The sequence below is a fragment of the Dioscorea cayenensis genome, chromosome 2 (assembly GCF_009730915.1).
Source record: "Dioscorea cayenensis subsp. rotundata cultivar TDr96_F1 chromosome 2, TDr96_F1_v2_PseudoChromosome.rev07_lg8_w22 25.fasta, whole genome shotgun sequence".
NCBI lineage: Eukaryota > Viridiplantae > Streptophyta > Magnoliopsida > Dioscoreales > Dioscoreaceae > Dioscorea > Dioscorea cayenensis.
Genome location: NC_052472.1, coordinates 131446 through 203534, shown reverse-complemented (window position 1 = coordinate 203534; position 72089 = coordinate 131446). Strand labels below are relative to the sequence as shown.

The 72089-nt window shown below is 34.8% G+C and overlaps 5 protein-coding genes, 1 non-coding gene and 1 pseudogene across 6 annotated transcripts in view; 4 read left to right on the top strand and 3 right to left on the bottom strand.

The window, feature by feature from the left end:
• LOC120275895 (serine carboxypeptidase-like 7) overlaps positions 1-853 on the top strand; it is a 3092-nt gene extending 2239 nt beyond the window's left edge. The window contains exons 11-14 of the mRNA XM_039282627.1: positions 1-119; positions 208-321; positions 411-456; positions 566-853. Coding sequence (XP_039138561.1) covers positions 1-119; positions 208-321; positions 411-456; positions 566-649 — 363 coding nt within the window. The 3' untranslated portion in view covers positions 650-853. The remainder of the gene's footprint in view (positions 120-207; positions 322-410; positions 457-565) is intronic.
• A 14529-nt stretch (positions 854-15382) lies between these two features.
• LOC120275904 (serine carboxypeptidase-like 16) lies at positions 15383-18129 on the top strand. Its single transcript, XM_039282638.1, has 6 exons — positions 15383-15555; positions 15624-15760; positions 15877-15956; positions 16053-16175; positions 16266-16368; positions 16947-18129. Exons 1-6 carry the CDS (start codon positions 15440-15442, stop codon positions 17060-17062), a joined length of 675 nt encoding a protein of 224 aa, XP_039138572.1. The 5' UTR covers positions 15383-15439; the 3' UTR covers positions 17063-18129.
• A 9874-nt stretch (positions 18130-28003) lies between these two features.
• Positions 28004-29497, bottom strand: LOC120279014 (scopoletin glucosyltransferase-like). Its single transcript, XM_039285843.1, has 2 exons — positions 29147-29497; positions 28004-29082 (listed from the first exon to the last, which is right to left on the bottom strand). The coding sequence occupies exons 1-2, from the start codon at positions 29495-29497 to the stop codon at positions 28087-28089; spliced, it is 1347 nt and encodes a 448-aa protein (XP_039141777.1). The 3' UTR covers positions 28004-28086.
• An 18104-nt stretch (positions 29498-47601) lies between these two features.
• LOC120279006 (serine carboxypeptidase-like 18) lies at positions 47602-51692 on the bottom strand. Its single transcript, XM_039285832.1, is given in 13 exon segments — positions 47602-47685; positions 47798-47843; positions 47933-48046; positions 48135-48253; positions 48330-48401; positions 48493-48645; positions 48730-48791; positions 49684-49766; positions 50946-51070; positions 51159-51247; positions 51352-51451; positions 51453-51489; positions 51564-51692. Coding segments are annotated over 13 exon segments (1158 nt in total). The 5' UTR covers positions 51638-51692.
• Positions 51693-52063: 371 nt separating this feature from the next.
• LOC120279001 (putative serine carboxypeptidase-like 52) lies at positions 52064-63626 on the bottom strand. Its single transcript, XM_039285819.1, has 7 exons — positions 63573-63626; positions 63361-63487; positions 62896-63032; positions 62701-62819; positions 62499-62612; positions 52315-52360; positions 52064-52206 (listed from the first exon to the last, which is right to left on the bottom strand). Exons 1-7 carry the CDS (start codon positions 63624-63626, stop codon positions 52123-52125), a joined length of 681 nt encoding a protein of 226 aa, XP_039141753.1. The 3' UTR covers positions 52064-52122.
• A 1573-nt stretch (positions 63627-65199) lies between these two features.
• LOC120280370 lies at positions 65200-68696 on the top strand (annotated as a pseudogene).
• Positions 68697-70912: 2216 nt separating this feature from the next.
• On the top strand, positions 70913-70985 carry TRNAR-CCU. Its single transcript has one exon. It is a non-coding gene; the product is annotated as a tRNA-Arg (tRNA).
• Positions 70986-72089: the final 1104 nt, after the last annotated feature.

The following is a 72089-nucleotide window of genomic DNA, read 5'->3' as shown; positions in this document are numbered from 1 at the left end:
GGAACTGTCCCAGAATGGATCAGATGCAATCAAAATTTGCAGTATGCCTATGATCTTCCGAGCAATGTAAAATACCAACACAAGCTCACAAGCCAAGGTTATCGAGCTCTTGTTTACAGGTTGAGTTAGACCTACTGGCAAAACCATGCTTTTCTTTGATGAATCTTCATATTGCATTCACTAACACCATATTTTGATTAATAAAAGTGGGGATCATGATCTGGCGGTACCACATATAGGAACTCAGACATGGATAAGATCTCTAAACTACTCCATCACCGATGACTGGAGATCTTGGTTCTTTGGTGGGCAAGTAGCAGGGTGAGTTTGCTGGGAATTAATAATTTGTTGAGGATGCACATGCTTTTGATATTTGCAGACTGATGTTATTGTTTGGATTCAATTTTCAGATACACAAGAGCATATGCCAACAATCTTACATTTGCTACTATAAAGGTATGAGCCACAAGGAAAATATCATCCATAAGAATTTTTAAGAACAAAATTAGTGTGGAAGAAAAAAGGATGCTAATGAGGAGGTGGTTGTATGTGTTCATTCATTCAGGGTGCTGGTCACACAGGTCCGGAGTACAAGCCAAGGGAAAGTCTAGCTATGGTTAAGAGATGGCTTTCAAATCAACCACTCTAAGTTTTTTAATGGCATATTTTTTATCAATTAGATAAGATCCATTGGTTGTGTTTGTTTCTCTATATATGTTGCAACATGAACTTGAGTTCTCTAAACAATTTGTATGTGTTGAAGTGCTTCTTTCAAATTCCAATAAAACAAATGATTTAATGTGCATGTCCTCATCATGAGCAAGCCATTCATTAGCTTGCCTCTTGTGCTTCTAGTTCACTTGTCTATATGTCTTACCTCTTATTATTTGAATAAAATTGTTCATTTATATCAAAGGGTGTTTTATCCGTGGTATTAACCTTGTTTCCAAAGATGTGTTGCTTGCAGCCCAATCTTTAAGTCCATTGGGTGAGTGTGCATGAGCCGGACCATCAATTCTTGATGGTACACAAGACTGGAACGGACGCAGTTGAATTTTTTTTTTTTTTTGAATAAAGTAGATAAATCACAAATTTATTAAAATAAGAAGAGTACAGAGAAATACAACAAAGAGATAACAGTGAACATGAAGAACTAAGAGTAAAAAACTGCCTGAAATCCTCACTTAATGCTTCCTAAATATCATCAAGTATAAAGTGAAATTTTCACACGCTCGTCCGCACACAAAAAAGACGCAAGGTGAGCCGCTCTTTCAAATTGTTTTTAATTAAAAATTATTTTTTTTAAAGCATCTTAAATTCTTAGAAAACATGCAAAAATATTTCTGTGTTACATGAACCATGTTATAATTTACGTATTATTATCACTTTACATGAAATTATTCCTATTCTCTGTTTTTTCTTTCTAAAAAAACAATCTGTAGGTAAAAGCAAAGAAAAACAACATTTATTATAATATTTTTAAATACACTAATTTATTCGTTTCCAAGTTTCATCCATTAAAATTTATATTAAAATGTGTCCCATGAATGATGTCTAAAAATTTAGATAGGTCACTGTACTATAACATTTGTTACTTTAATTGCTAGATTTCAATTTGTATTTTTTTACTCACTAAACACCAATTATATTTCACCAGAAGGGTACTCTTAATATTCTGACTAAATTTATTTAACGGAGCTGCTTGAATGGCCACGTTAATGATGACTTGACACTCATTAATCTCACTTGAACATGACACATCACACTTATGCCACCTCATCTTTAAATTTTCCGCATCGGCCACCCATCCATGTCTCCACATTAGCACCTCACCTCCTTCCCTTCCCTCTTTGTCGCAAAATCCATGGATCTCTCCAACTCCTCCTTGCATTAAGAGAAGAACATTGTCTTCCGCCTCCTCCGCTCCCTCGCCCCCAATTTGGGCATTCGGATGCACAATGATTGAGATGGCAACGAGGAGACCTCTATGGCTAATTGGATCAGAGATCGATCTTTAAGCAGATCGGCTTCTTTGGCGAGACATTAACTTCGCCGTCATGGTTCTCCAACGAGGGTAAGGATTTTGTTTCAAAGAGTTTGATGAAATGTTTAGGCCATCAATGGTTGGCTTAGGAGCTCTTGAAGCACTCATTTGTCGCTTCATTGAAGACCTCATCTGAGGTGATGAAGTGGGTTTCTCTAAAGAGTACTTTGGATCTAGATGTTTGAGAATCTCTCGCCAACAACGACAATGAATCTCCAGCAAAATCTTCGGTGAGATTTGGGATCTTTTTAGCTAGTGAATTAAAGCTGGGACGAGAATTGGATTTCAGTAAGAAGCCAAAGCATCTTAGTGGGTGTTTGGTATGCGGGGAAATAACAACTTTGATTGAAAAATAAAGCTTATGAAAGACTTTCACATGTTTAGTTTTAATATAAACTATGCAAAGTGGTGGTCTTCATGCAATCACTTTTTCCTTGACCAAGTAAAATGATTCATAGGGGGAAGGGTGTGAAAAGGCTTACTTAGTTGCCGTGAAAATGTGAGGCAAGTGAAATTCCAATACTACCGGTACCCTCCTACTTTAAGTAAAAATTCTTCTCCTTTTTTTTTTTGAAAACCCTAGAGCAAAATTCCTTTGTTTTTCTTTCCTTTTCAGAACCCTAGCACAAGCAGGATCACTCCTTGGGTCTTTGGTATTTTTTTCTTACTTTTTCAATGTTTTTTTTTTCTGGTGATGCTTGTTTTTGGTTAAACTTTTGACTTTTTGGAAAGAAATTTTGGTTTTTTTATAGTTTTAATGAGGTCATTGGATGTCAAGGAGGTTTAGAGGTGGGATTTTATCTTTTAATATGTTTTTTTATTTTTATTTTTTACTTTATTAACTAGAGTAATCAAGGGCAAAATTGAGAATGTATATGACTTTGGGGTAAATTATCTAAATGATCACTCAACTTTTCGGGTATTCCTATTTGAGTCACCAAACTTTCAAAACTTTCAATTAAATACCCAAACTTTAAAATCACGCCTATTTGAGGCACCAACACTCATGTCATTAACGGCAAACCGACATGTCATAACACATCTTATGCTATGTGACACATCATTATGCCGCGTGGTAGGCTACCTATTTTTTTATTTCCTCTTCGCACCAAGGAACTTTTTCCTCTTCTTTTCCCTCTCTTGAACTATGAGACCCTTCTAAAAGCCTTAATTGCCCGAGAGAACCTATCCTTTGATCCAATTTCTCATCATTGCTTGCGAGAACCCTAAGCTCTCGAAGAATCTAGCCTTGGTGAGTGAGTTGCTTCCTTGTCCCAAGCCATGGCAACAAATGGGCAAGATCAGGTTAGTGCCCCTTTTCCTCTCTTTCCCTTTCCTTTTCCCCTCATGTAATAGTTATATATTACCATGTTTCAATTCCTAAATTTCTTTCCTTTATTTTGTGGTTGAGTTTGGGTTGTGATTTTGGTTTTGTCTATGGTTTTTGGAATGGTTGGAATTTAGAAGTGTTTACCATGAGAAAGATGGATTTAGTCGTGGTTTACTATCCAAAGGTGTAGCTTTATTTTGTATTTAGTATTTCAACCTTATCTAAAATATAAGATCAAAAGTTCATATGCATAGTTTCTCTATGTTAACTGAAAAAATATTTTAAAAACAATTTAATTTCAAATGTTTTTCTTCTCTCCAACCAAGTATTTCAATAAATATATTTTCATATAATAGATCTTTCTAAAAAAAATAAAAATTTTCTTATTTTTAAATTTTAAAAAATTGATATTTTCATGATTTTATTGGATTTAAATGGTATAATGGGGAAATACTTCACATTTCATCTGGAATGTTAGATTATCATCTATTGAGTTGTTAAGCACATTACTTGCAATGCTTTTTTTTTTAAAGTAAATAAATCACATTTCATTAATAAATAAATAAATACAAAAAGAAAAGGAACAAAAGATTCCATAAAGAAAAGAAATAATCACAACGTCCAGAAGTGGGGGAAGTCAGACCACTTTCTCCCACTTCCGCCTAGTTCCCTCGAAATGAACGTCCCTAAGTGTGGAGCAAATGAACTGAATACAGAAACAACACAAACAACAATAATAGCAATAACATCATAGGACCGAAATAAAAACAGAAAGGACTCAAAAACAATACAGGACTCTGGGATCATCAAGGGGTACAAGAAGCTGGCCTAGACTGGCCAAGCTATCTCTCACTAGACTATCCTCTCAATATGCTTGCTTGCCTCGATGTGGTGCCATAAGAACTCTAAACTACGCTTAGCGATCACAGCTAAGTCTACCAGTTTCACCAAAAGAAGACACTCTCCAGACATGGCAATTAGGGAATCATTACTAGTAATGTTGACTAGTTATTAGATTCTTAAAATGTAATATTCACATCCTAAGCAATTAAATGAGGTAATTTTACATTGCCTGGTCCAAATTATGAAGGTAATCTAATATTATCCCAAACTAAAGATCACTTAAAGTTATTTGTATAATTATATATGTATATACACCTTAGATTCTTAATTGAATATTTTGTTATGAATGCTATAGAAATATTAATGAATGCTTACTGTAGTAATTGACGGTACTATAGCAGATGATTGTAATGTAGCAATTAACATTACTATAGCAACCGCCCATACTCTATCATGTAACAATCGCCAACACTGTTTCTATTCCACATGCTAATGGATTTTGGACCGTTGGATCAAATTAATCCTAACCATTCATTCATCTCCTGAATGCCTATAAATATCCCTCAACCCTTTGTTGTAAATCATATAAATTAGAGATAGAGAAGAAGCAATAAGAATAGGTGAAGTATAATCAAGGGTGTTCAGTATATATTCTTTCTCTTTATTTTTATATTATTTGTATTTCTTTTCATATATTAATAGAAATCTATATATATACATATATATTGAGAATGAATTATTAGTTGCATTATTGCATGTACAGTATATTTAACTTTTGTCCCCACTAAAATTATTTTATATTTATTTATTTAAGTTTTTGATTTCTTTCCCCCTTAATTTTTCTTATTTAAGTATTATTTTGAGGTTTTTTTATTCATATATATATATATATTAAAAACTACGTACAGGGGCCTTGCCTTGTGCTAGGCCAACCCCACCAGAAAGTTGGCCAATATATACTACATCTTAATTCTATCCCCCAAAATCACTATTCCTTCAGAGTTTTTCTTTGGTGGACATTTGTCCTGCTGTGATTGGAAGAAGTTTTAATCATATAGGTTCATGTTAACTTATCTCCAATCTTCAAGCCTACTCTTTAGATGAACATTTGTCCTATTGTGATTGGGTGTTTTGGCCGTTGGTCCACGTTAACACTTCTAACCCGCGAGTGAGCATACCATTGATCATCCTTTTCTATTGGTTTTCCCAAGCTTGGGTTGAAATCAAAAGAAGCACAATCTCATTTGACTTTAAATTTAAAGGTCAACAAACACAATCCATCTATTACCCAAACAACCAATTAACACTGGACAAATGGTGTTAAGAGGAGCTTGTGATTGAGCATATCCTGCCGGATTGTTTTTTTTTTTTCCTGTGCCCCTCTAACCCAAGCTCTTGAAGAAAGTGGAGAGAACCATGATACACCAGAGGAGAGAATTGGAGTTCCGGAGCTGGAGAGGGGAAAAGATGGAGAGATCGTCGGAGAGTCGCCATTCACCAAAAAATCAATACCCAATCGTCCAAGACAAAGCTCCATAATCCCAAAAAGGAAAGCGATGATGAAGATGGTGATGAAGACTCGATGCTAATCAAGAGGCAGCTCATGTGTGACTCTTTCTTCTACTTACATTGAAAATCATGAGAGATGTATATTCTATGCTATTTTCTCCCTTGATAATGTTTGAGTATGAAGTTTGAAGTGAGTTTGATTAAGACAATGGATGGTCGATCATTCAGCAAGCTCTTGATTGGAAGTTCTGCTATAGAGGAAACCTTACCAATGGTTGTTGTTTCTGCTTGCGAAGAGGATCAACCAGCTCCATCCCAAGATGTGGACTTTGATCGACAGTGTAATGAATTATGACTCAAATCAATGCAACAATCAATAACCAGAATATTTCTCCAACTTCCAAGTAGAATATCACAATAGAATTGAGATGAACTATTCAATATAGTGATAGATCTGAGAATTCTATCTAGATCTCAATCTAGATGATTGAAATACACCCACAGTTCATCAAATCAAATGAAAATACCAGAGCAATCTTTCTCAGAATGATATTGTTCCACTACACAGCAATCAACAAGCAGTAATTCTGAAACTGTAATTTAGATTCAGAAATTAAGCTCACAGTGCTATAGATCGGACAGAAACAAGTAGAAAAACAGTAAAATAAATGGGAATGTCTTCCCTCCCAACTAGATCGTCGGATGATCGCTGGAGATCTCGCTAGGTGCAAGTTCCTTTCTCTGATCTTTAATGCCCTCTTCCCTCTTGCTCTTCTTTTAAATCTCCTCCCGATAGTTAGCATAACTAACTATCCTCTTCCACCAAACGCTCTCTTACAAGCTGCCATGCTAGCATAACTAACCCTTCTTCAAATCCAATGGAATCCTCTCCTATTGCCACCTGTTCGGGAGTATGATAACCTGCCAATCTGGTGTTCCTGCGGCTTTCTCTATTGCTCCTGCGGATCATTGGTGGAGATGTTTCCACATTAGCCAACTTATCCACCTCGGCTATCTTGCTCCCTTGCACGTGATTTCCCATTTTCAATTTCCGTGGCGCCAAAGACTCTCCCACCAGCTTCACTCTTTACATAACAGACAATTCCAGCCATCATATATCAATAATTCAGAAGAAGCCCCTTCAGTCAGCAGCGAGCCTGAGAAGTCATGCTTGAGTTCGTCTCAACAGATACAGAGCTGGCAGCTCAGAAGCTCCACCAAGGTCCATACACAAGGCATGACAGTTGGCAGCTTCTCTCCGCCTTGGCTTCTCCGCCTCTCGAGGTTCCAATTCCCATTCTCATTCTTGCATTCTCTCTTTCTCTCCGATTGAATACTCTAATTCCTCAAAAAAAAAATGCTCCACTTTAACCAATCGGGGTGTTTAATGTGGGGTTTTGAAGCATTTTTTTTCATTTCAGAAGTTTTAGTAGTTAGTGGTTTGTGAAAATTTGTATTTTTTTTTATGAATAGTTGAGCTTGAGAAGCCCTCTTATTGCAATCTCAAGGTCATCAACAACACTGAACATCATGTTGCTTTCAAGGTAACTGAGAGCCTGGAGACACTCATTCATTGTATTAGTTATCTTGAAAATTATGATGACCTCCTTAGGTAGCTGGAAGAGATGTTCAGCATTACCGGCGAGCTAACAGGGTCTATAAAATAATGGCAGGTGGTCTGTACTGATGATGAGGATGACATTATGCTGGTTGGTGATAATCACTGGCAGTAATGTTCTCAAGCTCTGCTTTTAAATTAATTTCTGAATTCTACCTTGAGTATTTCTTATTTACTTACTGTAGATATTTGGTTCAATAGTGAATTCTTCAATATGGTGAGAAAGATCCACATCTACACATGCGAGGAGGCCAAGAGGCTGTCCCCGAAGGCCAAGCTACCTGTTCTCAGCAAGCTTATCAAATCTAAGGTTTCCAAGGAAGCCCCTGTCTGACACTACAGATGTCACTTGCAATGGTGGTGATGACCAAGTCTCTATATGTCAGTTGTATCAGAGGACGAGATCTCGGCAAATTATTCTAATAGTTCTCTCAATATGCATACTCATAGTTGAGGTAGGCCACTTATTTCGGCACTTTTGCTCCATCTTGAAATTTTATTCTAACCTTTTATTCCTGTAATCAGATTGCCGTGAAGTAGAGTATCTTCATCAAGATTTCTCAATTCAAAGGAAAACCAGTTGAAGTTGCTTCGTCTCCAAAGGGGTTATCTGTGAACTTTGTTATACCAATCCTTACTATGTTGAGGTGCCTTCCTAAGGGAGTCCAAGCTCTGTATTGTATCTTTTTTTTTTTTTACCTGGTGTTCCTAAAAATGTACTGTTTCTCATTTTAAGAAAAATAAAGAAGATTTTGCCCTTTTTTAATCAATAGATTTGTTTGCAATAAGGGTCCCTAAAATAAACTAACATGTATCAGGGGCCATATTAATAGATACAACCATATTTAGTCTTGGGCTCTTAGCTTGAATCGAGTGCAAACAGTACGTATTTAATTACATATAATATGAGTAAACTCATTGCAGTAAGTACTGATTGCAATTGGGCAATAGAGCTTGGAATTTAAATACTTACATTTTTTACAGCTATAAGTTTTCCTGTAGTTTGTCTGAAAACACAGGATAGTACTTTCACGCTAAGTTATTGATAAGTTCTTTGCAATCAAATACTCTTTTCATATGATATAATGGTTTGATATTGAGCAATCTTTCTACCAGTGACTTCTTTACCTGCAGATTTTCATTTCTGAAGTTATTATTATGCCATCTCCACCAGTAATGTTGCATGCTGCAACTGCAGATTTACATTTTGTTTTTCTGCATTTTAGTTCTATGGAACAATGATAGATCTTGAATAATAATTATTTTGATCCATGGACTTTTGTTTGTTCTATAAAAACGTAGTTGCAGTGTTATGGCCTAGCAGAGAATGAGCTTATGAACTTATCACAATAATCAAATTTGTGAGTCGAAAAGAATGTATTCTCTTCTGATTTGTTACATTAATTAGACATGTGTTTAAAAAAATTGTTTTTTAAATGATTGATGTGATGCTGCCAAATACACTAGCATAATTGAGCCCCAATTGTTGACATTTAAAATTGATAAAGTATATTATTGGTTACAAATTAGGAGTTGATGTCAGTGATTTTTTTTTTTTTTGACCAGATTGCTTTCCCTCATTCAAAAAATCAGTAAGTAAATTTTATTCTTGCTAATTTTGTATTTAATAATATTAATAAATATAATTTTTGATGTTTGTCCCATTTCATTAGCAGCCTTACAAATCATTAGCAACCTCAAGATGTGTAGATGCAAATGTTTTCATTGTGTGTATATATATGTATAATATTAATTTTTTTTTTGTATCTGTATGAGCTAGCCTCTAAGAGAAGAAAAGTAGTTTAAAATTATATATAGTGCACAAGGTAAAGTACATCCCATGTATATAATATATGTATGAGGCAATCGGTAACAAAATGAGTAAAAGCTGGACATACAATATATATGATTCTCATCATGGTCTAATAATAATATGAAAAAAGATGGATAAACCACTGATTTATTGAAAGGAAAGATAAAGAGTACAAAGAGTTAAGTCCTCTCACGGGAAGTGAGGGAGCAAAGTCTGACTAAAAAAAGCAGGGGAGCGAGAAAGTAGATAAGAGTCTAGCGGTGGAAGACATCAGTACGGCATCTCAGAACTGTCTAGAAATGTAGAAGAGCAACTACTCTTGAGGGTGCATTGTGGTCGGAGTCGCTAGTAGGATTAGAGGTTCAGCGCTATAGAAGTTGAGTGGAGCTTGATTTTTACGTGATGCTTCATTGAGATTTTGTTGATACCTATCAACGGTGTTGAGACCAAAGAGAAGCATATTAGCGAGTTTTATAAATAATATTGAGATGTGATGATGCGATCAAATGAAATATCGCGATTGTTTTCTTTCGAGCCAAACATTCCACAATATTGCACGGGAAGTGAGATCCCAGAGGATTCGGTGTTGAGGGGCTAAGGATGGTATCAATTGGTCCACGATGAAGGGAATTATGCGTGGAAGAGAGTGTAATTCTAAAAATTTGAGAAAAATGCCCGGATCGTTTGGAGAAAACACAGTCGATGAAAAGATGTTGAAGATTCTCAGAGGCAATGTGGCAAAGGACACAGGTATCGGTGGAGTTTTGAAAATTGTAACCTTTCTTGAAAAAGATTTTTCTAGAGTGAGGATTTTTGTCCTCCCCGACAAGCCGTGAGAAAAAGAGTGATTTTTGCTAGGGACAACGATTTTTTTCGAGAAAAGGGGTAAAAAGCGAGCTGCGTGTTCCACCATCAATGAGAAAATTATAAAAGGATTTGACTATGAACGTGCCACTTTTTTCAAAGGTCCAAGTGTGGATATCATCATGAATATGAGAACAGTCAGGGATGATTTCAAGAAGAGCAGTTAACATATCGGGGGTGGATGTGGAGAATAGAATCTCAGGATTGTTTAGAAACTGGGAGAATTGCCTGATGGTAATCCAAGGGACAGTACAATCATGGAAGAGATCGGGCCAACAATCTTTAAGTAGGATTCCAGCGTGCTAACGATCAGACCATAGTGAAGTGTTAGAACCACTTTTGATAGTTTTCATGATACATGACCGGAATGGGAGTAAAGTGGAGGTCACTCCTGTCCAAAAAAAAGATTTATTTCTGGGTTTAGAAATCAAGAGATTTTCATAAACAATAGTATATGATTTCTGAAAAAAGTCTGTAGACAAAAGGCTCAGCTCAATATGAACTAAGCTCAAACAAACCAAACATTTATCAAAGCTCTTAGAAATAATAGTTTGTATGTACACAAGTGCATGATTTTGTAGCTCTAGCAAATTACGAAGTTATAAAAACTCTTTGGCATAGAACTACTTGTGACACAAGGATAAGTCTGTTTCACTAAGTTCTCTTCTTTCTATCATCGGTTTATATAATAATAATAATAATAATAATAATAATAATAATAACGGATAATTTTTTATTTTTTAATAAATAACAGGATTAGTTAACATGATTGATTTTTTTTTAATTTATATCTAAATTTAGAAATATATTCATGATTAAGTTTGATCTTTTAACTTTTTTTTTATGTATGCTATTTGTTATAATTAATGAAGACAATTTGGTAGTTTGAGATTGGATTATAATAGCTCTTAATTAGCATGAGTTTTTTTTTTTGGGATTTATTGGTTAATTGATTATTAATCAATTTAAATTATTTATATTTAAAATTGCTAAATATATTTTGTTAAGTTATTTTCTGTATAAATATATTTTATAAAAAAATTTGTTATTTTAAATTTTCCCTTTATATGAAATATTAAAAATGATTGTTTCTTACATTTATATCTAAATTTAGAAATGTATTAATTTTGATCTTTTAATATTGACAAAGATAATTAGAAGATTTGTTGGTTTTAACTGATTGCTTTTTTTTTATTTTAAGACTAAATATATAGAGTAATAATAATTACTTATGTTATTCTTCATACATAATGAAGACAAATTGGTAATTTGAGATTGGATTATAACGGCTCTTAATCAAGCTGGATTTTTTTTAGATTTATTGGCTAATTGATTGTTAATTAAGTTGTTTATTTTTAAAAATTGCTAAATATAAATAAATATATAAATATTTTTTTATTATCCTTTTATCATTATATGTTAAGATAATTTTAAATATTTCTTTAGTAACAAAAACCTTACAAAAATTTGAAAAATATGTATAAAGTGAAAGTTTGTGTAAATAAATAAAACTACTATATATTGAATATATATTCTCTACAAAATGTAATTTTTTAAAGAAAATAAGTAAACCACAAATCCATGTTTTCCTAAAAAAATACTTAATTAGAAAAATATGGCACTTTTAACTTTTAATAGCACACACTACTTGCAATAAAATTTTCACAATCATCATCCATATATTTGATATTATATACAATTTTGCAAATATATTTCTCATATTAAAAAATGATTTAATAAAAACATTAATAATGATTTTTTTTTAAAAAAAAAAATTATACTATCTTCACAATCTTATTTTTTTATAGATTCAACCCGTAGCATTAGCACGGGTCTTTAATCTAGTATATTTAACTTTTGACTCCACTGAAATTATTTTATATTTATTTATTTAAGTTTTTGATTTCTTTCCCCCTTAATTTTTCTTATTTAAGTATTATTTTGGGTTTTTTTATTCATATATATATATATATATTAAAAAACTACAAGGCCTTGCCCTGTGCAAGGCCAGCCCCACCAATAAGTTGGCCATGCAAACCTTGCATGATTGCCATGCAAACTATACTGGTATGCTCAGCACAGTGCCCGGGCTATTACTAGCTTGTGCCATGCCTGATTTTCATGGTTGTCAGACCCGGCCCGGGCAATGACCCGGCTAAGCCCAGGGGTCAGGGGTCAATGGGTTCAACCGGGTCGAACCGGGGTCGAACCGGGGTCAATAATTAAATATAAAAAAAATATTATAATAATTAATAATGAGCAAATATAATATTAAACCCATAATTATATTATAAAAACCTACTCAAATTTGATATTTAAATTGATAAATGACCTTATATACTGATGAGAATTTTTCTAATTTTGTCATTTATTTTTACATTTTTTAAATATTTATAAATTTAATATATTAATATATAATTATCGAACTTCTCTCGGTGTTATTTATTTATTTATTTATTTATTTGTTTATTGGTTGATTTTTGTTAAAAATAAATAAGAAATTTAATTCACTAATTCTTATATTTTTAATTGAGTTTTTTTATTTTGTTTTTAAATTTTTCTTATATTTTTTTATTTAATTAGAATACTTTTAATTTTTATATTTTTTTATAATAAAAATTACACTCATTTATTGTTTTTATTTTTATTAATAAATTAAATTTTTTTAGAAAGTATTTACATAATACATTAATATATTTTTATTTTTTTAAATATTAATTTTTGTTGGTATGTTTATGATATATATATATATAGTAATTCTATTTATTGATTATAAATTATAAATTAATATTTATAAATATAACCGATTTTGTGGTTTTTAATGAGAAAATAATAATAAATTATTAAATATTGTAAAAAAAATTAAACATTGTGACCCGATTGACCCGGCCGGGTTAACCGGTTCCCGGTTGAACCGCCCGGGTCACCGGGTTAACTCCGGGTTTTTTAATACCCGGGTCAATGGGGTATACCCGGGCCGGCCACATGGCCGGTTCCCGATTTTTCCGGTTGAACCGGCCGGGCCGATCCGGGTCTGACAACATTGCTGATTTTAATGACCGACTTGATGGTGAAACTTACAATATTTGTCTTAATCCAAAACATTTAGCTCACAATTTTTATCTGACAAAAATTAAATAAGAACAGACCACCAAAACCCTGGTATCCTCTTCTCTTTGCTTTAGCTGCTGATGCTCTAAGTGCAATGTTTTCTAACGCTCTTAGATCCAAAACTTTTGTTAGTGTGCCACTAGACCATTCTGATAGTATTTGTTATCTACAATACGCAGATGATCTGATCATATTCTCTGCTGGAGGACAGGAGGATCTTAACATCATTAAGTTAATACTTTATCTTTTTGAAGGATCCTTTGGACTTACAATTAATTACTCAAAAAGTTGTTTATACTCGACTAATTATGGCTTCCAACCCCACATCACTTCTGCTATGATTGTAAACGTTTCCAGAGACTGTCTCCCAATTACCTACTTGGGGGTTCCATTATCTGGTAGACGACCAAATAAACAAGACTGGAATCATCTTATTGAAACTATTCGTGCCAGACTTCCGCCTTGGAAAGCTATATATCTCTCACTTGGTGGTCTCCTTACCCTTCTAAACTCTGTTCTTTCAACTGTTCCAGTTTACTGGATGTCAGTTTTTAAACTACCCGCTTGGATGATTAAAGACAGACAAGATTCGTAGGGACTTTCTTTGGAAAGGCCCTGATTTGGGCCCCAAAAATATTAGGATTGTTGCCTGGAAAAAGATTTGCAAGCCCCGAAACTTGGGTGGTTGGGGAATTCTTAATATCCAGGACTTCAATAGTGCTCTCCTTGGAAAATGGTGGTGGAAAATCAATTCTAGCCCTAACGGCTTTTTGGCCAAGGTTATTAAAGTTAACTACTTTGCCACAAATCCTGCATGCGCTCTTTTTCACCCGTCTCCAAGAAATAAATCCTTTTTTTGGGCAGGGGTACTTTCTTCCCTGAATTATTTTCGCTCCTGCGTCGCTAAAACAATTTAAAAATGGGGCTAATACCTACTTTTGGCACGATAGGTGGTTTTCGTGGAAAACCCTGAAAGATCATTGGTCTCATCTTTTCAATGACTGTATCTATCCTTGGATCACAGTTCGCCATTTTCTGAACAAGTTAGTTCACCTGAAAATCTCTTCCTTAACTCTACCTCTAAAGACTTAATTCCTTTTTTGGATGTGATCTTGGATTGTACCAGTGATCATGAAGACTTCTACACTTGGCCTCTAGATAAAAGTGGAACCTTCTCGATAAAATCTTATTACAAGTTTCTTACCGATGTAGGTATTCGCTATCAACTTTATACAAAATTTTGGAAAATTAGATGCCCAATAAAAATCACCTTAATTTCTTTCGGCTATGTCGGGAAAAATAAATTCTGACCCTTACTAACCTTTTTTTCGAAAAGCGTGTAACTTTCAAAATACAACTGATACATGCGTACTTTGCCACAGGGTCTCCGAGACTGTTGATCATCTCTTCATTGATTGCTTTTACATAACACGTATCTGGTCTTTCTTCGCACAACTTATGGAAATTAATTCAAACCCCTCCTCCATTTCGACGATTTGGACCACTTTGATCACATCATTTCAACCTGAATGCCAACCTCTCTGGGATTAGAGCTATTTTTTGGAATATTTGGCTTGAGCGCAACCATCGCATATTTCAATTTACAGCACTACCTACTCACTCTTTACTGATAAAAATTACTAATATGCTACTTTCTTGGTTTTTAGCAGCATCTGACAATCATCAATAGACTCAGGTCGAGGCTACTCAGAAGATCAAGCGCTCTATCAATTTCTTCAGCGCTAGGGTTTCCAACACTTCCGGCGAATCAGATCCTATTCCAGAGTTGGAGTAGACTTGGAGTAGAGCTTTCTACTCTTGGCCTTGTAGACCTATATCCCCTTTTGGTGGTTTCTGTCTATAGAGTTGATTTATTGGCTTGTTATCTGTTCTTTGTTTTTGCTCTTAGTTGTTCTTGCGCCTCATCTCTGGTGAGAGCTTCAGTCTTTTCTAGTTTATTTGTACTTTGTTTGTTTGTACTGTTTTTTTTTTCAATAAATTTGTGGTTTATCCACTTTTATAAAAAAAAAACCACCAACAAGTATTTAATCAATTTGATCCAATAAACAAAAACAATTATTGTAACAACCACCCCCGCTTCTATAGCAAGCCATTCTTCTTCTTTCAGCACTTTGGTGGGTGGCAGAAATTGTTTAAAATTGATAACATTTAATAGCACAGGGGCCCATTACCGCAAACGAATGGAAATCTTTTAGACTTATGAGATTCTATGAAATGATGCGAGTCTAAAAAACACCCAAGCACAACCAAGACTCAAATGAGCAAATCAGTCTGTTTTCTGACGCCATGGTTTCTTGTCTTCTTCAGCTGCTACTGATCCTATGGCCACTGTTCATCTCTGCTTCCATTGTTACTCATCTTCCTGGCTTTCATGGTCCACTTCCCTTCCACATTGAGACTGGGTGAGCTGAAGTTCTAATTACTGAAACTTGATGATTTTAATGTCTAAATTTTGGTTGCTTTTTTATATATATGATGGTGTGGATGAAGTGCAGTTCTTTTATTACTTCATAGAGTCTGAGGGAAATCCAGCCCAAGACCCTCTTCTTCTTTGGCGCACTGGTGGCCCTGGTTGCTCTGCTTTCTCTGCCCTCATTATTCAAAACGGTAATTTCTTTCATTTTATCTTTTCTTTTTTTGTTTTTTCCTTTCTTGTTGTTAAAAATGAAAGGAAAAAGAAAAAAGTTTTTGTTTTTGATGGTGGACTTGATGATCATTGGTAGGTACTCTGAAGTTCAAGATTGTGAAGTATTATAATGGTAGCTTGCCAACACTTTTGTATCATCCTTTTTCTTGGACTAAGGTAGATTATGTTCATTACTTATTTTTTCCGATTTCTCTTCCACCCAACAGCTTTGATTTTTTTTTTTTTTTCTTAAATTTATTTATTTTTTGTTAGGTCTCAAATATGATCTTCTTAGATTCTCCTGTTGGAACTGGATTCTCATTCTCAAATACTTCAGAGACATATGTTGATGGTGGTGTCACTTCATCCTTGAGAGTTCACAAGTTTATCAGAAACGTATTCAGTTACTTGATGTTCTTTTGCCTTTGTTTCAAATTTGTTAATAATAATTAAGCAGTAAAAATTAAATTTGTGTTGTGATAACAGTGGCTGATTGATCACCCAAAATTCCTATCTAATCCTCTGTATGTTGGTGGTGATTCATATGCTGGCAAGGTTGTTCCATTCATCACTCACCTGATATCACAAGGTAATTAAGCTGAGCACCAGGTTTTTCTAGTTAATGATCTAGATGAATAGCTATCTCTAACAAAAACTAGTTTTTCTATTTGATATAATAAGCCAATTAAAGACTGAAGAACCACCTTAAATCTAATGTCTTTTAGTAGTTCTGAATTGCTACTTTTCATTGATACTTTGTTGTTAATCTCGATAAACAGTAGTAGCTCATCACACCAGTCTTTCCGCCTAATGTCTGCCCTGTTTGTTCCATCAAAAATGTGATGTTTGATATGCAGGTATTGAATCTGGGCCTCCACCTCCTCTGAATCTGAAAGGTAATAATATATGGATGTTGATCATGACTAGTGCTATTCTGTCCAGAGATATTTGATTGGCAACCTATTTACTGTAGAAGTCATTGATACTGTGGACCTCACCTATCTTAAATAATAAAAAAAAACCCATCTCCATTAAATAAGGGGAAAAAAAATTGTTGCTTTTATTTTCCCATTCTTTAGCCCGTGAAACCCCTCTATTTTCTTTCCTAAAACCATGAGCCTTCTCTTCCATTTGTTTCTTCATTAACCGGGACTCCCTATTCCTTAGGCTCACCGTCAACCTCACCATTAGCCATGCCATCGCCTTGGGTCTGGAGCTTCAAAAAAGTGATTCGGTGGTTAAAAACTTCATCTATCTTCCTTTGTGCCTCCCTTGCTTGGTGAGCCGATGAAAATCAGACTTTTTAGCTTGGTGAGCGGCCCTCAAGTTCTTGTTGTCAGCCTAATTTTCGCCATCCAACCTTGTAAGCCTTTTGTTTGAAATTTTTTTTTCTTGTTCTTGCCAAGCTTGTGGGTAAAAACAGATGATGCTAGCATATTATATTTTTTTTAGTTCTTCTTTGCTTTGCTAGTAAAGGATATTAGTTTGTATTGAATAGCATGTGTCTTATTTGTCTACTTGGCTAATTGCTTAGTTTTGGTTATACCCACAAGGTGTTTGTTGAAATGTCATTTCCTTTGGAACATGATTTTTGGCTATGGTATGGCTAAGTTAACTTGTGATGAGATGTTTAGTGTTATATAGAGTAGAAAGTGAGTCTTTAAATTTTGGCATGGGTTTTGATCTATGTTTTGGGTTGTGTTAAATTATTGTTTTGAGCTATTAGATTTTGATTATGCTTTTAGGGTTGTTCAAGAAGGATTGATCTTGTTTTCGAGTGGGAGTTAGATTTTTGGGATCTCCAGGTAAGTACACCACATATAAATACGTACATATATGTATATGCAAATTTTTGGATTTCCGATAAACATCTACATAATTATTTAATTACTTTGGGTTTTATTGTAAAACCATTCATAATATTATATTTAAATAATATGGATTTTAAGATACTGTAATTATCCTTGTTGGCATATGTAAGATACTGTAATATTTAAATTTCTGATACATAAGAACATATGCCAACAATCTTACATTTGCTACTATAAAGGTAGGTATGTGCCCCAAGGAAAATATCATCCATAAGAATTTTTAAGCACAAAATTAGGAAAAATAAATGCTAAAGAGGAGGTGGTTGTATGTATTTATTCATTCAGGGTGCTGGTCACACAATTCCGGAGTATAAGCCAAGGGAAAGTCTAGCTATGGTTAAGAGATGGCTTTCATATCAACCGCTCTAAGTTTTTTTATGGCATATTTTTTATCAAATAAGATCCATTGGTTGTGTTTGTTTCTCTATATATGTTGCAACATGAGACTTGAGTTCTCTAAACAATTTGTATTTGTTGAAGTGCTTCTTTCAAATTCCAATAAAACAAATGATTTAATGTGCATGTCCTCATCATGAGTAAGCCATTCATTAGCTTGCCTCTTGTGCTCCTAGTTCACATGTATATGTCTTACCTCTTATTTTTTGAATAAAATTTGTTCATTTATATCAAAGGGTGTTTTATCCAGTGGTATCAGCCTTGTTACCAAAGATGTGTTGCTTGCAGCCCAATCTTCAAGTCCATTGGGTGAGTGTGCATCCAGATATGTGTTTTGTTCACTAGGTTAAAAAATAAAAAATAAATTACAAATTTATTAGGAAAAAAAAAACATGTACAAACATGAACAAATAAAAAAATAAAAAATAGTACAAAATTCATTGAATGTGGAGCTGAAACAAGAACATATAAAAAATAGGGAAAATTTCAAAAATAAACCTTGTGGTTGTCGGGTTTTGCAAAATAGGGACAAAAACGAAAAAATTTTCATTTACTACCATGTGGTTTCTTTGCGTGGCAAAAATAAGAAAAAATATTAACGGTCGTTAGTACTTGCTTATGTGGCAAGGGCAAAGTTGTCATTTAACATAAACAAAAATCATAAGTTAGTCCAAGTTGACTAATCACTTTTGAGTAGCTAATTAATGTTTTAATTAAACACACCTTCATTGTTGAAAGAAATTTACTTCGATTGGCACCCAATGTTCAGAGAGAGAAGAAGTTGTTAACATAAGCAAGTGCCAACTCAGAGTAACTTATGATTTTTTTTATGTTAAATGACAACTTTGCCCTTACCACATAAGCAAGTGCTAACGACCGTTATGATTTTTCTTATTTTTGCCACAAGGTTTATTTTTGAAATTTTCCCTAAAAAATATATAGGTAAAATTCATATTAAAAAAACACAAGACTGGAAAAAACACAAGACTGGAACAGTCACAGTTGAACTCTTCTATCTGAGTGAAAACAACCTTATTTACACTTAACTCTTTCTAAATATCAAGTATAAAGTGATATTTTCGCCCTCACACACACAAAAAAACGCAGGGTGATCGAGCCGCCTTTTTCAAATGTTTTTAATTAAACAATTATTTTTTTAAAACATCTTAAATTCTTAGAAAATATGCAAAAATATTTCGGTGTTACATGAACCATTTTATAATTTACATATTATTATCACTTTGCGTGAAATTATTTGTGGACCCCACTTCCTGATTATATACTAGCCGTCGATGCAAACTTTTTTCAATCAAAGCCATTGATTTTTAAGATTTTTAAAACCCTTCTTCTTATCTTTAGCGGTTACAAAAAAAAAATCACGATCTAACTGTATCTCCACTGCCCACGATCATCTATTGTTATGAAAAATAAAAAAAGAACTTCCAGGGTCCGTTTGATACAAAAGATTTTGAGGGCGTTTGATTTACAAATGGGACCAGCAAAAACTACCCAATCGGTACAGCACAACTTCTTAATTTTTTTTGTACTGTACAAAAATTCTTGTGTAGTACAGGACAACTTATGACAAAATTGTCTCTATTTAAAATTAAAAATTACATACTCATTAAGGAGTGATAACATGATTTATTTTGTTTTATCTTTTTATTTATCTTTTTAAAATTTAGTTGTTTATTTATCTATTTATTTATCTATTTAAAATTTTATTTATTTATTTATATATCTATTTATTTATATTTTAGGATTTAAATATTAATGAAAGTTTGTTTGTTGTGGATTAAATGTTTTTAAAATTATGTTAATTTTTTTAACTTATTGTTGTTGTTGGGCTTTGTAAAATTTGCTAAGATTTTCATAAAATATTATTGTATTTTTTTATTATAAAATAAATATAGAATAATAAAAAGGTATTATCGTAATTTACTATTTTGTGTTCCATACTGTTCAATGAAAATCATACATAGAACAGCACAAGCACTTGTGATGTACTTAACTATTTGTACTATATTGTACTGCTTGTGCTGTTCTCTTTAACGAATCAAACGGACCCCCAATCTTCCTTTCTTTTCCTTCTTCGTGGTGACATCGGCAAGGACGAGTGGATCTGAGTTGTTTTGCTTATACTTTCAAAGGAAGATCTTGGAGCTTTGTGTAGATTTTTAATTTCTTATTTTTCTTGAAGGTTGTTGGCTCTGTGAGAGTTCTTCCTTTCTGAAACCCTAAAATTGTTCCTATTTTTTTTTATTTATTTATTCACCTTTAAACCTTAGATTTAGCCTGAGTTTCTAGGGTTTGTTCCTAATTTGTAGTTTTAAGGAATTTTGTTTCTCTTTGATGTGTGCACCTATAAGCATACTCTTAGAAACTTTGTCCATGATGTTTTTATAGATTTAATCACGTCTCAAGGATGAGGTTTTGCACGATATATTTGATGTAATGTGAAGTATAGTTGATTGAGATACAATCTTTCGCCATGAGAAAGAAATTATTAGCTAATTAGCCTGATTTAATTTGATAGGTTTCAGATTTTCATTTTTGATAATAGCAGAAATGTCTCTCCGATTTTAGGGATCTTAGAGGTAGAATTTGGAGGAGAGTAAAATATAAAGTTGTAGATTTTGATATTATCTAAATACCTGCAAAATTTTAGATTTTATGCATATGTAGTTTATGAGATATAGCCCTATTAGTATAATTGTCACAGATGATATTTCTGTGCAGAAGTTAAAAAATTATGGTCATTTTTTTATAATCATGGAGATTGAATTAGATAAGGTGAAAATATAAAAGTTGATCATTTTTGGGTTATCTGATTGTTAGTAAAATTGCATTACTTTTGGAGTTGTAGGTTGAGAGATGCAAATTTTAAAAGTATGTCTAAATTATAAGTTTGCAGAAATAACTGGAGAATCAAATGAATGCTATAATTTGAGTAGTACTCCAAATAATGTGAATTTCAGATATGTCATAGTCTTAGATGTTTAATTTTCTCAAAATTTTTGAAAATTTGTGATTTGGAAAAGTGTATGTGAAGTTATGAGGGTTTTAGTACTCATTAATCATGTTGGAATTATTGATATGGCTTTTAGAGTGGATAATTTCTATTGTACCCTTGCAATAATCAATATTTGGGAGTTTAGAATAACAGTTTGAACTTTTTGCGATTGTACCCTTCTAAAATCTTTTTTAAGATACTATTGCTTGTTAGCCTCGATTTTTTAGAGTGTGTAAGGTTTGGAAGTATTTTTTGGGCATTAATCAGGTAAGTATCCCACATATAAAATCCTATTATATGTATATTCTTGAAAATTCTAGTTTTGTAAACTTTTGGAATTTTTGAGAAAAATACTGGTTATTTTGATTTATATTTTGAATTATTTATTTATTATTATTTTTGGAATTACTTTAAATTATTTGAAACTTTGAGTATTGATATTTTATTTTGGATTAGAATTATCTGAAAGGTTTGAATATCTATTTAAATTCAAATTATTTAATTTCTAAAGTTTTAGACAAGTTATCTAAATATGTAGTATTTCAATTCTGAATTTCAAATATCTTTTAGTTAATTTCTAATTAATTATTATTAATATTTATTAAATTATCTGTTCATGTTTCGATTAAAATAACTGGTTTATTTTGATATGATAAAAATGGGATCACGCGACTGCAAATTACATGAATTTTGATAATTTATTGTTTTGTGAACATGAAATACTTTGACACAGTACTCATAGTCCCTAAACTAACTTTGCAATAACTCTGTCACTGGGGGTTAAACACTGACCGTGTCAACATATACTCTGATATAGAAACTATAATTTCCCACAGCTTTCCGTCGGTGAAGAATAATGGCTTCTAATAATTCTGACTCGGGTCACCGAGGGTAAAAATATGACTTTTAATAATTATGGCTCGGGTCACCGATGGTAAATATATGAATTCTGTTATTTTGTTTTGGCAATAGTTATTTGGGGGACCTACATGCTTGGTTTTGACATCTGTGTTTATTTGAAACAAATTTGATTTCTGATTTTGATTTTGATAATTTATTATTTTTGTAAATGATCCCTATATTTTTTAGTAGGGTACTTACTGGGTTGTCAAGCTCATAATCTTGTTGTTGATTTTTTTTATATCAGGAATAAATAGTACGACAGACATCTTAGTGAGCTAGCGAGAGATTGTGATCTTGATCCTTTCTATATTTTGAGTTGTCTTTATGTCTATGTGAGTATTTGTTTTATTTATAGAACACCAGCTTATATTTGAAGTTGGAATTTTGAACCGTGTGAATTTTCTGTTTTTGACTTTTGATAATACATCTCTGTTAGCTTATATGTTCTGCTTTCGATCAGGTTTTGAGGCCTTGTATGTCTACTTGGTTTCGGCCTTGTAGGTGTATGGCTGTTTGTCAGCGTCCCGTGTCCATTGAGGTGGGTTCGGGGCGTGACATTATTCCAAATCTCGGTTTTTTCTTTTTTTTAAAAAAAAATCTGTAGGTAAAAGCAAAGAAAAAAACATTTATTATAATATTTTTATATACACTAAGTTTATTCGTTTCCAAGTTTCATCCATTAAAATTTATATAAAAAAATGTCCCATGAATGATGTCTAAAAATTTAGATAGGTAACTATACCATAGCATTTGTATCGTTTTTACTCACTAAACACCAATTATATTTCACCGGAAGGGAAGGGTACTCTTAATCTTAATATTCAAACTAAATTTATTTAACGGAGCTGCTTGAATGGCCACGTCAATGATGACTTGACTCTCATTAATCCCACTTGAACATGACACATCACACTTATAGCACCTCATCAGCCGGCGACCCATCCATGTCTCCGCATCCACACCTCACCTCCATCCCTTCCCTCTTTGTCGAGAAATCCATGGATCTCTCCAACTCCTCGCAAAAAGAGAAGAGCATTCTCTTCCGCCCCGCCCCCCACCCATCATTGAACCCACCACATCTTCAACCGCTTCATGGAGTATGCCCTTGGCGGATCCCTCATCGACAAGATCAAGCTCAGCGGGGAAAGCTCGATGAGCTCTCGATCTCTCCCGCACGAACAAGATCTTTTTGGGGCTCGCCCGTCTCCACAATGATGTTTGGGCATTCGGATGCACGATGATTAAGATGGCAACGAGGAGACCTCTATGGCTAATTGGATCAGAGATAGATCTTTAAACAGATCGGCTTCTCTGGCATGGTTCTCCAATGAGGGTAAGGATTTTGTTTCAAAGAGTTTGATGAAATGTTTAGGGCATTAATGGTTGGCTTCGGAGCTCTTGAAGCACTCATTTGTAGTTTCATTGAAGACTTCGTCTGAGGTGACGATATGGGTTTCTCTAAAGAGTACTTTGGCTCTAGATGTAGGGGAATCTCTCACCAACAACGACAATGAATCTCCAGCAAAATCTTCAGTGAGATTTGGGATCTTTTCAGCTAGTGAATTAGAGCTGGGACGAGAATTGGATTTCAATGAGAAGCCAAAGCATCTTAGTCGGTGTTTGGTATGCGGGAAAAATAAGCAAAGTTGCTTCCTTGTCCCAAGCCATGGCAACAAATGGGCAAGATCGGGTTAGTGCCCCTTTTCCTCTCTTTCCATTTCCTTTTCCTTTCTCCCCTCATGTAATAGTTATATATTACCATGTTTCAATTTCTAAATTTCTTTCCTTTATTTTGTCATTGAGTTTGGGTTGTGATTTTGGTTTTGTCTATGGTTTTTGGAATTGTTGGAATTTAGAAGTGTTTGGGATGAGAAAGATGGATTTAGTCATGGTTTATTGTCCAAAGGTGTAGCTTTATTTTGTAGTTAGTATTTCAACCTTGTCTAAAATATATGGTCAAAAGTTCATGTGCATAGTTTCTCTATGTTAACTGAAAAATAACAGATGATAGATATATTTAAAGTTTTTCTAAGGTAATTTTAAGTTTTTTGAAAATGTTTGAGGATTGAATGAACTTGAATTAATTTACACAAAAGTAGACACAATTTATTGATGTGAGTGGATCAAATATAATATTTTTATCTGAAATAAGAATGTTGTAGTTATTGTATATGAGTTTTCCCCCAATATTTCACATTTGTTTGCAAATTATTATTGAATATTATATTAATGAATTATACTTAAAAGCTTGGAAGCTTGGAGTTTCTAGCTTAGACTATAACATAATTTGATTTTCTTATATTGTGTAATGTGTAATAATCATTCACTAGGTGTAAATGGAATTATGTCAATGAAGTGTACTTCAAAGCCTAATTGGACTGCAGTAGTTATTTAATTTGGCAAAATTCTGTATGTAATGATCCTGCTTTTGATATCAATAAATTACACTTGAAAGGTTGGACTCCTAAAATTATATTTATGAATTGTATTTGAAAGTAAGGTTAGACTTTCAAATGTACTAATCCTTTGTTGCATAATTCTATAGTAGCTAAATATATAATTTGGCAAAATTGTGTGTTACATAATAATTATGCACTAGTTGTTAATGGAAAAATTATTACACATTTCATGAATAATCCTACACTAGTTGCCAAATGTATCTAAGAACAGTAATATATATATGTAGGTCCTTTATTCCCTTCCTGACTCCTAATGAGTAGTTGAATTTCAAGATGCAACATCTGGTGGGAGAACTTGAATAGTAAGAAATTGCTAACTAAAGAGATAGTGGAGTTTTTTTTTTAAAATTATTATTATTTTTTTAACTCTTGCAACTAACTTGTGGGATGGGGAAAAAACTAATTTGTAATCCTAGGGGTCCCTCCAGCAAAGGTAAGTTGAAGATGTAGGAAGAAGAAGAATGGATATGGGCACAACTGAAATGGTAAAACTCACCCATTGGAATTCTAAATTTGTTATGTTTTGTAATACACTAACTTATTCTTACACATGAACCTAATCCAACTGCTACAAATGAGACAACAACCCATCCACCTGGATTTACTCTTAGATGGATGCCTGATGTGAGTCAATTGGCATTAAACCTATGTTTTTCTCTTAATAAAATACTGACATGGTTTGTGAATGCTATGCAGGGGTCTAGTCAAGTTATTTACTCACAATAGAGCTCTGCCACAAGAGTTGCAAATGCAAACCCACATAAGGTTGCTAGGAGACAACCAGTAGGCAAGTGGCACTAAGGTACATGGGAGGAAAATCCCAAGCTGCAAATGTGACACAAAAACAAAAAGAAGAAAACTACCTCAATATGGTGGTAATTCTTAGGAAAATTACAAAAAGGTGTGGAGGAAGAGGATGCAAATGGTATTGTGGAGGTTGCTCACACTGTGCAGATATTTTGTGGTTGGATGAATTTTTGTTGACATGTAATTTTTGTTGAATGTGGAACAATTGGATGTTCAGTTGTTCATAAATTGGCACTTTTTTTGCGCAAGTGTTACAGTTGTCATGTAGTTCTATAACTTTCAATATTTTCAATCAAATGGCAATTGCTAAGATAAGTTCAGATGATGTTTTTTTCCGTTCAGTATGAAGATGTGGTTACAACAAATTTTATTCTTAAACAAATAGCAAGATTTTCTCTGCAATGTTTATAATTTGTAAATGTATCAATTACATATACAATGGTGCTGGGTTTTAGAACTTTTGGAATTCCAATTACTTGCTTTTACAACAGTTTGAAGATGTGACTTGCAACTTATATATTCACATTTATGATACGACCTTTTTTTCTCTCAATATGGAGATGTGATTTACAACAACCTGGATTCTTAACCAAATAACAAGATCTTGTGTATTATATATATATATATATATCACTGGAATGAAACAAATTTTACTTTGACATGAAAAACCAAATAACAAGCTGTCCCATTTAAAACAAACTAGGTTAATAAGGGTAATTAACCTTGCTGACAAATCCAAAACTCTCCCACAATGAATAGGCTTGAAAACAAGCTTCCTGACTTTCACTTTCACTTCCAAAAAGAAAAAAAAAACCCTAATTAACTAGCTAGGAGAGAATCACGGATAAGCCAGATCTATGCTAGGACCTCTTCAGTTTGACGGTATCATCATAAGGATGTCTGTCATTAATTGACAAAAAAAAGGCTTCATCCTCTCAGGCGATTAGGGTTCTTGGAAGGGTCTCGGAGTTCACGAGAGCGAAAAGAAGAGGAAAAGGTTCCTTGGCGCGAAGAGGAAATAAAAAAAATGGGTAGTTTGTCACGTGGCATGATGATGTGTCACATAGGATGAGATGTGTCATGACGCGTCGGATTGTCGTTAACGACGTGAGCGTTGATGACTCAAATAGACGTGATTTTAAAATTTGGGCACCTAATTGAAAATTTTTGAAAGTTCAAAGACTCAAACAGTAATACCCGAAAAATTGAGTGACCATTTAGATAATTTACCCATAACTTTATATGAAAACCTATTCATACCAAATGAAGAAATTAACTTTACATGCATTTTAGTTATAATTTTCATTATCTATACCAAACATTGTATTGTTACTTTCGAAGGGAAATAATTACAATAAAAGATTTTGGAAAGTCTTTTATTGCAAAGCACCAAACAACCCCTTAATTGAAAAGTCTTTTAAAGGTGAGGTGGCGTAAGTGTGATGTGTCATACCCAGATGGGATTAATGAGTGCTAAGTCATCATCAGTGTGTTCATTTCGACTGCCACGTCAAATACATTTAGTCCATTTTCCACGAGTACCTTCACGGTGAAATATAATTGCTAGTGTCTAGTAACTAAACAGATATCAAACTGAAATCTGGTACATAAACTAGAAAAAGCCATAATACAATGACCTACTTAAATTTTGGGTAAAAATTTAGGTATATCTAGCTTTTACCTTATTACAATGGATAATTATAAAAGTAATATGATAAATAAAATATTATATAAATATCATAACTTAATTATGAAATGATTCACACCCTTTGTTGTGTAATTAGAGAAATCATTCAATAAAACAAATATATACAAATATAAAATTCTTTTTAAATTATTATTTACTAAATTATTATTTCATATAAAATATTTTGAAACTTTTTATAATATTTAATAATTTTTTTAGAATCTTAATAATATTTATAATATTTTATTTTTATAATTGTTTTAATAATATTTTGATATTATTAAATGACACATCAGCCACTCGAATAAAAAAATTAAGGGATGTTATTAGAATAGACCACCATTTTTTTTCAAAACAGATAATAGAGAGACTAGTGGACAAAAAATAATAAAAATACAAAAGATGGTAACTAATTTTGTAGCATCTACATCGATAATTCAAATATTGTATACATTATTAGTCCAAACTTACCCATGAATCCACTAATTTCTGCTGCTTCCATTATTATTGTTATTTGATTGGCTGTAGGGCTGGCTTTTATTGGGCCTGGAGTTGGTCAAGGTATTGCTGTAGGTCAAGCAATAAATGGTATTGCAAGGTGATGGAGTTTTCTGAAAAAACCTGCTTCCGGAGGAAGATTTTTTAGCAATAAGAGACAGAGAGCTGAAGAGAGGAACAAAAAAAATCTTTCGTATATAACAGTATAATTTCAATTCATGTATAACAGTATAATTTCAAGGAATAAAAAAACTCACGAATGTTAGTTATTAGGAGAGATCATTGTTCTTGCAAAACGGATAATAGAGAGATTTGTGTACAAAAAATAATAAACAGACAAGAGTGTATTTTAACTATAATATGAAGATTTTTATGGATATCATACCAATTTGTTTGAACCCCCTTTTACAAATACCATAATTTTTGCATAACCCCCTTTTACAAATACCATAATTTTTGCATGCAAGGACGTGACAGCGCGTTTGAAACAATGAAGTTTTCAACTTTTCAATAAAGCATTGCTCAATGATGTGTGGTGACCGTGAGTCCGTGACCCTGCTGTTTAATAACTAAAAATAATAATAAAACTATTTAGAAGAAAAGGCCCTTAATATTATTATGATTATTATTATTCAGTAACACAATCAGTGTCATGAAGTCTAATAAGACCAAACTAGCCTTTGATCTGACGGTGTTCATTGCGAATCGCAATGAGCCCATCAATCAAACGGCTGAGATCTGCATGCGACGTGCCACCCTCTGCCACGGCCTTCCTCGCAAGCTGAGCCAACTCCGCCACCCTCTTCCTCATCGCCACCACCTCCTCGCCGGAACCCATCAACCTCTTCACCGCCGCAGCCACCGTCTCCGCAGGCACCACCACCTTCTCCTCCTCCTTGACACTCTTAACCCCCTCCCACGCCGGAACCCCCACCTTCACCACCTCCACCACCATCTTCTCGTTAACAAACTGCTCCGAATGAATCGGCCAAGTGATCAACGGCACGCCGGCGGTCACCGCCTCAAGGACGGAGTTCCACCCACAGTGGCTCATGAAGCCGTCGACGGCAGCATGGCTCAAGATCTCCGTTTGGGGGGCCCACCCACGCAGCACCAACCCACGTCCCTCCACCCTCTTCTCAAACCCCTCCGGGATCCACTCCTCCACCTCGCCGGATCCCAGAGCCCAAACAAAACGCTCGCCGGAGATCTCCAACCCCAAAGCCAGCTCCTTTATCTGCTCCTCCTTCATCCTCCCCATCGTCCCGAACGCTACGTAAATTACCGAGCCATCCTCCTTCTTGTCTAGCCAGCGCTCCAAGCACGGCTCCATCTTCTTCTCTTTCTTCACCGGCTGGCCGGCAATGGAGACGGGGCCGAGGAGGAAGAGGTTGCGCCGAAGATGGCCGAGATTGTAGTAGTGTTCGACGTAGTCAGCCTCGAGAGCGGAGAAGGAGTTGAGGATGACGGCGCGGCTTGAACGCTCGGCGTCACGGATACAGTCGAGCATGGGAGGGTAGTCGAAGAGCTCCGGGAGCTGAGAGCGGATGAGATGGACGGAGTGAGGGAAGCCGGGGATGGAGAAGGGAAGAGAAGGGTCGGAGATAGAGTCGTAGGGACGGTGGAAAGCGAGGTCGTTGACGACGCAGTGGGCGAAGAGGTTGTTGGACTGGAAGAGAAGGTGGGGAAATGTTGTGATCGCCGGCGAGGGAGGAAGTCCAGTAGTTAATGACGTCGGAGACGATGGCGTCAGGGTGGAGAGTGGAGAGGAGGTGGGAGAGAGGGTCGCGGAGGGAGAAGACGGCCGAGAAGAAGTTGGTGGTGAGGGAGAGAGGGAGGACGGTGAGGTTCTCGCAGCCGGAGGGGAGGTTGAAGGTGGATGAAGGGAAGGGGATGAGGTGGAGGGAGTGGTGGAGGAGAGGGTGGACAAGGTGGGCGTTGCCGGGGGTAGTGACGATGGAGACCTTAACGCCGTGGTTAGAGAAGAGACGTGCGATGTCGAGCAATGGGAGCATGTGGCTGGGAGCTAAGAAGGGGAAGAAGAGGACGTGGAGTGGTGCTGCCAGTGCTTCACCGGAATCCATGGCTGTTTTAGGTTTAGGGTTTTGCTTGCTTTTGGGTAAATGATATAAATGAAATAAAGGGGCTGACCTATAATAAAATTATTTTAAATTATATATTTTTAATAGGGTTTTGTTTTTGTTAACCATTAGATAGCCCGATAGTATGACACCAAAATATAAAGAGTAGGTCATGGGTTCATATCACTCCCTCTAATAATAGTACTGTTCATACAGGATGTTTATACTATTCTCACTATTTATCGGGATTCTTATATTATTTTTGTTCACCCGAAATTTGCGCTTGTAGTCTATTATTAAAAAAAAATTGGTTATTTATTTATTTATTTATTTTGGGTTATTGGTACCTCATGGCAATCTCTGATTTGTTGGTACTTGGTACCCCATGGGGTAGTAAAATATAGGTGGAAAAAGGCTTTATGATCCTTGTTTGGAAATTAAAAAACAAATAGGATGGATGTAATATATATATATATATATATAAGTAATTTATCAACTACAGACATTCTATAATAATTTTTTTTTGGAATTGAATTCCAGGGGTGTCTCTTCTACGGCTATTAAATAATAATTTAACTGTTATTGTTGATGAATTAAACCCAAGGGTTTAATAATCAGACAAGTCGACAAACTAGTTGGCCAACCGGTTCAATAATTTTCATTTTTTAAATTTTAAAATAAATAAAAATTATTAAAATAATCATAAAATTATAAAAAAATAAAATCCAGAAAATTCAGAAAAAATGGAGAAAAATAGAAATTTAATAAATATATCTATGAAATTATAACATTATTATTTTTAAAAAATTATTTTTCCAAGTATTTTTTCCTAAAGAAAGCTCTAGAGGTATTGTTTTGTTTCTTGATTTATGTTTATATAGAAAAAAGGAGAAATTTTAATTGTAATAGAAGCTTGATCCTATTCTACTCGGATTAAAAATTTAAATTTAAGTTTAAATAAAATTTGATTTTTTATAGATAATGATCCCTGTTTATCTATATAAAAAAATTAATTAAAAGTTAGATCTTATCCCTCGGATGAAAAAATAATTATTAAATTTGAGTTTTATATAAAAATTTGATTATATTCTAATCGATAATGATACTGAAAGAAAGAAAAAATATTTTTTTTAAAATATATATATAAAAGCTATGTACCGGATATAAAGATAAAAGAAATATAATTTAAATTTTTAAATAAAAATCATAAGAAAAAAAAACAAAAGAATGGAGAATAAAAGGGGGAGGGGATCCATGTGCATCTCCTTCTTTGATGGTGGGATACGGGGGAGAACGTACGCAGTACGCTCATGATCTATCCATCCATGTGCATGTGCATCTCCTTTCCTTATGGTGGGACACGGGGGAGAGAACGTACGCTCGTGATCTATCCATCCATGTGCATGTGCATCTCCTTTCCTTAATGGTGGGACCGGGGGATTGTTTTTTTTCATATAAAAAATCATGATAAACCGGTCCTGTCCAACCGGTTCACCGGTTCCCAGTTCAAACCAGTTCATAACCAGTTCGATCAAAACCAGGTTCAAATTATATCAGTGAACCGGACTGGCGGCCGACTCCAAGTTGAACTGGTTGTACCGGTTGGATCGGTTCAGTTTTTAAAACCCTGGTTAAACTTTAACAAAGCGACAATTCTTACACCCGTGTTTCCCAAGCCTCTCATGCTGCCCCTCCAACCTTAGCCTCGCCCATCCCTTGTTAGCCAACGCCCTCTCTCTCTCTTACCCCAGGCTAGCCCCTTGTAGCGAGGCCATCGCTACCGCCTTCCCCGACTCTGCTCCTCTAATTCGTTGTCAAGCCGTCCTTTCCAAGCTCTCCCTTGCACTGCCCTTCCTCCTCGTTGCCAAGTTGTCACCACCCAGCTGCCCCTTAACTTCCATACTAGGAGAACTTCAAACAAGATCTCCAAGCACTTCCGTCCTAGGTGATTCTTTACTCATCTTTTGGTATAGTGCTCAAGTTCTTTAATTTTAGGTTTTGTTTGGTTTGGAAAAAATTGAGAAAAAAGAAGTACAATGAGAAGGAAGTTATGATGTTTAGTGTTTAATTTCATGTAGAGGTTAAGATTTATTAACAAATTAAGGATTTAATATTTGCCAATTTTGCCCCAAATTTTCCATTGAATTTGGTGTGAAATTCGTGGTTTAAGGTGCCCATATCAAAAGCTAAAATTATTTTGATTAGTAATAGAAAACTTTGCTCTTCTCCCATTTACATTAAATTGTTTAAAATTCATCTATGTTTGATTAGTGTTTATTCAGAAATCCGAATCAACATAACTAATTTTCATTGAATATGATGATTTGGTTAAACTCAATTACCATTTCAAATTTTGACTGGTCTTGTTTAGAACAATCAATGTAGAAAATGATAAGTAATCCCATCAGTTATGTGCTTTGATATATTCTGATTGGTTTTCTTAATAGGATATCATGGTGGATATCACTGATGAAATATATAACGATGATAATTTCATATATGAGGATATGGAAATAGATATGAACAAGCTCAAATTATCTCAACATCATGAAGAAGATAGTCGTATGATACAAGAGATTAACAGCCAACAATGTTTTGATGGACATGAATCGGCAACACAAGATGGACAAGAATTAGCAAAGAGTCAACAGTCTTAAGATGAACAAAAATTGGCAAGAATCCCATGTGCTGGTATGGAGTTCCATGATAAGGAGGAAGTGTTTCGATTTTACTTAGATTATGCAAAGTCTAGAGGTTTTGGGGTTAGAAGAGGTCACGTATATCGTTCATCTCATTCTCAATTAATTACATGCCAACACTTTGTATGTGATAATGAAGGAGCTAAGTGAATGACAAACAAAAGGCAACTAGACAAAACTGTTCACAAAAGCAAAGATACAAAGACAAATTGCCAAGCTCTAATGGTAGCATCCAAAAATGAAGAATGGACTATAGGCAATAAAATATTTGGCGATACACATGACCATGATTTACTAACTAGTCCCTCTAAGGTGATGAAGATGCGGTCTCACGGTTATATCAGTAAGACATGTAGAAGTTTGATGGAGGCATTGCATAAGAGTAGTGTGGGACCGAGCCAAATGTCTCGAACATTGAATGAAACACTTTCAAATATGGGGTCTACACCAATTACCCGAGATGATTGTTCAAATCATTTAAGAGGAGTCCGAAACAATAATATTAGGCAATCATGCATGACTATTGTTAAGTTTTTCAAGGAGAAAAAAGTCAATGATGATTTTTTTTACTTTGATATGGAACTTCATGAGTTTGGTCAGACGAGATCTATTTTATGGGTAGATGGAAGATGTAGAATGGCATATTTTCAGAATTTGGAGTTGTTGTTGTTTTTTATACTACTTATCAAACTTATAGATTTTTTTTTCCCATTGCTGATCCTTTTGTTGGAGTCAATCATCATAAGAAATCTATTTTATTTGGTTGCACTCTAATCGCAGATGAAAAAGAATAAAGCTCTTTATGGGTATTTCAAACATGGTTGAACTGTATGCTAGGAAAACATCCACAAACTATTGCGATAATTTTTCCAAATTATGGTCATCGACTTAGCACTTGGCATGTTGGGAGAAATTTAATGAAGTATTTAGTAGATTTGAAGAGCAAAGAGGTCTTCATGGGGGACTACAACAACTGGTTGCATAGTAGTGCATTGATTGAAGCATATGAGAGTAAATGGGGTGAACTTAAAGTAGCATACAACATTGATAACGAATATCGGTTGAGTAAAATGTATGAAACTTGACACAAATGGGTTTCTCTATATTGGCAAGATATATTCTCAGTTGGAATGACCTCTGCAAAAAGCAATGAAAATATTAACTCATTTTTTAATGGCTTTGTTAATTCACAAACGCCATTGGATGAGTTTGTTATGAAGTATGATAAGGCGTTGGGTGCTCGACGAAATGATGAAGAAAATGAAGATGCCAAGGCTTTAAGCTCTATGCCTAACTTTCATATAGGTCATACAATTGAGAGACATACAGGAGAAGTGTATACAAGAGCTGTGTTTAATATTTTCCAAGCAGAATTGCAAGAAGGTGATGGTATGCTTGCCGAACTCATTCGTGATGGGTCTAATCATGCCAAATATAAAATTAGCAATCAGGTTGTTGTATTTAGGAGAGATGGTATTGAAGATGGGGAGCCTACCACTACAAGCTCTTGTAAGAAGTTTGAGGGGAAGGTGTGTTGTGTTGCCATATATTGAAAATATTAAAAAGAGATGTTGCAAAGATTACCAAAAATTATATTCTCCATCGTTGGATTATTATTGCAAGATATAGGTCAAGTGTTATAATGGTTGAGACAAGCAACCATGCTTTTACACCCTTGATGAAGTAGAGTGCACAAAATATGTGTTTTCATATTACACATTCTATATCATCCTTAGAGATGTACGAGAAAATTATGTCTAAGCTAAATGACATCTTCAAAATGGTTGGTGAATTGTCTAGTGAATGAGAACATAGCTTATGCACGGAGCAAAGTGAGGAAAATCATGAGATTATTGGTTCCTCTTCGTTGTCTGCCTTCTCATATGCAAATGATGTTTGTGGGTCACACAACAGTATTCTTGATCCAAAATCTATTAAGAGAAAAAGTCGGCCAAAAGTGAATTTGAGAATTAAATCTGGAATCGATCTTCATTTGTCAGCTAAGAGGAAAAGGACTTGTAGTAGATGTGGTAGAAATGATCATTACATGTCTACATGCATATTCAGTAGAACAACTTATTTAAAGATTGTGTTAATTTAATTCATAGTTTCAATTGATCATTATGTTTACCAATGAAACTTTTTGTTTAGGAATCCAGCTCGGCCCTGAGCTACCAGAAACAATCACTTGTTGATGCAGTTAGTTAGTCACTTCTTGTTGCTCATTGCTCTTTTGAAGATTTTGAAGAATGTTGTTTTAATTGAAACTAATTTAGAACTAATTTAATGTTGGGATCTTATCACTCTAACAAGGAAATTATCATGTGAAAAATACATACCAAAACACAGCCGATAACAAAATGTTAACGGCAAGTAAACATTATAAATCCTAACGCATGCCAAAACTAGGATTAAATTATAAATAAATAGATAATTAAAAGTTATACCTTTCTTTTGATGACGATTCTGAACGCACCCTTGTTTCCCTAAAATCGAAAGGGGCTGCGAATTGCGACTCCCCTTTACTATCACATACACACAAACGCCTCTAGAATCAAGCAGGTATGCTAGTATCTCAAGAAATAACACTTGTTTCTTGGTTTGAATAGCAAGTACTCAAGATTCATGAGAAAAATGGGTGTAGGTGTGGCGGCGGCGGGTTCCGGCGGCGGGATTCGATGGCGGCAGCCAAGGGAGAAAAGTGGGTGGTGGCTAGGGTTTCTTAAGAGACAATCTCTCAATCACTCTATTTTTTTTTCTTTTTTTTCTATCTTCATTATAGGGTTAGACTATCTATTTATATTGGAAACCCAAAACCCTAATTTACGGAAAAACCCTTCACTCCTAATCAAATTAAGAATCTCTCCTTTAGTTGATTAATTAAATCAATTTAATTAACCAAATTGATTAGATTAGATCAACACTTAATAAGACCCAACCTAAATAAGCTATTCGCTCCACCTAATTTAGGTTTTTCACCAAAACCCTAAACAGGTGGTCCAATAAGTAACAAATACTGAACCTTGAACCTGTCATTCTTAGGGTACGATCCTATAGGTCCATTTAACATTGGCAATGAGCTTAAACAATTTTAACGCTCATAAATCATAATTATTCTCTAGTAAGATAATACGATTACCCAATATTAAATGAAGGTCAATTTTGAGAATTAACAGAACCTATCGCAACCTCATACAATCCTTTGCCACTGAATATCTTAATTAGCATAAGGCATGGAGCGAGTCACCCTTATTTTAATGCTAATTAATTTGTCGATCTCTTAGTGAACTGATTAGGTCAAGTAAATAATAACTCTTATCATTTCCCTTGGGCATGGCCATGCACTACTCAGCCTTGAGCAGAACAAATATTCAAGGATATTTTATCTTATTAACTATGCACAAAAATAATAATAGATAAAATGATGCCTCATAATAATTATCCAAATAATAAGAGTTCATACAATGTATTGGGGCTAGGGCTTACACTAACATTTAATAGGTTTGCATCAAGCAATTTAAATTTCCAAGTCAAAGCATATGGTTGATGTCATTGGATGTCGGGTTTATATATGATCAACAAGAAAAGTAAGATTTCACATGAATGTATTTGTGGAAATTTGTTAAGATGCAAATTTTTGGAATGTCTAACTTAGAAATGCTCATATTTTCACATTGTAGGAATCTATTGTGTGTTAGGGATTGGATCACTATAATGATGAGAACCTTAAACAATGTTTGAGATTTTTCAGCGGAAGTTACTGTTCATAATTACTGTTTATGTATACTCTCCACAACACATACATCATCATCTAAATGATGGATAACATTAATGACAACAAGAAAAAAATCAAAGGAAGATCAAACATTGTAGGTTAGGAGAGCTACCCGCAAGGATTCACTACCCAAAATCTAGGTGAAATCCGGCACCATTTTGCCACCCGATCATCTTGCTTGCTCAACCCTAACCCCCTTTCTCCTTTTCTTCTTCTTGGTTTCCTGTCATCTTTCTTTCTTTCTCTAACCCTTGATCCATCCTCTCTCTCTCTCTCTCTCTCTCTCTCTCTCTCTCTATGTGTGTGTGTGTGTGTGTGTGTGTGTGACTTGGTTTTAATCCCAAAGGCAAAATACCCACTTTGCCCTCAAGTGGCTTCATTGTTGATGTAGTTTTTTTTCATTAAGTATTGGGATGAAACCCAACATGGTGGGACTCCAAATCAAAATCTATTGCAGAAATGTGTTAAGCTCTACAGTGTTCCAAATGCTAATTTTCTTGTAGAGATTGTGTCTGTCTCTTTGCTTGTGGACATTATGTTCATCTTTAATTTTCATGTTTTCGGTGAATTATTCTCTTTTGTTTTTGTTCTTAATTTGTTGCATGTACAATTAAATTTGTGCTGAATTTGTTTTTGTTCATCTTTAATCTATTGTTGGATGATTTTGTGTTGAATTTGATGTCATCAAGATCTAGTGGAGAGAATGTTGAATTAGATTTGTAATTGATCATGGAGAGATGACAATTGATATAATGTTCAGAAATGGATGTAGAATGAAATGACAATTGGCAATTGATATGTAATGAGATAGGTAATTGATTCCAATTTGCAGGCATACATTATAATGTTCAGAAATTTGAACTAGTTGCTACAACCATCAAATTGGAGACACACTTTAATTAATTTCATCAAAGGAAAAGGATTAGCCATCCAACCATACATACCAACTAATACATAAATGCTACCAAGTAACTATTTCATTTAAAAGAGAAAAAGTCAATGAAAAATGGTACACAATTATAGCAACAGAACACAACAAAAAGCTTTAAAGCAAATCCACACCATACAAATTTTTTTGTATATCCAACTTGCTTTTCTAATGACTTCATCAACCAAAAAGAATGATCCATTCCTTTAAAATACAACTTAGAAGCATGATTATTTCCGCCATGATTTGCTAGTGTGCCAACTACACCATTCCACTCTCTTGGCAAAACATCCACATCCAAGTTGTCCATCTCTTTAGTGAGTTTCCCAGCTTCAGTTATTCTGTGTACATCTCCAAGTAATCTCAGTATTAGATTGGCTTAGCAGTTGTGCTACATCAACACAATCCATGAAAACCATATGAGTGTTGAAGTTCATATTTCTAGCCCATCTCGACCCTCAATTAGAATTTTTATTTCAATTTCCAGGCTTGAAGAAACTACAAAATGATAATGACCTGCAACAATGAAACTCCTTGCAATAAAAACCCTAGTTAGCTCACATCACTGCAGTAGAATTTGAAGGTTAAAAAAACAATAATAATTTCATGTATTGCAACAAGTAGCTATTTTTTGTAAGAATCTTTGGCTTAGATTTTCATTGCCCTTGAGCAAGCAACCCTATGTAAGATCATCAGCAGTTTTGACTAGTCAAGAGCAAAAGTTGGCTAAAACTTCTTCTACTGTTCTAAATACAAAAAAAAAAGTAGAGAAAGAGTACTCATTAAAAAAAACAACCGAAAGATTAGAGATAAATTCTAAGCATCTCCTAAATTTCAGAAAAAATAACCATAAATGAAAAATTAAACATAAATCCCCAACACTAGATACCCACTACCATCGAATTAAGCAAAATTGGAACACATCCACAAATGGAGCCCCATCTTAGTAAGCAAAGGGAGCCTTCCAACAACAGAGGTGAAAAGTTGCGAGATGGGAAAGGTTTGCCACGGGCTTGGCAACGAGGGGTGTGGGCTGGATAGTGAGAGTGGCCTGGCAGCGAGGGACTGGCTGGCACAGGGCATCTAGGGGCAAGCACGATGTCACGCCTCAACCGGTGGGCCTGATACGTGACAACCTTCGTGGCAAACTGAGGAGGGATACACACACCACTCAGCCCTCGAGTCACCGCAAGACTAACAAAACCCTAGATTTCTACAATCATGATCACAATTATTAAAAATACAAAATATACAAGGAATAGAACACGAGTACATCACAGGGGAAACAACATCATCAAATATGAGACAATAGAGTTCAAAGAGGTTTACTAGCACCAATACCACCAAAGGTTTCCAAGAAAATTAAGTAGCATACAAACCATGCATAAAGAGTTTCAAACACACTAGTGGATCCATGTCCTTATACAATGTAATATGTTCAAGAAGAAACATACATAAGACTGGAAATAAGAAAGATGGCTAGACGTATGCTCAACACTTTGTCTTGCTACAACGCCACTAGAAGCTAAAGCCTAGAAGGGAAGGAAAGGAAAGGATGAGTAACCAGAGTCACTCAGTGAATGGGTTAGCACAATTTTAAAAGAATATCAAAACAAACTAATAAATTTCCAATAGACAAGCTTTTTCAATAGTACATATAGTCTGGAAACATTTCAACATTTGAAACAGTATATAAATATGGGATGCAAACCCACATTATTCAAAACCAAAACATAGATCTTCAAAAATATGTTTAAAGCCTCAAAGCATATCATTATTAGTATAACAATTAATTATACATAAGTCTCATAATAAGCATAAACACCAATTTGATCAAATGACATTTCCCAACGTTCACAAATCATCATTTTGTAAAATACGGGTCTCAAAGGAAATATACAAGAATTTTAACATAAACTTGACAATAAGCCAACCTTCCAAAAAGTGTAAAAGGCTTCATAGCTCAAGGATTTCGTTTGCATGAAAACATGATTTCTAAAATATAAGTTTGCAAATCTTGGATATTTAAAGAGACAAAACAAAGAATTCACAATTTAAGAATTCAATCAAAAAGATCATGATTTTGCAAGAACTAAAATGTACATATAAAGCCATTCTCAAATGGTAGCCTGAAAACCTCTCCAACATTAGTCACAGTCACGACTAAGTTGAGAGCCGTCAAGGTCTTCATACCCTTGAAGTTGGCCACTGAGACTCCATGTGGTGACTTCGACTTCTCGGTTTATTCCTCGTTGAGGCTTTCTACACACCTCTTGAACAGGGCAACATGAAATTGACCCTTCACGCCTCCTCTACAGGCTGCCCATGAGGATCCCCCTTCTCCAACAGGCGGGTTCCAACCCTGTCACTATTAAAACCACCCGTAGGTGTATCAATAATACAATTCACATAAGTCCTATCACATGGTTCTTGTCTAAGGCAATATTCACATATCGAGAATGAACATCATCTCCATATAAACCAAAGCCAAAAGTACAAATACACTGTGAGTTAAGGCCCCCTATCATTATCATCGAAACCACATCAAATATATATAGGCATGAATACTTCAAACCAAGTTTTTCACATTTAAAAGTCTAATCAATAAAATCCATGGTTTAATATCCTACATTAACCAGGTTTTGCAAAATCAACCATATTCGACAAATCATTCAATTCCACAAACACAAGTAAAATCATATTCTAAATACCAAAAACATGGTCATACAAGCAAAGGGGTTTCATAACCATTTTTTCAGAGTAAATACCAATAGTATCGAAAGAGAATACTGATTATGCTTTTGGAATGCATTGCACATATCTTACAAATAAAATGAAATTCATTGAAACCAACATGGCTTTTGGCCCAATTAAAACTCAATTCATACTTATAATCGTTCTAGCTTCATCCCTTGAACAATTCATTAAACATCACCACAATATAAGAACAAGTTCAAGAACAATTCAACCATAATACTCTAGTCTTCCATGAAAAACATGAAAATATGATCTTACATTCCTCTCAAACTTGATATTGCCTTTACAACCTCTGACAAGTTGTTAAAAAGATATTCATCAAAGACCATCAATAATGAACAATTAATTACCAACTTCAATTGCTAAAATACAAGTTCAATTTGCCTATGAACAAATGATTGCCAAATAATTAAATTTACATATACCAAAGCCACATTGAACATGAAATTAGTATAATTCTACGATCACATATGCCTTTGCGTGTCGGGACATTGACCAACTATTGCATTCGGGATTTTGATATGCCTATAAGGCTTACAAATCATCAAGTAGTCATTTACATAACCTATCACTATTTAGACTTTTTCTACACTTAACCAAACCCAAATTCCTCAACAAAGTGTCATTACTCCCAAACACCAACATTAACATAACCAATAATAAATTAATTACAAAAGCTCTCAAAAGTCGACTCCCTCCTGTTAGGAGCATTATGCCAAACAATTCTAGGGAAATCACAAGAACCTTCAATTTAACAATCCAAATTCATTCCAACATTCAACACATGTAACACAAGTTATCTATCATTATTCTTCTAAAAAATTTCCATTGTATTAAAATAGGCACATCAAACTCATGAATTTCAATTCAACAATAATTATAGTCATTAACATATATCATGTAGATATATTTATAGAATCAAACTACATTCAAACTCCGTATACTTTGTTCACAATATCATACCTCAACAACTTTAGAAATCTTACAATACCAGAGTAATTAAACCATCCTTAGTCCACACATATCAGCAAATAAATTTTGACCTCAACCTCATAAGGACTTCCCGAAAATATGCATTAATTAAACCCATTATCCCTCCTCATTAACTTCACAAATCAAAACCATATATCGATTTACTAACATAACAATACAACCCAATTCAAAACATGTATAATCAATTGCATGAATATCGATTAAGCTTATCACAATCATTGTAATATTCAACCATGTTTTCAATCATCCACAAAGGGTATATATTTCACCAATTCAAATTCAATCATTATAAATCAAGTCACAAATGGTTGTTTACTAACCTGAGACGACATGCCCAAAGCCATTCTTTTCGATTTAAAATACAGTAAAACAATGAAAATTATTTCATCAAACTAATAAAACATTCAGATAATCAATTAGAACTGTGCATTCAACTTAACCCACTCACAAACTTAGAAGACAGGATTTCCCCAAAGGTACTATTCATCCACCGCTCCTTGTCTCGAGTCGTGCATTCACCACCTAACCAAAACACGTACACACACAACAAAACCCAACCAACAAGAAGAATGAGCAACAAGGAAAAACAAGAAGAAAAGATTCACAAAGAAATCCTAAGCCTATATGGCATGCAACCCTATAAAGAGGCCTAGGGTTGGCTCAAACTTGGGTTTAAGGTTTTCTAAAGAATTTCTATAGAGATAGGCTTCCTTCCAAACCAAGGAAATACGAGAAAGGAGCAAGGTTCATCAGAGCTATAGTATTGCTACGGTATCCCCAAACTCAAACACAATGGAGGTTCATGGATTCAACAAATCTTGAAGGAAATGGAATACATACGCTCCACTCAAGCTCTTTTAATCCACAAACAAGAATGATAACCACAAATCTCACCAATTTCAACAAGTATAAACCCTAGACCTATGATTTGAGGAAATGAAAATACAAGTAAAAGAAATGGAGGAATTTAGCTTGAATCTATAATCCTACCCTCTCACAAACAAGTTTAGAGCAACAAATCAAGCTCCTTAAGTTCATCAATCACAACCCCAATCCTATTCCACTAAGGATGAAGAATAGGAAGTAAAACAAGGGAAGGAAGATGACCTTACTTTGCCAAGCCAAAAGGAGAATGAGAGAGCACCAATGGAGTTTCTCCCAAGGATGAGGATGGAGGGATCCATGTGAAGATCTCACATTCAAGGGAAGAAGAAGCTAAGGAGAAGAGAAGGAAAACAAGGAAGAAGAAGGATGAAGGGTTTAGAGGTAAAAATTGGCAAGAATGTCCTTAAAACAAGGAAGAAATAGTGCAGGAAAGCGTCGCAAAGGTTGTGCGGGTGCTCAGTCTTAAAGAAAAAGGCTTGCGGTCGGGAATGGCATAGGTTGTGCTATTTCACACAAACTGTGAGAATTTCAGCCTAACAAAAGGATTTAAGGCCGAAGATGGCACAGGCTGTGCTGATTTGCAAAGGCTATGCTAGAAATCGGGTACAAAGACTAATCTGTAACCAAGAACTTCCAGACCAAACAAAATCCTACCAAGGGCAAATACAAGAAAAACTCGAGCAAGTTTCGAGTTAGCACAAAAGAAAAAGATTGAAATACCACACACAGTGTTGGGGGAAGGGCTACACAGAGGAAGGTCTGACAACCAAATTGAAAGGGTAGCAAACGGGAGGAGCAACGCCATCCAAAGAAGAGTAAACAAAAGAGAAACCAACAATGAAGTGAATGACAAGTAGCTACACAGTGGTCGTTAGACCAAATCTAATGGCTAGTAGTAAATCCCCACTGATTTTGTCTTCTTTTTTTTTAGTATCTGTTTATCTATGATTGCAAAATTCTATACTATTTTCATATTTTTTTCATAAATTGAGAAGTAGGTTTTTAACAAATGCAACAAAGGCAGTTAGTCAAGGGCATGCGTATGGGTCAAAAATTGATCATTAAGCTCTTGCATCCTCATCCAGCAATGTGGAGTTTTGGACTGTAGTCCCATATCCACATTGGGGACACGTCATCATTGCATACTTCTGGTGGAAGTTAAAGTAAGGACACTTCAAAATCATACACCATACTTTTCATAATGGAGCTAGTACTGTTAGACTTTGAGCTTTTTGGTAAGTAGAGTAATTTATGATTGGAACACATATAATAGTCATGTCTCATGAATAGAAGTGAGGAGAAAAAAATGAAAAAAATAAAAAATAAATAAATGGGGATTTTTATGTAAAAGGCAACTAACCCTGTGTTTTTTTCCCTCATTTTTGTGTGTTCGACCATTGGGCACATTTTATTCTTGATGATAATAAGAAAAAAATAAGTGCAAATATGTGGTTGCAAGAATGAATGTACAATTTTTATTTAGGGATTATTTGGTTGTCTGTAAATAAAATTACAATATAAGTGAAAATATTGTATTTCAATTTACAACACTGCTGTTAGATTTGTTGTAATTAGAAATGTTGTATTTACTTTTTATTTGTTTGGTTTTATATAAGTTTAAAGATATATTTACCATGAGATAGTGAGATTACCTCCATTATTTATTTTTTATTTATTTTTATTTATTACTCTTCATAAAAATTAATTTAAGAAAAAATAATTATTTATTTATTTATTAAATTTAAAAATATTTAATATTTCTTTAATTTTATTACTTGAAAAAATTATAATTAAATTTTAAAAACACTTACTTTATTAAGTATTTTTATAATTCTTTCAATTATAAAATATTTTTATCATAACAATATTTAATTATATACACATTAAATTATTAAAATATTATATTTATTTAATTTTATTACTTAAAAATATTTTATAATCCATTTTTAAAAACAATATAAAATTTTCAATCAATTAAAAAAATTTGTCATAAAATTTTTTAATCATATAAATATTAAATTATAAAAAAATTTAATATTTCTTTAATTTTATTACTTAAAATATTTTTATAATTAAATTAAAAGATAATTTACTTTATTAAATATTTTTATGTAAGTTAAAATACTATAAAAATGGGTGAGATATATCATATAAGTTCACGTAGAGTTTTTACATTAAACTAAATAATCACTTATATAAAACTATTTATATTACAGCTATTTATAGATAACTAAACAGACACTTAAATACACAAACATAAGACATGTGGATAAAAAGCACAATAGAAAACTAACGAATGGCTTGCTCATGAAGAGGTAGACATTGTTAAGATAATGATGTTTATTTTAGTTTGGTTAGGAAAATCTTTGATTTAAATATTTAAGTTAGTTGTGTGTTGATTAAAACTCAAATTAGTAGAGATTATCTTTTTAGAATTTTGCCTTTATAAAGGCTTCAATGATTATGAATAAAGTGTGCAGTTTTCTTCATCTCTTCTTTTAAGTTATCAGTGGTATCAAGAGCTGAGGTTTTCAACAAAAGGGAGAGTTTTTTTTGTAGTGAAGAAATTCACAATGTCTGCAGACAACTTTGTGCAACCATCTATTCCACGTTTTGATGGTCACTACGATCATTGGAGCATGTTGATGGAAAATTTCTTAAAATCCAAGGAGTATTGGAATATTGTCGAATTCGGAGTGGCAAAACCGGATGATGGAGTAGTACCTACAGAAGCACAGCGGAAGGAATTTGAGGCATCAAAGTTGAAAGACTTGAAGGCGAACAATTATTTATTTCAGGCCTCAGGCCATTGATCGATCTATTTTGGAGATGATTCTTTGCAAAGAAACCTCCAAGGATATATGGGATTCGATGAAGAAAAAATATCAAGGCTCATCAAGGGTAAAGCGTGCACAACTTCAAGCCTTGAGAAGGGATTTTGAAAATCTACAGATGAAGGACGGAGAATCATAACAACTATTTTGCAAGAACCATGGGATTGGCCAATAATATGCGGTTTCAGTGGGAGAAGATGGATGATGTCACTATTGTTGAAAAGATATTGCGATCTTTGACGATAGAAAATTTGACTACATAGTTTGCTCAATTGAAGAATCAAAGGGACATAGATGCACTCTCAATTGATGAACTTCAAAGCTCTTTATTAGTTCGCGAACGTAAGATCAACCGTAATTTTATTGCTGAGGAGCAAGCTTTGAAGGCCTCTACAACCAACAATTTCTCAATATTACGAGGTAGAGGTCACGGTGGAAGTAGAGGAAGAGGAAGAGCATATAGAGGCTACAGAAGTGGCAACAGAAATACTGATGATACTTATCTACAAAGTAAAGGAAGAGGACGAGGTCAACAATTTGATAAATCTAAAATTGAGTGTTTTAGATGTCATCGATTTGGTCATTACCGTTCTGAATGTTATACCAAGCTACCTAATGACAAAGACAAAGGAGAAAAGTCAAATTTTGCTGAAAATAAAGAAGCGGAGACTTTGCTAATAGCAATTCAAGATAGTCAAGAATCTCACAAGTCAGATATTTGGTTTGTGGACACTGGTTGTAGCAACCATATGTGTGGAAGTAAGTCCTTCTTTTCTTACTTAAATGAAGATTTTCACTCTACTGTTAGCTTTGGAGATTGCTCTACGGTGAATGTGATGGGAAAGGGTGATATTAATATAAAAACCAAGAATGGTTTTATAGAAAAAATTTCTAATGTTTTTTATGTTCCTGACTTGAAAAGTAACTTACTAAGTGCTGGTCAGTTGCAAGAAAAGGGATATACAATTACTATTCAAAAGGGTACTTGTGAAATATATGATCCTTGTAGAGGTGCAATTGCAATTGTGCCAATGAGTTCAAATAGGTTGTTTCCTATAAAGATTTAATGTGCTCAACCTTGTTTGATGGCTAAAACAAAAGACCCTTCATGGCTATGGCATTATCGGTATGGTCACTTGAGCTTTGGTGGATTGAAGACACTCCAAGAAAAAGATATGGTGATAGGGCTTCCTAAAAACACTATTCCCTCCCAAGTTTGTGAAGAGTGTGTTGTTGGCAAACAACATCGTACTCCTTTCTCTCAAGGAAAGTCTTGGAGAGCAAAAGATGTTTTAGAACTTGTTCACTCTGATATTTGTGGACCAATAAATCCTACTTCTAATGGAGGTAAAAGATATTTTATTATTTTCACTGATGATTATTCTCAGAAAACTTGGGTTTATTTTTTACAGGAGAAATCAGAAGCTTTTAGTGTATTTAAGAGCTTCAAGGTATATGTTCAAAGTGAAACCGGGAAGCCTATTAAAACAATTCGCACTGATCGTGGAGGAGAGTACTGCTCGAAAGACTTTGAAAGTTTTTGTAATTATCATGGCATCCGAAGAGAGCTCACGCCTTCCTATTCCCCCACAACGGGAATGGTGTATCGGAAAAGAAAAAAATCGAACCATCCTCAATATAGTGCGAACCTTGTTAACAAAGGGCGGAAATTCGAAGAATTTTTGGCCGAAGCGATGAATTGGAGCATTCATATCTTGAATAGAAGTCCTACTTTTGTCGTTCAAAAACAAAAACACCGGAGAAAGAAGCATGGAGTGGAAGAAGACCCAGACAATAGATCACTTCAGAATTTTTGGTTGCATTGCATATGCACATATTCCAGATGAGAAAAGAAAGAAGCTTGATGATAAAGGGCAAAAGTGTGTTTTTCTTGGGATTAGTGAAATATCCAAAGTTTTTAAATTGTATGATCCATTAACAAAGAAAATTGTGGTGAGTAGGGATGTTATTTTTGATGAGGAGAGCACTTGGAATTGGAGTGAGCAGCAGCCTACTTCAATTATAATTAGTGATGAAGCCAAAGAAGAAAGAGAGCAAGTCCAACATCAAGAAATTTCAACTAATGAAGCCTCAATTACTAATAAACTTTCACAAACAGCAACAGAAACATCAACTAAATCCCCTATTACTCGTGTCCGAAAAAGGCCGGCTTGGATGGCAGATTATGAATGAACAGATTTCAACCAATTTGAAGACCTTGCTACCCACTTTGCTTTATTTTCAAATTGTGATCTTTTATCTTTTGAAAAAGCGATCCAACATTTAAAGTGGAAAAAAGCTATAGATAATGAAATTCCATCTATTGAAAAAAATAAAACATGGGAATTGACTGAACTTCCCAAAGGGCAAAAAACAATTGGTTTAAAGTGGGCATACAAAACAAAATTAAACAAGAAAGAAGAGATGTCAGATTTGATTAGATTTACATATACTAATTATGCAGGAGATTTAGATGATCGGAAAAGCGCATCTAGTTATGTATTTATGATGGGTTTTGGAACTATCTCATGGTCATCAAAGAAGCAACATATTGGTATTCCTTCAACTACTGAGGTTGAATTTGTAGCAGCAACAACATGTGCTTTTCAAGTAGGGTGGTTGAGAAATATTATTGAAGAACTTCAATTCAAAAATGAAAGCATTCATGCAAGGAAGATAACTTTAAACTTATGAGATAAACATAAGTTTAAGGGAGGGTGTTAAGATAATGATGTTTATTTTAGTTTGGTTAGGAAATCTTTGATTTAAATATTTAAGTTAGTTGTGTGTTGATTAAAACTCAAATTAGTAGAGATTATCTTTTTAGAATTTTGCCTTTATAAAGGCTTCAATGATTATGAATAAAGTGTGCAGTTTTTCTTCATCTCTTCTTTTAAGTTATCAGACATCAGTGCACCACACATTAAATTACTCGTGGTATTAATTATAATTTGGAAGAACAAAAAAAATTTTAGCCACTGTCACCGTAACTACACGGTTAAAACATTTATATTTTATAGAAAAAGTCAAAAGATCTATTTCCTCCTGACACATAATTGAGATATAAATTAAAACATAAATAATATAGATGTGAGGAACCATATCACATTATTATAAAAAGAAAAACACTTGTAAAAACAAATTATTTAGAGAACTCATGTTCATATTGCAACATATAGAAAAACAAACACTACATGTGGATCTTAATTGATAAAACACATACCATAAATAAAAACCTAGAGCGGTTGATATGAAAGCCATCTCTTAACCATAGCTAGACTTTCCCTTGGTTTGTACTCTGGACCTGTGTGACCAGCACCCTACATGAATGAATATATACGTACAACCACCACCTTATTAGTATCTTTTTTTTCTTCCTTTTTGTGCTTAAAAAATCTTATTGATGATATTTTCCTTATGGCTCATACCTTTATATATAGTAGCAAATGTAAGATTATTAGCATATGTTCTTGTGTATCTAAAATTTTAATTCAAACAACAACATCAGTCTGCAAATATAGAAAGCATGTGTATTTTCAATAAATTATTATTTCTCAGTGAACTCACCCTGTTACTTGCCCACCAGAGAACCAAGATCTCCAATCATCGATGATGGAGCAGTTTAGAGATCTTATCCATGTCTGAGTTCCTATATGTGGTGCCGTCAGATCATGATCCCCACTTTTATTTATCAAAAAATGGTGTTAGTGACTACAGTATGAAGATTCATCAAAATGGAACATGATTTTGTCAGTAGGTCTAGCTCAACCTGTAAACAAGAGCTCGATAACCTCGGCTTGTGAGCTTGTGCTGGTATTTTACATTGCTCGGAAGATCATAGGCATACTGCAAATTATCATTGCATCTGATCCATTCTGGGACAGTTTTCTGCTTTGTATGAATGATAATTCAGCAATGCATATCATAAATGATATAAGTATCAGACTATCTCTAATTTATATACCTTTTGGATGTGGAGAGCATCCCTCACAACATCGTCGTTTGCCCAAATGCCAGATAAATAGTAACCATATGACTAAGATAACACCAAGAGAGTGTATGTTCTCATATAATTAAGTTGTATGTTCTTCTAAAACATGAAGGTTGGAAAGAAGGATGAAACTCACTCTGCATTTGAGAGGAGGAACATCTGGTGGCACAGTAAACATGTTGTGCCCATCCTTGAGAGATCGCCTTTCTCCGCTCAAATTCTTTTGTTTCGGTGATGCTGGCGGACACTTTGGCTCCAAAATGTGATCCATGTTGATTTCATCAAAGTACTGCATGCTCAAGAGGTCACAGTTTCAAGATCTCATATGTAACTTACTATATGTAATGTATGTAACTGAATTGCTTCTTGTCACCTTTTCCGCAACTTGAAGCTTCTTAGCACACAGAGCCTTGGTAGGATTTTCATAATCCTCTCCTTCACAAAAAAGAGTTGTGGACTGAGAAAAAAGAAATTTTTCTTTCTTTCATTATAATTAACTTCAAGAAAGATTTTAAAATTTTCGTTAGAACATACACTAGTGTACCATTGATAATTGAAAATACAGTAACAAAGTTAATTGGCTTCTTGATGTTCTAACGCTTGGAAGAAAAGTGCATGACTTTGTAAATCTCGTCAGAAATGATGCCCATATTATGAGCACATGGAACCCGAGCATTCGTATCGATGAATTCTCCAGTAAATGGATTGCCAAGCAAATATTAATTTCTGGTCCAATTCTATCCCTCCCAAATGTTCTTGGATTTTCAGAGGTATTTGTAAGATAGCTGACATCCTTAAACTGAACCTCTGGATTAAAACTATCAACCCCTCCAAAACCTCATTCCTGTTTGACCCTTGGTTATTTGATATCCCTCTTGCATACAAGCCCACTTTTCTTAATGTCTCTACTGATATCCATGTGTTTTGCCTTGCTGACTTCTATTTGGATGGTCGTTGGAACAATGACTTGCTCCTCTCCATGTTTGGTAATTACTTGAGTCTTCTGATTCCTAATCTTTGTCCTTTTGATCTTAGCAGTAACAACTTTTGGGTTTGGCATCCTCATTCATCCAATTTAAGAATTTCTTTTGTTATTTATAATCACCTTAATCACAATGCTGATTTGTATATGTCTTGGACTGGTTGGAATAAGCTTTGGAAGCTCCATACTGATCCCCTAGTGAAACATTTCATATGGTTGTTGTTGCATGGCAGAATATATACTACTGACTTTCTCAGTAGTATTAATCTGGGTCCCAAATCTCTGTGTTTTCTGCAATCTTTATTCATAGTCGATTGAGCACCTCTTCAAGGATTGTGGTTATACTATTCATAGCTGGAACTCTCTGAACCGTATCCTTAAGATCAGTATATCCTTTTCTGATAGTGTTTTCTCTGGCCTCTGGATCACTGACTATAATTTTTCCATTCATACAATTTATGTTATTGCAGCAAATATTTGGTACCTTTGGAAGGCTAGATGCGATGCCATTTTTAGCAACATCAGTCCTAACTTTACCAACATTGCTCTCCGAGTTGTCGCCTATGTTCAAGAATTTATGCAGGCTAATTCTTCTCTTTTGGGCCGCGCCTCGTCCTCAACAATTTCACTCAAGCTGATGGCCCCTTTCTCTTTTATGCTCACAATTGGAATGAGATCAACAAGACTGGTAAGCTGGGATTTTTTATTTCAAATCATTCTCACGTTGTTACACTCGCAGGCTGCTGTTGGTTTGAGGCCGCGTCCTTCGTTGAAGCTGGGATTAAAGCTTTGGGCATTGCTGTTAGATCCTCCATTGATCGACATCTGAACTTACGACGTATTCTTCACTGCAATCAAGACCTTGCCCAACTCTTATTGGATACTAGCAACCCTGTCTCCTGGCGATCTGCACTTGATGTCTTGGATGTCTCTCATCTCCTCCAAATTACAGGCAATCCTGTTTTGGCCCTCATTCCTAGTCGTTGGAATGGTCCTGCTATTGCTCTTACCGGCGCCAGCAACAACAATCACACGTTGAATCTGTTTCTGTCTAGTCACGAGTTACCGCGGTGGATCATGAAGACCTTTGTTGACTTTGGTTTCTATTTTTAGTTTTCTTCTTTGTTCTAGCTATTGTTTTTGGTTTTGTTGGTTCTTGTTTTACTGTTTTTGCTTTTTTGCTGTGTAACCTGCTAAACATTTTGTAATTTTTTTCTCTGTCAATAAAATTAGCTCCCTGAGCTCTTCCCTCAAAAAAATAAAATAAAAATAAATAAAAAATAACACCTTTACAATGAGTTTAGCCCTTCATAACAATACTCCATGATCATGATCAACATCCATATATATATATATATTACCTTTAGATTTAGAAGAGGCTGAGCACCAGATTCAATACATGCATATCAAACGTCACACTTTTAATGGTGAGTTACTACTTTTTATCTTGATTTAACACCAGAGTAAAAATGAAAATTAACTATACAGACCTAATAAAAGACACAGATTTAAGGTGGTTCTTCAGTCTTTAGTTGGCTTATTATATCAGATAGAAAAACTAGTTTTGTTAAAGACAGCTATTCATCTGGATCATTATCTAGAAAAACAAGGTGATCGGCACGCCGGTACCTTGTGATATCAGCTGAGTGATGAATGGAACAACCTTGCCAGCATATGAATCACCACCAACATACAGAGGATTGGATAGGAATTTTGGGTGATTAATCAGCCACTGTTATCACAACACAAGTTTGATTTTCACTACTTGTTATTCAAAGATTTGACACAAATGCAAAAGAACATGATGAGCATCAAGCAACTAAATACCTTTTACATGCAAATGCAAAAGGATGATACACAAGTGTTGGCAAGCTACCATTATACTTAACACTCCTGAACTTCAGAGGTCCTACATCAACTCCGGCATCAAAACAAAAACTTTTTTTTTTCTTTTTTCCTTTCAATTTTAACAACAAGAAAGAAAAAAAATAAAGAAATTATGAAAGACATTACCATTTTGAAAGATGAGGGCGCAGAAAGAAGAGCAACCAGGGCCACCAGTGGCCCAAAGAAGAAGAGGATCCTCAGCTAGATTTCCCTCAGACTCAATGAAAGTAATAAAAAAACTGCACTTCATCTACACCAACATACCTACAAAATGAAGCCATTTTTATAGATTAAAATCATCAAGTTTTTCATGAATTTCAGGGACAACTTCAGCTCACCCAGTCTCAAGGTGGAAGGAAAGTGGACCATGAAAACAAGGAAGATGAGTAACAATGGAAGCAGAGACGAACATAGGCCATAGGAGTAGTAGCAGCTGACACAGTCGTTGGGGACGAAGAGGATAAGAAGCCATGGCATTCTGAAAGAATGGCAAAGGGAGGATCCTTCTTTTTATAATTATTTGGATATCAATTCATAATACATCAACAATTGTCATGGCTCAAGGGCTCCTGTGACATTAAATATATTGACTTTTATCTTAACTTCAGCTACCAACTAACTTAGTGTTTCTCTTGAGGTAAAGTTTTCTCCAGACCCATGCTTGTGAGATGTAAAAGTCAGACAAAATTTTACTGCTTGTTTGGGAGAGGGTTTTGAAGGTTTTCTAAGGTAGAGCTATAGAGAAAAAAAACCACACAGAGAAAGCCATCTCTCTGAAAGGTCTTAATGAATTTACAAATACAAATTGTTTAGAGAACTCATGCCCATATTACAACCACATAGAGAAACAAGCACAATCATTGGATCTTATTTGATAAAAAAATATGCCATAAAAACTTAGAGTGGTTGATTTGAAAGCCATCTCTTAATCATAGCTAGACTTTCCCTTGGCTTGTACTCTGGAACTGTGTGACCAGCACCCTATAAGAATGAAAACATACAACTACCTCCTCATTAGCATCCTTCTTTATTTTTCCTTATTTTGTGCTAAAAAATTCTTATGGATGATAATTTCCTTGTAGCACATACCTTTACGGTAGCAAATGTAAGATTGTTGGCATATGTTCTTGTGTATCTGAAAATTGAATCCAAACAATAACATTAATCTGCAAATATAGAAAGTGTTGATTGGCTCATACCAATTGTTGATTGGCCCATGCCAATTATGTTCTTCATCAACATGGAAGGGCAAAGATGTCATTTCTCCTTCTTTGTCATGACTTGGTGGTAGGTGAAGAGAGTTAGTGGGGGAATATTTTTATTATTTGGGGGTAGGTGCCACTTACCCCCATCATTAGTGAGCCCTTGGATCAAAATGATCCTAGCCACTTAGTTTGTTTGGTGAAGGGCTATATAAACCCCCCATGACATTTGTTAAGACACACAAGTGAGAGTGAGGAAGTTAGAGAGAGAGAAGAAGGGTGAGAAGTGTGAGAAAATAGTTTGAGAGTTAGTCTATTCTCCTAGTATAAGAGAGGATACTGGTTTTCTCCTTATTATTAGAGAGAGTTTGTAGCTTCTGAAATTTTCCCACTTAGTGAATTTCTTCTATCCTTGCCCGTGGTTTTTACCCTAATTATTTAGGGGTTTTCCACGTAATATCTTTGTGTCCTTTATTTTTCAGCATTATTCTTATTTATTTTGCTGCGGTACTGCTATATCCAGTCCTACATTTCACAACAAGTGGTACCAGAGCCAGACTTAGGGTGTGTATATATATCTACTTATCGTATGCTCTGTGGCTGCCACTAATAGTGGATCCTCCACATCAGAAAATAAGTTAGATTATTATTCACCCTTTGTAGGAACTGGTTACTGCCTTTGAAGCAGTTTGTGATAGAAAGCGATGGCGAGAAAGTATGATATTGAAAAAAATTCAGCGGGAGTAATTTCTCCTTTGTGGAAGCTGAAAATGAAGGCAATCCTGAGGAAGGACAACTGTTTGGCGGCCATCACCGAAAGGCCAGCTGAGGTCAAAGATGATAAGTGGAATGAGATGGGACGGGGAGCATCATTGCCAATCTTCATCGGCGCTTGCGATGGGGGTTCTATCAAGCATAGCGAGAGAAGAAGGCGGCAAAGGAGATGCGGGATCACCTCACTAAGTTGTACGAGGCCAAATCACTCCACAACAAGATTTTTCCTTAAGAGGAAACTCTATACTTTGCGTATGGCGGAATCTACTTCAATGACGAGCACATGAACACACTGAACACTCTATTCTCCCAACTCACATCATTGGGACATACAGATAGAGTCAAGTGAGCGTCGCGGAAATTCTACTCCAAAGTTTACGAGTTCATATGATCAACTCGTCATCAACTTAACAAACAATGCCTCCACGAGACGGTCTAGTATTTGATAACATTGCAGTCTGTGATTACGGAGGAAGAGATCGCCGCAAGAACAAGGAAGACAAGTTAGCAAGTTCACAACAAGCGGAGGCCTTGGCGGTGGCGAGAGGAAGATCAACAGAGCGTGGATCCGATGGGAGCTACAATCATGGTAGATCAAAAATCAAGGAGTAAGAAGACTTTCAAGTGTTACCACTGTGGCAGAAAGGTCAGCTTGAAAAAAAGATTGTTGGAGTCTAAATAAAAAGGATTCCAATCCTCGAGGAAATGTTGCAAACACTTCGGATGATGGAGTAGCCATGGTGTGTGAAGCGATATCTACATCAAGTAAAAAGATTTGGCGATGTATGGCTTCTTGATTCACGACCACTTTTCATATGACCTCCCGAAGAGAATGGTTCCATCACTATGAACCTATCTACGGGGATACATGCTCTGTTGTAATGATCAAGCCTTGGAGATCGTTGGCATTGGCACCATCAAGCGAAGATGTATGATGGCACGATTCGGACTATAAAAGAAGTCCGACATGTGGAGGGCCTCAAGAAGAATTTGTTGTCTATAGGACAACTTGATGATCTTGGTTGCAAAATTGAAGTCCAGAACAAGATCATGAAGGTAATTCGAGGAGCGCTTGTATGTATGAAGGGGGAAAAAATAGCTGCTAATCTATACATGATGATGGGAGAAACTTTGCAAGAAGGAAGCTTAGGTTGCTACAAGTGATCCAAGTGAAAGATGCACAATGACATGGCACAGAAAACTTGGACACATGTCAGAGCAAGGAATGAAGATTCTTGCAGAAAGGAATCTACTTCATGGTCTCACAAAGGTAACATTACCCTTTTGTGAGCATTGTATTGTGAGCAAGCAGCATCGACTGAAGTTCAACACATCTAATTCTAGAAGCAAAGCAATTCTAGAATTGGTACACTCTGATGTGTGGCAAGCACCAGTTACATCTCTGGGAGGAGCAAATTACTTTGTATCATTTATTGATGACTATTCCAGGAGATGTTGGGTGTACCCTATCAAGAGGAAGGCTGATGTGTTTCAAGTCTTCAAATTCTACAAAGCGCGGGTGGAACTTGAATCTGGAGAAAAGATCAAGTGCTTGAGGGGCCGATAATGGAGGAGAATACTATGGCAAAGAATTTGATGAATTACGTAAACAAGAAGGCATTAAAAAGGCGATTCACTCAGACATACACTCCTCAACAAAATGGAGTGGCGAGGCGGATGAGCAGGACTACTGTTGGAAAGAACAAGAGCCATGATGGGAGCTGCAAGCTTAGACAAGAAGTTCAGGCGGAAGCGATCGAGCCCGCTTTGTTATGTGGTGAATCGGGCTCCATCAGCTGCAATTGAGTTGAAGACACCGATGGAGATGTGGGACTGGTAAGCCGGTTGATTATTCAAACCTTCATATATTTGGAAGTCATGTGTATGTAATGTACAATACCCAGGAAACTACAAAGCTGGATCCAAAATCCAGAAAATGTATGTTTCTAGGATATCTTTGATGGTGTTAAGGGGTATCGCATGTGGGATCCCACTGCCCACAAGGTTGAAATCAGCAGGGATGTTATCTTCATGGAAGACAAAGAACAAGAGCAAGTAGATGGTAAAAGCACTTCAAAAGAAAGCACAGAGACTACAACTGTACAGGTAGAAAAAGAAGCTGAAGCTACGCGGAGCATGAGGTACAAGAGCCGGTGAATCGAAGTCCCGAAGTTCGGGTCGGTCAACTCGTACAAGAATGGCACCAAGTTGGCATTCTGACTATATTATGGAGGGTAACATTGCTTACTGTCTTCTAGCGAGGGATGGAGAACCATCAACTCTTCAAGAAGCATGAACGATTCGGATGCATCTCGGGTGGATGGCGTGATGGAAGAAGAAATTGAAGCTCTTCATAAAAAAATAGGACATGGGAGCTGGTGTCACTACCACAAGGCGAAAGCCCGATTGGCAACAAATGGGTCTACGAGATCAAGCGCATAGCGGTGATGATCAAGTAGATCGTTATCGTGCTAGGCCGGTGGTAAAAGGATATGCTCGGAAGGAAGGTATTGACTTCAACGAAATATTTTTCACCGTGGTTCGACTTACTACGGTCACGAGTAGTCTCGGCGATGTGTGCTACATTAGACTTGCGACTTGAGCGATTAGATGTCAAAAGCGCATTTTCTTCATGGAGATCTTGAAGAAGAAATTTACATGCTCCAACCGGAAGGATTTGAAGAAAAAAAGTAAAGAGAACTTGGTTTTGCGGGTTGAACAAATCTCTGCATGCGGTCTAAAGCGAGCGCCAAGATGTTGGTACAAGAGATTTGATTCCTTCATCATGAGCCTTGGTTACAGATGATTCAATCTGAGACCCTTGTGCGTATGTCGAGAGGTTTGAAGAAGAAGATTTCAGTCTTCTTGTTCTTTGTATGTTGACGACATGTTGGTAACGAGGCCCCAACAAAGATCGTATCAAGGAGTTGAAGGCACAATTGGCTAGGGAGTTTGAAATGAAGGACTTGGGACCGGCGAACAAGATTCTAGGGATCTGAAATTCACGAGGCAGAAATAACAAGAAGATTTGGCTTTCTCGGGAAGACTTATCTAAAGAAGATCTTGCTGACGCTTCAACATGCGAGGCGTAAGCCAATTTCTACCCCACTTCTCGTTAATTTCAAATTATCCTCAAGTATGTGTCCCTAGCGGTGAAGATGAGAGGATGGAGATGTCTCGAGTACTCGTATGCATCGTGATGGGAAGCCTAATGTTCGCCATGATCCATACAAGAGCCCGGACATTGCACATGCGAGTGGGAGTGGTAAGTCGGTATATGGTGAATCACAGTCGAGAACATTGGAATGTTGTTAAGAGGATTCTCGGATATATAAAGGGAACCTCGGATGTTGCATTATGTTATGGGGGATCGAGACTTTCTTGTCGATGGATATGTTGATCGCTGATTATCGCGGTGATTTTTGATAAAAAGCAAATCCACTCTTGGATATGTGTTCACACTAGCGAAGGAGGCGTGGTTTGGGTTTCAAAAGCTGCGATCGATCGTGGCTACATCAGCGACGAGGCGGTATTTGGCAGCTACACGAGCCGAGCAAAGAAGCGAGTGTGGTTGAAGATGGTGTTGGAAGAACTCGGGTACAAACAAGAGAACATCACTCTATATTGTGATAACGAGTGCGTTGCATCTTGCAAGGAATCGACATTTCATTCAAAGACCAAACATATCGGGAGTTCGATACCACTTCATTCGTGAGAAAGTAGAAGAAGATGCGATGGACATGCAAAAGATTCAGTACCAAGGATAACCTAGCGATTTCATGACAAAAAGCAATCAGCGTGCAGTTCGTTTTGAAGTCGATCCTCTTGTGGTGCAGCGAGGCGTAAGCAACATTGAATGGCAAGGTAGAAAGAATGGTGTGAAGATCTGATTGTTTTTTAATCAAATCTTCAAGTGGGAGAATTGTTGATTGGCCCGTACCAATTGTTGATTGGCCCTATGCCAATTATGTTCTTCATCAACATGGAAGGGCAAGGATGTCATTTCTCCTTCTTTGTCATGACTTGGTGGTAGGTGAAGAGAGTTAGTGGGGGAATATTTTTATTATTTGGGGGTAGGGTGCCACCCTACCCCATCATTATGAGCCCTTGGATCAAAAATGATCCTAGCCCTTAGTTTTGTTTGGTGAAGGGGCTATATAAACCCCCATGACATTTGTTAAGACAAACAAGTGAGAGTGAGGAAGTTAGAGAGAGAGAGAAGAAGGGTGAGAAGTGTGAAAAAATAGTTTGAGAGTTAGTCATTCTCCTAGTATAAGAGAGGATACTGGTTTTCTCCTTATTATTAGAGAGAGTTTGTAGCTTCTGAAATTTTCCCACTTAGGGGCTGTTTGGTAACCTGCAAGTAGCTGCAACTAGCTGTATTGCAAGTGGAGTTACATGTAAAACATTGTTTGGTTACCTGTGAAAAGCATTTTACATGTAAAATATTTTGCACTTGATTGTACTATTGCAGGATTTCAACTTACAGCTACTTTTGTCATGAAGTTAAAATCTCGCAAAAATAATCGTTAAAAGTTACCTTCAAGAAAACAAAAACAACTTTTCCCTTTTTCTGAGACATCCACCCGATCCTCACCGCTCCGTGCTTCTCTTCTTGCTACGTGCTCGGGAGTTGGGATCCACCGCCAATCGACGACAGAGTACTTCTCCTCCCCACCGATTCTTTTTCTCTCTTTCGTTACGGCTTTCGGATGGCTCGGAGATCGATGGAGATGTGATTAATGGTCGGAGTTCTTCTTCGAGTTGAGATCGGCAATGGTGGAAGCAAATGCGAGCAACGGAGGCGAGTGAGGTTTTTTTATTTTTTATTTTTTTTATGGGTTTGGATTTGTTTTGATCTTTTGGTGGTGTTTTGTTTGTATTCAAATCTAAGCGGAAATTTGAAGCGTGAGCGAGTGGCGTTGCTCTGAATTTGTTTTCCTGGTATTCAAAATTTATGGCCTTTCATATGTTAATATCTTTATTAATGAAGCATTAAATTTCATGCCTTTTCCCTGGTATATGAGGGTTCAACTAACTTATTTGGTTTATCAAATCTAAGCATCCAATAAAAAATCTAGCGTACCATAAGCTTTTGAAAATCTCTGCATAGAAACGGATCCGTAATTTTTCCTTCTCTGCAAGGTTTATTTATTTTCCTTCTCTCCAAATATACTAAACTTTGTAGTGATGGCTTCTATTCTGTCAGTGGAGGCTACTTGGAATTTTATTTTTTAAGAGTTATGATTAGATATATATTTTTTAAAACATAGTTGTTGTGTGCTATTTGTGCAGACCCACCAATAGGTTACATAGAAAAAAAAGCAGAGAAGATGGGCTTGTATATCTATGTTGTAAAAAAAGCAGACCCACAAATGGAACCCACAAAAAAAGCACTTCATTTTATTATGCATTTTACTAGTGGGAATTATTTGCTAACCGTAAATCATCTTGTATTATTTTGCACATAAATCATCCCACTATTCTTTCATCGAGATTTGTCATACTTGGATATGTTAATTCTTTCCTTGAATGGTGATACTTATATTTTTTTGGTAATTATTTTAATTATCTTACTTATTGACTATTGCAATATGACTTATAGATGGAGTCAATGTCTGAAGATGAATATGCCGCAATTTCTTCCACTTTATTTGCCACCATCTTTGCATTAATGTGGTTTAGGAGAAGAAACCTTAGTTTGCCATGGGAGCCTTATTACAATAGAGATGCACAACGAGCAAATTATATTTCAAGAATAATAAATAGCTCCGATGAGGCTAGTATATCTATGTTGAGAATGAAAAGAGCATCATTTTTTGGATTGTGTGATCTTTTAAAAGCAAAAGGATTGCTATACAATACTTTACATGTAAGTGTGGAAGAGCAAGTGGCTATGTTTCTTCACATAGTTGGTCATAATGTGAGAAATAGGGTCATTGGAGTTAATTTTCTAAGATCGGGGGAAGCAGTTAGTCGATATTTCAATCATGTTTTTTGTATGCTATTGGAGAACTTCGGGGTGAATTAATCCAACCACCTAATATAGCCACAAGTCCAATCATCACCCAAGATCCAAGGTTTATGCCATACTTTAAGGTAAGAAATATAGATTTAACTCTAAATAATTTTTTAACTAATAGATGCAAGGTGTTAATAATTTTTCATTAATTAATAGGATTGCATTGGAGCACTTGATGGTACACATATTCACGCATCTGTTCCACACGATATTGTAGCTCGTTTCCGTGGAAGAAAGCCTTACCCTAGTCAAAATGTATTAGCTGCAATTAATTTTGAATTAAAGTTTACATATGTACTAGCCGGTTGGGAAGGTTCAGCACATGATGCACTTGTCCTTCGGAATGCTTTGGAAAGAGAAGATGGGCTTGTAGTGCCGGAAGGTATCATAAAATTATTTCAAAATTAACATAGTTAATCTAATACAATTGTGTAATTAATAGATTGTGGCTATTTTGTCATAGGCAAATACTACCTAGTGAGCGCCCGGATACTCCACCCGACCCGGTTTTATATCACTATTTCGTGGTGTCCGATACCATCTCAAGGAGTTTAGTGCACGAACTCCATCAAATAGCAAGGAGTTGTTTAATTATAGGCATTCCTCTTTGCGCACTTCGATTGGAACGAGCCTTTGGTGCCTTAAAAAATCGGTTCAAAATTCTAACATCTAGACCATTTTTCCCATTTCAAACACAAGTGGATATTGTCATTGCGTGTTGCATACTTCATAATTACATTTTACAAAGAGGTAATGATATATATGTACCAAATATTGAAGATTGAGGGAACCAAACACAAATGTACGTGAGGTGAGAGCACAAGCCCAAGCTCGTGAAGAAACAAGGGAATGGTGTGCAATCTGAGAAACAATTATGAATGATATGTGGATTAATAGATAAATCTAACTTCCTATGTTTTTAAGCATTGGGCTTATGGAATGCTATATGCTTTCCAAATTTTGTTGTTTAATTATACAAAACAAATCATGTGGTGCAACTTGTTTATGTGTTGTTTTCGTTTGTGATCTTATTCAATGTTTCCTTACATTTTTGAAATGAGTTTGTTATACCTTGCCCATTATTGAATAAGATCAATTTTTGATACTAATTACCTCAATGCTAATTATGTAATCTCGGATGGAGTCTCAAAACTTGACACAAGAAAGCCATGACTCTATTGGAAGGAAAAACATCAGCTAATTTCCGATGGGACAGCTATCATGACATCTTTCATGTTGGCATCTTTGGTTGAGCAAGCAAATCTTGGCCTTAAATCTGACAAAGGATTTAAAAGTGTTGCTATAAATGCTATTGCTAGAAATTTTGTGGGTGAAAAGGTTCAATTTAGCCGTAAGTGACACACATGTTTTCAATCGGCTTAGGTATGTAAGAAAAATATGGCTAATAATAAAGAAAATTAAGAATTTAAGTGGTGTAATATCATGGGATGATGTGGAGAAAAATAATCATGGGAGAGGAGGAATACCAAATATATATACAAGTAAGTAGTGACTTAGAATTTTTATAATATATTTTCAATATTTGTGCATTGACTTTAATTAGAGATTGCAGTATTTATCTTTGTAGGCCCACCCGGGAAGAGATTTATATTAATAAGCCAATTCGGGACTATGAAGAGATGGCAATTGTATGTGGAAATGATCAAGACAGCAGGATCTTTTAGTGAGAACAGGTGCTCAAAAGTTCTAGAAGCCCTAGGCACACAAATGGAACCACCACTAAGAGCGCCAATAATCAATCTTGATGACCAAAGTCAAGGCTTCGATGATTTTGGCGACATTGGACAAACTCAACCTCCTACAAATAACACACCGACGAGCTCCACCTCCAAAGCCAAAAATGGTAACAAACGAGGAAAAAGTGCTAAAGTGGATGAAGAAATCATGCGAAATGTTGAGCATCAATTAGGGAAAAATTGCAAATGCATTGGAGGGAGACAAGAGTCAATTTATTAGTAAGCAATTGCTTGATGAGATTATGACTTTAAGTGAGCACTACACTGAATATGATCTTGGACGGGCATATGACTATTTACTTCAAAAATCTTCCTTTAGCAAAATGGGTTTATGAACAAGACTCAGTCACTTCGTTGCCTTTGGATGGATGATTTTATTGATCAATTAAGGGGTGGTCGTCGAGCATGAGTTGTTATAACACCATATCATGTTGTTTTATCTTAACTTGGGATGATGTCTTTGGACAATGTTATGTTTTTGTTTTAATCGCACAAGTATCATGGGATGATGTCTTTGTTACGTGTTTATTTTTATTTTTATTTTTTTGTTTTTTGTTGTTGGATGGACAATTGTCCTGTTATATTTGAACTATGAATGTTGAATGTCGTATTTTGGATGAACAAGGCTTCATGTTTGTATTTTTGTGTATCATTATGTTGATGTGTACTATGAATGTCGAATGCCGTATTTTGGATGAACAAGGTTTCATGTTTGCATTTGTATGTATCATTATGTTGATGTGTATTATAAATGGTGAATGCCATATTTTGGATAAACAAGACTTTATGTTTGTATTTTTTGTGTATCATTATGGTGATGTCTATTATAAATGTTGAATGTCATATTTTTAATTTTTTTGGATGAACAATAAAAATAAAATTAATTAATTATTTATTATATATAAAGTATTAATTAATTAATAATGAATAATAAATAATTTATGTATTGTTGAAATGTAATCAGTAATTCATTAAATCAACTGATTAGTTTCCAAAATAAATTTAATGAAATTAATCATTTAGGTTTAAATTATTTTATGAAAAATATTAATTAAGTAATTAATTAATTGATTAATTATTATTAATTAGTAAATTAATAATAATAATAATAAGGGGTAATCTCACCCCTTCGACTACATAGTAACCATATCTTTAACTTACATCATACCAAACAGTAAATGCAGGCATTTCCAATTCTGACAAACCAAAGCAGAGCATGATGTAAATTGAAAATCGCAGGATTTTTCACTTTACACCCTGTAATTTTTATTTACATGTAATTTCACTTTACGTGTAACAAACAGTGACCCTTTAGTGAATTTCTTCTATCCTTGCCGTGGTTTTTACCCTAATTATTTGGGGTTTTTCCACGTAATATCTTTCATGTCCTTTATTTTTCAGCATTATTCTTATTTATTTTGCTGCGGTACTGCTATATCCAGTCCTACATTTCACAACAGAAAGCATGTGCATAGTCAACAAATTATTACTACCCATGATGATGTTCAGCAAACCCACCCTGCTACTTGCTCACCAAAGAACCAAGATCTCCAGTCATCGATGATGGAGTAGTTTAGAGATCTTATCCATGTCTGAGTTCCTATATGTGGTACCACCAGATCATGATCCCCACTTTTATTAATCAAAATATGGTGTTAGTGAATGCAGTATGAAGATTCATCAAAGAAAAACACGGTTTTGTCAGTAGGTCTAGCTCAACCTGTAAACAAAAGCTCGATAACCTTGGCTTGTGAGCTTGCACTGGTATTTTACATTGCTCGGAAGATCTTTGGCATAATGCAAATTATCATTGCATCTGATCCATTCTGGGACAGTTCCCTGCTTTGCATGAATGACAATTCAGCAACGCATATCAGAAATGATAAACATATCAGGCAATCTCTAATTTATATACCTTTTGGATGTGGAGAGCATCCTCACTCTGCATTTGAGAGGAGGAACATCGTGTGGCACAGTAAACATGTTGTGCCCATCCTTGAGAAATCGCCTTTCTCCACTCAAATTCTTTGGTCTTGGTGATGCTCGCGGACACTTTGGCTCCAAAATGTGATCACAGTTTGTTACCTTTTCATCAAAGTACTGCATGCTCAAGAGGTCACAGTTTCAAGCTCTCATATGTAACAATATGTAATGTATGCAACTGAATTTATTTTTGTTACCTTTTCCACAACTTGAAGCTTCTTAGCACACTGAGCCTTGGTAGGATTTTCATAATCCTCTCCTTAACAAAATAGAGTTGTGGACTGAGAAAAGAGAAATGTTTCTTACATTCATTATAATTCATTCGAGGAAAGATTTGAAAGTAAAGTAACAAAGTTAAGTGGATTCATGATGTTCTAATACTGGTAACAGATTTAACGCTGGAAGAGAAGTGCATCCATCACCTTGTAAATCTCATCAGAAATGATCCCCATATTATGAGCATATGGAACCCGAACATTCTTATCGATTACTTCCCCTGTAGCTGGGTTGCCAATCAAATATCCCTGACAGAATAACACCTTTATGATGAGTTTAGCAATCCACTACACTCATTTTCAAGCCTCAATTGATCAAGATTGTTAGTGCAACCGCACTATTTAACTGGTATGATTTGACACGAAGGCAAGATGACGTGGCAACCATGATGACAAGGCATAATTTATGACATGGACAACATGGTGACATGGCATGAAAACTTAGCTTGCAAGGCAAAACATCTTGAAGATCTTGGTGGAACTATTTTTAGTAAGTCTATAACATGGAGGAAAATATCTTGAATATCTTGGTGGAGTTATTCTTGGTAACATATTACAACTTGAAGACAAGATTATATCAAGACCATATTTAGGTGATTTGATTGAAGACTAAACATGGTAGAGCTTAATTGAAGAAATATCTAGTCATGGTATGAATGAAGGCTAATTGGAGATATGATTTGATGAATCCTTGATGATTGAGTTGATTGATTGAAGATCTTTTCTTGGGAAGATTTGAGGACCAAACTTGGGTGAATTGAAGATCAAGTTTGGAGAATCTTTGAAGACAAAACTTGGAAGGTTGAAGACTAAGTTTGGCAAGTTTCATGAAGACGCACAAGGACGTGCGCCCCTTGCGAGGTTTTCTTTTTAAAAAATTAGATATTATTATAAGGTTTTTTTTAAAAAAATTAGATGCATATTATGTAAAAATGGATAATGTATCCTCATTTATATATTTTATAATATTTTTTTGTTTACACATCTTTTTTAAAGCTGAAAATTAACTTACAAACTCAAAATATATATTAGTCATTTTTTCAGTTTTAAAAAATAAAATAAATTTTTATTTTTTGAACACGAGTTTAATTTTTAATTAAAGAAATCCAATTTTCTGCAATTCTTTCCCCATTTTTAATTCTAATTTTTTATTTCAAAAAATTAAAGTTTCCACATCTTGAAAAAGCCCCCATGTGATGGAGAAGAGAAAGCTTCATAAGATTCCCAACATTTGCATACAAAATTAACAGCCTCACCCCGACTTTTTTTTTGAAATTCTAATAAGTCCCTAATATTTTCATAAAACTCCCCAAAAAAAAAAGTGAGATTCACGTGTTGTTTATTAAATGCAATTAGACCATGGTGGGAAACCCAGACGGTCACCAACCCCTTCCACAAGCTCCACAATTGAACTTTTTTTTACCAAATGATCCTTATATTCTTCATAATATCCAAAAAGTCTTTGATTTTTTTTTTAACCTGTTATTTAACTCAAACTGGGATTCAAGCTTTAAAAAAAACTCAAATTACGGGAAAATTCATAGCCATTGGGTCCACTATAAAAAATATTATATACACGATGCTAATTAGCTATAATCAAAACTTGTTAAATATAATGTATCCAGGGTCTCTAACTATAGATTTAGATTTGTGGTTCAATCTTTTTATCGACCGGATGAAGATATATAAAAAAATCAGTATTATCTCCTACATGTATGACCTTCGATTATATATGAACCTATTTTTTATGATTCCACTCTTTTTAATCTATTAAAAATTTTCACCATCTGAAATTAAGTTACAAAACAACTGTTTCACAGGTGCTAGATGCCAAATATACATATATATATATATATATATACTGTCAGGACATCAAAAAAAAAAAAGTTTAGGAACCAGTTGATCAGAAAAAACAAGACCTCAGGGACCAGTTTGAAATTAGAAAATGACTGAATCTGAAATTATTGGATTTCGAGAGGGTAAATGTAAAACTGCCATTTCTACAGTTCTATAGAAGCAATAGTCCATTCTTTTCCTCTTCGCTCCTTTTGCTGTTGTCTATTCCTGTGATTCTTTCATCCATCGTCAATCTCGTTTCGGGTTCGTTCGTCTTTTTGATTGTTTATAGCTTGATTTTTTTCCTTCTTATTTTGATTTATGATGGAAGAGATAAGGTAAAGGTATGGAGGTTTTTTTTTCTTTTTGTTTTGAGTTTTCTAAAGGATTAGAGTTCATCTTGTTAGATCTTCAGCTTCGAAGAGGAAATTAAGACATTTCCTTTGAGAAAAATGTCAGCTTTTTTCTTTTGCGTTTCAAGAAACTTTGACCGAAGTTGGTGTTTTTTTTCATAAAAATTGGTTTTTTGTGGTTTTTATGGGGTCTCCAGAGATCCACTTTTGGGTTTTTCTTTGTAACTGATTGTGAAAGTCAGATTTTTTTTTCATTTTCACATGAATAAAGTTGGAATATGTTCTTTGGCTAGTTACAAAATTACGCCTTTTTGTTTCTTTTCTTTTTGGTTGTGAATTTGGTTGATCTCTGCTCCTCTAGGTTGGGTTTGGTGTTGAAAAATTCATCATGTTTAGGAGAAAGCACAGTGCTAATGAGGAGAATGATGTTGAGCACCAGCAAGCCAAGGTATCTGAACATCATTCAGTTTCCCCTTTCATTTTGGCTTGAAATCTTGTGAATGTAGTCCTTGTCTTGAAATTCATCTTCTTACCAGGTGAAGAAGTTCTACGATAACTTGGGATTTTTTTTTTTTCTTCTTGTTAGCAAATTGATGTTTTGTAATATTTGCATGGTTCTATGAAAGTTTTGTTAGATCTGTTGTTCTGCTTAAGTTTCACAATGTAGTTGATAACCTGGGACTTTTTTTGCTCCTTTCCTTCACTCCTTGACTTCTACTTTACTTTTTTTACTTTGATGCAAATTGTTGGCATTAGTCTTTTTGTGAATGTTATTTCTCTCTGATTTTGTGACAGTCATCAGTGCTCCATAACAAGTCAAGGCTGAACATTTTAAAACACTGATTGACGTCAGTTGAAGACTTTATAAAACAGTTAATTTGATCTAAACCCCCATGATCTTTTCTTGCTAATGTTATTTCTCTCCAAGCTGTGTAACAGTCACTGATGCTCTAGAACAAGCCAAAGATGAAAATTTTTGCTTCTAGATTCTATTTCCTGGTTTGCAAAACTCTTTTACTTCTACTTGACACTTCTTGGCTTAGAACATCAATGTCAACAACCAGTTCAAGACTTTAAATATGTTAATTTGGTTTAAACTCTCATGATTTATTTTGCTAATGTTGTTTCCTTCTGAGCAGTGTATCAGTCAGGCAATATTCTAGGACAAAGTCAAAGCTGGAAATCTGTTAGATTCATTTAGCTAGCTTACAGGACTTTTTTTATATTATTTCTATCTGATTTTTGTTACAGTCATCAATGATCTAGAACAAGTCAAAGCTGAAATTTTTAACTTCTGGTTTCAGTTTGCTAGTTTACTGAACTATTTGACTTATACTTGACACCGTTTGGCTTTGAGCATCGATCTGTTGTTCTGGGGACATTTTCATTTTTGTGCATTTATCTTATTGTTAATCTTACAGCTATGGTGATTTGAAACAATAAACATTTGCATTGATACCTATGGTTTGCTCTCTTCCAACAAGTGGATACACTTCAATTTTCTGTAAAAATTCCATCTCTTTATTTCACTAAAGCCACTCTTCTGTTTCTGTTTCCATAGTGTGCATTACTATTTGGATCATGTTTAATTGGAGTGGACATTAAATATTCACAAAAGTTGAATAGATGAATTACTTTGAGAGTGCTAAACCATTATAATAGCTCAGCCATTTGGTTACATAAACTCTTACAGCATATAGGTCAGCTTCTAGACAGAGGACTCTCTGCCTGTTTTCATCTTAATTTTTGGAAGTCCATGTTAATCATAACTGTGATATCAAGTGATTAGTGATTGACTTTTGAAAAGTGTCAAATTCCATGATTTTGATTCTCTACCCAAACATAGATTTGGCATTTTGATCCTCATATGCAAAAGCACTATTACCGAACTACAATATATTTGTTTGATTTTAATCTACTTTCTATGGTGTGTGTATATCTATTCTGTCTGGTGATTTAATATTAATAGTTTCTCTATTCATTTCGCCAACAGATTAAGGAGCTAAAAGCTGCTATTGGACCCCTGTCAGGGCGGAGCTCGCAGTTTTGCTCTGATGCTTGCTTTAGAAGATATTTGGAGGCCAGGAACTGGAATGTCGATAAGGCGCATAAAATGCTGGAAGATACACTTAAATGGCGATCAACCTACAAACCAGAGGAAATTCGCTGGGTGAGCTTTTTTGTACACATTGATCTCCACTTACAGCATGGACTTAGAAACAGTAATGTAAGTTAGTTCGATTGTGATCATATGTTTCTTCCAGCTCGAAGTTGCTATCGAGGGTGAAACAGGGAAAGTCTATCGAGCAAATTTTAAGGATAAAGAAGGGAGGACTGTTCTTGTTCTGAGACCTGGAAGACAGGTATGAATTTCATCGTTTTTCCATTTTCGCCTGATAATTTATTGGATGAGTGCTGCAGTATTAAATTATGAATATTTTCCAGAACACATCATCGCATGGCAATCAGCTTCGCCATCTAGTCTATCTTTTAGAGAATGCAATTCTCAATTTACCTGATGATCAAGAACAAATGATGTGGTTGATAGACTTCAGCGGGTGGTCGATAACAAATTCAGTGCCAGTAAAGACAGCTCGAGAGACGGTAAACATTCTGCAAAGTCATTATCCTGAGAGACTTGGAGCTGCTTTTCTATACAACCCTCCACGAATCTTCGAGGCATTTTGGAAGGTTTAACTATGATCATCAAAGAGTTCTCAACATTCTTTGCACTCAAAGAGTTAGCATTCATCGGTTTATTACATTAATGTGCAGATTGTCAAATATTTTCTTGACCCGAAAACCTTCCAAAAGGTTAAGTTTCGTGTACCCGAAGAATGAAGAGAGCATGGAGCTCATGCATAAACACTTCGACGTTGAGATACTACCAGTGGAGTTTGGAGGGAAGAATAAAGTCGAATACGACCATGAAGAGTTCTCGAAGATGATGATGGAAGACGACATAAAATCGGTAAAGCTCTGGGGTTCAGAAGAGAAGCTCACCATGCCCAAGTCAAGCAAACAATGCAGATATTGTTTCAGAGCCCTCACATGCTGCAACTCAAGCGAGTTGAGAGAATTGAATTCAAATGAAAAGCTTTAGTGATTAGAACGTGGGAAAATCTTATGCAAATGTTTGGCTGTTTACTCTGAAACTTATATGTTCATCTTGTTGGGTTCTCTCATGTTAAGAGGATTCAATTTGACTCAAAATGGTCATCACTTGAGGTTATATCATACTTATCTAATTTCATATAATCTTTGTGCTAGAGTTTAAAAATCTTTCTTTGCTTTTGTATCTATTTTGGTCTAATTATTGGTAGGGACGTTTAGCTCTATTTAAGCGAGAGTTTTTGAGATTTTTTTTTCAGTAAAAACTGAATTCAGACATCTTTAAACAGCTTCTCAATCATTTAATTAAAGTTCTAAAATTCTCCAAGGGCAGGTATTATTTCTATATAATCATTATCTCTAATTTAAAATATATATATATATATATATATATATAAACTCAAAATGAAAGCTGATAAATCTGTTTCATAAAATATCACAATATTCTTCATAAACATATAAACCTAACAAGAAAAACAGAAAGCCAGCAAGATTTCTTATCAAGACCAAATCCCAACGAAATTAATTTTCTGTCACTAATTTGAAACCATTCGCTCCTGATCTCAATAAGATTATTCATCAAGAACAAATCTCAAGATAAATTAATTAATTCATTTTTTCCTTCTAAATTACAAGTCAAGCACTACGTTTATATATATATATATATATATAGATAGATAGAGAGAGAGACACAGATTTTTTTTTTTTCTTTCTATCTATTATTTGTCATTTATCAAGAACAAATCTCAAGATACTGAAATCTGTTATTTGAAAAACAAATTTCAGTTTTTATTCTAGGTATATATATATATATATATATATATAAGTCAAACACCTATATATATAGAGCGAGGGAGAGAGAATGAGAATGAGAATGAGATGTGCATGCATATAAATATATATAAATACATATATGTATATGCATATGTATATATATTGAGAGAAAGAGAGCTCCATGCGTAGGCCTAAAGTAGAGAAAGGATCATCAATGGAGGAATCACTGGAAACAGGGTACACTCCACCAACACCATTAATATCAGACGATCATATCCGAACATCATCTTCATCACTTCCAACAATGAATTTCTCAGATAGGTTCCATGATCTTCCTCTAATCCTACGTGCCAAGTTCCACACGTCATGCATGGAAGTCATGCAAGCCCACGTAGAAGAAAAAATCAAGGAGATCCAAGGGCTCCGAATCAAAGACGTTGGACACGTTCATGTCATCCATGATATCAGGCATGAGCTTGACGTAGCTGCATGCATGGGATTTGACGTGGAGGAGTACGTGGATAGGCTGTCTAAACTGAGGTCTGTCTCTGAGAAATGGATTCCTTTGAACCTTGAGCTTTCTAGGGTTTGTGAGAAGATGAAGAGGAGTGAGAAGGAGCTTGGTGAGATTGAGAAGGTGCAACGTGAATGCAAGAAGAGAGTGAATGATGAGTACTTGGAGTTTAGAAAGCTTGCAAAAGAGGAATGGAGGAAGAAAAGGGTGTTGAGACATAGAGAGGAAGAAGAAGATGGAGAAGAGGAAGTGAGGAGTTATAATAATAATAATAATAACAGAAGGAACTATTAGAAATATTTTTGGTTTTACAAGTGTTTTTATTTATTTATGGTGAGATATGTATATGGGGAGTTCTCATTGGCTTGTTTAGGGTTACTAAATTCCATTATTGGACTTGTTTTTTCCTCTTTTGTTTTTTATAATTCTAAGTTCTTAATTTTGTTTGAGGTTTTCATTAATTTGAACAATATATATATGATGCTATAAATGGCTTTTATAGGGTTTCTATTTGCTATTAGAGGACTTGTTTCCCCCTCTCTCTATTTTTTTTTATAATTTCAAGTGCTTAATTTTGTAGAGCTTTTCATACGAATTATATAAATTGCAAATGGGTTATTTAGAGATTAAACTATTTATTTGTGTATGTACGTATGAAGCTATAAATATTTTTTTTTTTCTTCTCTATCATCTTCTACTTGATTAATTAGTTTACATTGGATGTTTTGATCATCTTCCTTTCTTTTATGAAAAGTATTTTTTAGTGTTTCCACTTTGAGTGTGCTTACACATGTCATGGATATGAGGACTCCTTTCTATTCTTATTAAAAGTGCCTATATGAAGTTTTCCATTCTAATCACATATATATCAACTTCATATTGAAGTCAAGTTTTTTTTTTCTCTGTTTTTAATTTTAATTTGGGATAAGATTCTATCAATTTTTACTTTATTTTCCCGATAATATTTTTATTATAAGCCATTTTTCCTTATCTAAATTTTCATATTTATATTTATACTAATATTAAAGTTATTTTCATATTTATAATTTTTGAAATATTATATTAAAGTTATCAATGGGAAACGAAGCGCCTGTAGCTCAGTGGATAGAGCGTCTGTTTCCTAAGCAGAAAGTCGTAGGTTCGACTCCTACCTGGCGCGAACTTGATATTTTTAATTTTTTCTTAACTATTTTATTTTATGATTTTCAATAGTCTTTTTTTTTTTTTCTCCAAATGATTTGATGTATTGTTTATGTTTTATATTTTGCATTTAATAATTGTGATTTTTTCTCCAACTAGTTGCTACATCTAATTTTTTTAAAAATACCTCTTAATTAAAGGATAATAAAATGATTGATGAACAAAATAGGTTTTTCACTGAGGCTTGATAGACTTCTGTTTTGTTATATAACTCTGCAGGAAAAAAAATAATATTTTTTATATGAAACTAATGAACATTGAAAGAACATTATTCTTATTATATTTGTTTAAAATATTTATATAGATAATATTATAATAATACTGTTTTACTGACTTAAAATTTTGATCATGATCGAATATTTGGATGTGTTTAAGAGTGGATGATTATTATGCAAAATTTGTATAATTATATTCATAAACAACTAATATCAAAAAGTCAAATTTTGATTTTATAAGCCTGTAAATTTTTATTCTGGCATGCCATGTTAGGATTTGGCACGGTGGTGCAGAGAAAAAAAAAATGAACAAATAATTTTAGTACTTTACAAGGGATGTAACTGTGTAAGTCTAGTAGGTAGTTTGCAACGACCAAAACACTAACAAAATATATATACTTCATCTTAAGGTTATCCCCCAAATTTTACTATTCATTCAAAGTTTTTTTTGAATGGACATTTGGCATGCTGTTATTGGTAAATAAAAATTATTTTTTTTAATTGGTTGATAGTTGCTCTTCTAACACTAGATCTCCAAAAATCTTATTGACTTCTTTTCTCCTTCTCCGTCTCCATCATCCACCTCTCCAATGGCCTTCATCTACGGCTTCTGCTCCTCCTCCTCCTCCTTCTCCTCCTCTTCTTCCCCTACCGCAGCTCTCAAGCCTCTGCTCCATCTCCTCCTTTTCTTCCCATGCCGCCGCTCTCAAGCCTCTCTCAATGTTTGTTGACACCTACGGCACTAGCAAGATTCCTGACAAGGAGATTCTCAAGATCGTGAAAGAGAATTGCTGGATCTCCCACTCTCGTGAGCGACGTTGGAGAACAAGGAAGAGGGATTCACCAAC

Coding starts and splice junctions, on each gene's coding strand:
- LOC120275904 (XM_039282638.1), top strand. CDS start 15,440: ATGGTTTCTTGTCTTCTTCAGCTGCTACTGATCCTATGGCCACTGTTC. Junction 15,556..15,623: donor CCCTTCCACATTGAGACTGG/GTGAGCTGAAGT, acceptor GCTTTTTTATAT/ATATGATGGTGTGGATGAAG. Junction 15,761..15,876: donor TGCCCTCATTATTCAAAACG/GTAATTTCTTTC, acceptor GATCATTGGTAG/GTACTCTGAAGTTCAAGATT.
- LOC120279014 (XM_039285843.1), bottom strand. CDS start 29,497: ATGGATTCCGGTGAAGCACTGGCAGCACCACTCCACGTCCTCTTCTTC. Junction 29,083..29,146: donor CTGACGCCATCGTCTCCGAC/GTCATTAACTAC, acceptor CTTCTCTTCCAG/TCCAACAACCTCTTCGCCCA.
- LOC120279001 (XM_039285819.1), bottom strand. CDS start 63,626: ATGGTTGCCACGTCATCTTGCCTTCGTGTCAAATCATACCAGTTAAAT. Junction 63,033..63,360: donor GGATGCACTTCTCTTCCAGC/GTTAAATCTGTT, acceptor TTGGAGCCAAAG/TGTCCGCGAGCATCACCAAG. Junction 62,820..62,895: donor ATGCTCTCCACATCCAAAAG/GTATATAAATTA, acceptor CATGCAAAGCAG/GGAACTGTCCCAGAATGGAT.